Source organism: Tamandua tetradactyla, chromosome 9 (genome assembly GCF_023851605.1).
Source record: "Tamandua tetradactyla isolate mTamTet1 chromosome 9, mTamTet1.pri, whole genome shotgun sequence".
NCBI classification, from domain to species: domain Eukaryota; kingdom Metazoa; phylum Chordata; class Mammalia; order Pilosa; family Myrmecophagidae; genus Tamandua; species Tamandua tetradactyla.
Genome location: NC_135335.1, coordinates 96,381,105 through 96,453,193, shown reverse-complemented (window position 1 = coordinate 96,453,193; position 72,089 = coordinate 96,381,105). Strand labels below are relative to the sequence as shown.

At 37.6% G+C, this 72,089-nt stretch overlaps 1 protein-coding gene and 1 long non-coding RNA gene across 4 annotated transcripts; one reads left to right on the top strand and one right to left on the bottom strand.

Annotated features, from left to right (window-relative positions):
• Nucleotides 1–13,432: 13,432 nt before the first annotated feature.
• On the bottom strand, nucleotides 13,433–22,316 carry LOC143646221 (uncharacterized). Of its 2 annotated transcripts, none has more exons than XR_013157392.1 (4): nucleotides 22,281–22,316; nucleotides 20,576–20,651; nucleotides 20,145–20,241; nucleotides 13,433–13,577 (listed from the first exon to the last, which is right to left on the bottom strand). It is a non-coding gene; the product is annotated as an uncharacterized LOC143646221 (long non-coding RNA). The 2 variants fall into 2 exon arrangements; XR_013157391.1 differs by lacking the exon at nucleotides 13,433–13,577 and adding an exon at nucleotides 16,625–16,828.
• A 13,947-nt stretch (nucleotides 22,317–36,263) lies between these two features.
• EMB (embigin) lies at nucleotides 36,264–71,874 on the top strand. Of its 2 annotated transcripts, none has more exons than XM_077117118.1 (8): nucleotides 36,264–36,376; nucleotides 56,277–56,463; nucleotides 56,698–56,786; nucleotides 65,491–65,618; nucleotides 67,777–68,056; nucleotides 68,830–68,863; nucleotides 70,551–70,638; nucleotides 71,410–71,874. In XM_077117118.1, the coding sequence occupies exons 1-7, from the start codon at nucleotides 36,322–36,324 to the stop codon at nucleotides 70,606–70,608; spliced, it is 831 nt and encodes a 276-aa protein (XP_076973233.1). In that variant the 5' UTR covers nucleotides 36,264–36,321; the 3' UTR covers nucleotides 70,609–70,638; nucleotides 71,410–71,874. The 2 variants fall into 2 exon arrangements, with proteins under 2 accessions (XP_076973233.1, XP_076973234.1); XM_077117119.1 differs by lacking the exon at nucleotides 36,264–36,376 and adding an exon at nucleotides 39,568–39,611.
• Nucleotides 71,875–72,089: the final 215 nt, after the last annotated feature.

Here is a 72,089-nt window from a genome sequence, read left to right as displayed (position 1 = left end):
TGATTTGTTAATGTGTATTAATTAATTTTCTTGTGCTGAACCTTCCTTGCATTTTGGTATAATCTCCACTTAGTCATGGTGTATAATTCTTTCAATGCGTTGGATTTGATTTGTTAACATTTTGCTGAGAAATTTTGTATCTAGGTTAGGCTGTAGTTTTCCTTTCCTATAGCATCTTTACTCAGCTTTGGTATTAAAATGATATTGGCTTCATAAAATGAGTTAAGTAGAGTTCCTTTTTCTTGAATTTTTTGGAAAAGTTTGAGCAGGATTGGTGTTAGTTCTTTTAGTAATGTTTGATAAAATTCACCTATGAAGCCATCAGGCCCTGGGCTTTTCTTTGTAGTCAGATTTTTGATGACTGATTGAATCTCTTTACTTGTGATTGGTTTGTTGAGATCTTCCATTTCTTCCTGAATCAGTGTAGGTTGTTTGTGTGTTTCTAAGAATTTTCCCACTTCATCTATGTTGTTAAGTTTGTTGGCGTATAGCTGTTCATAGTATCATCCTACAATTTCTTTTATTTCTTCAGGGTCTGTGGTTATACAACCCTTCTCATTTCTGATTTTGTTTATTTGCATCCTCTCTCCTTTTTGCTTTGTCATTCTTGCTAGTGGCCCATCAATTTATTGATTTTCCCAAAGAACCAACTGTTGGTTTTATTGATTCTTTCTATTGTTCTTTTGTTCTCTCATTCTTTTATCTGTGCTTTAATCTTTGTTATTTGTCTTCTTCTGTTTGCTTTTGGGTTAGCTTGTTCTTTTTAAAGTTCCTCCATGTGTGCTGTTATGGTCTCGATTTTTGGTCTTTCTTGATTTTGAATATAGGCATTTAGGGCAATAAATTTTTCTCTTAGCACAGCCTTTGCTGCATGCCATGAGTTCTGATAAGTTTCATTCTTATTTTCATTTGTCTGCAGATTGCTTCTGATTTCTCTAGCAATTTTTTTGTTGACCCACTGGTTGTTTAAGAGTGTGTTATTTAATTTCCATATATTGGTGAATTTTCTTGAGGCCCAGTTTAATCCCATCGTGATCAGAGGATATGCTTTGAATAATTTCAATGTTTTCAAATTTATCAGACCTATTTTGTGCCCCAGCATATGACCTATCCTGGAGAATGCTCTATGAGCACTAGAGAAGAAAATATATCCTTGTGTTTTGGGGTGCAATGACCTATATATGTCTGTTAGGTCTAATTCATTTATCAAGTTATTTTACTTCTCTATTTCCTTGTTGATCTTCTGTCTGGTTGTTCTAGCTATAGAAGAGAGGGGTGTATTGAAGTCTCCTTCTATTATTGTTGAACATCTATCTCTCCCTTCAGTTTTGCCAATGTCTGCCTCATGTATTATGGAACTCCTTGGCTGGGAACATAAACGTGTAATTGTTATATCTTCTTGGTGAACTGACCCTTTAACTAGTATATAGCTTCCTTCTTTGCCACTTATGATGTCTTTACATTTGAAGTTTATTTTGACCAATATTAGTATAGCTACTCCTGCTTTCTTTTGATTGCAACTTGCATGGAACATCTTTTTTCATCTTTTTACTTTCAATCTAGTTGTATCTGTGTGTCTAAGATGAGTCTCTTGTAAGCAGTATATGGTGGGATTATGTTTCTTAGTCCATTCTGCCAATGTGTGTCTTTTAATTGGTAAGCTTAGTCTGTTAACATTCAAAGTTATTACTTAAAAGGCCTTGCTTGAATCCATCATCTTACCTTTTATATTTTATTTGTCCAAAATAGATATTCTTTTCCCTCTTTCTCCTTTTATCCTTTAAATTACCCTTACTGTACTCTTCAATTCTGGACCTTCCTCCAGACCTTCCTCTCCTGTCTTATTTTTTTCAGCTGTCAGAACTCCTTTTAGTTTTTCTTGTAGGGCCAGTCCCTTGTTGACAAATTCTTTCAGTAGTTGTTTGCAAAAACTTTAATCTCTCCCTCAGTTTTGAAGTACAATTTGGCTGGATACAGAATTCTTGGCTAGAAGTCTTTTCTCTTTCAGGATCTTAAATACATCATACCACTGCCTTCTCACCTCAATGGTGCAGATTGAGTAGTCTGAACTCAATCTTATGTGGTTTTCTTTGTATATAGTAGATTGTTTTTCTCTTGCCTCTTTCAGAATTTTCTGCTTCTCTGCAACATTTGACAGACTGATTAATATGTGTCTTGGGGAAGGCCTATTTGGATTTATTCTGTTTGAAGTTCATTAGGATTCTTTGACTTGTGTATTTATGCCCTTTATAAGGGTTGGGAAGTTTTCCCCCATTATATCCCCGACTACATTTCCTAACCCTTCACTCTTCTCTTCTCCTTCTGGGACACCAATTGTTCTCATATTTGTGCACTTTGTTTTGTGTATTAGTTCCAAGATCCAATTAAAATTTTTCCATCTTTTTTGCCATTTGCTGTTTTGAGTCTTGGAAGTCTGTCATCCTGACCTCTACGTCACTTATTCTTTCTTCTGTTTCTTCGAATCTGTGCCTCTAGTACATTTTTTATTTGGTCAATAGTATCTTTAATCTCTGTGATATCCACTATTTCTCTATTTATTGTTTCAAATTCCTCTTTATGCTCTTCTACTATCTTCTTGATCTCCTTTATGCTATTTGCTATCCAACTTATTAATTATTTATTTTTTGCATGGGTAAGGACCAGAAATTGAACCTAGGTCTCCACTATTTCAGGAAAGTACTCTGACTGCTAAGCCACCATGGGCTGACTCCTCTTATTTTAAGTAGAGTTATATGAACATCTTTGCTTAGTTGTTCCAACATCTCTGTCTCCTCAGGTATTTTAATTTGGTCATTAGTCAGGGCTATATCTGACAGCACTGTCAGCACAAAAAATAATCTTCTTTTGTTTTCATCACATGTAAATATCTTGTTTATTTACTTTGGAAGTTGTCTTCTTTCAATGGTTTAAGGCCTGTGTTTGCAAGATGTATGTGCAGCAGGGAGCAGGGTATGGGATGGGGCACAACAGTGCAGTGATTCATTTTCAGACAGGTATTGTTGCAGGTTGTGATGTCACACCAGTGCTTATGAATATTGGTGCCCAGTGACCGGGGAGATATAGCTGTGCAGGTGCACCAGTCTGGGGAGCATAACCTTGGTGTGTGCTGGTCTAGGACATGGGGGCCCTTTGTGTGCATGCATAGAGCTGTCATAGCAGGTCAGTGTTTTGCCTTTGTTTGTTGGGGGCAGATGTGACCTGGCTATGCAGGTCAGTACTTTCTCAGAGCTAGGAAGTGTGACTGAGGGCTATGCACATGTGCAATTCTTGGACTGCCATAAACTGAAGTTCTCAGAGCTGAACGATGTGATTGGAGACCCATGAACATGCATGGACTAGGAGTGTCATAAACTGAGCACAGAGCTCAGGGGGTACTGGATGAGGCTGTGCAAACTATGGCTGGGGGTTGGGTAGCCTAGGTACGGAGGTTAGTGCCTATAGCCTTCATGCACTGGCAACAGCCTGCAGGGAACAGGGAGGGGGAGGTAGCGATTGGGAGGGGTACAGGCGAGGTGTGTTGGTCTGCACTTGGGGTGTGGGTGTGAGGCAGGTATGTGCGCTGGGGGCTGGTGGAGTGAGAGTGCTTGTATGGTGTGGAATGGGAGCGGATGATGATGTTCAGGTGAATAGGGTGTGGGGTGAGTTGTGGGTCATGGGGCTTCACTGTTGAGGGTAGAGCATTTAAAGAATGTGGCCTGGCTTACTTCCTAGTCCCTGGCTCCCGTCAGTGCACTCCCATGGGCTTCATGCCTCTGTGCCAGGCTCCAGCTTTCTGCTTCTCTGTTCCTTGGCCTCTGCAACCAGGGCTGCTCTACGTGGTGCAGAAGGCTCTCCCATGTCAGTTGCACTCTTGAATCAAGTCTCAATCACCCTGCCATCCATTCTCCAATTTTTATGTGGAGCAGGACTGAACACAAGCTACTCTATTTGGCCATCTTCCTGGAAGTAACTATATAGGTTTTACAATGTTACATGTGATTGTGAAAACCTTGTGTTTCATGCCTCTTTTATCCAGGGTATGAAAAGAGGAGTTTAAAAATACATAAATAATAGGGGGAGATAAAGGGTTAAAACTGGGTAGATTGAAATACTGTGGGTCAATGAGAGGGAAGGGCAAAGTGTATTGGATGTATGAGTTTTTTCCTTTTTATTTCTTGTTCTGGAATGATGAAAATGTTCTAAAAATGATCATGGTGAAGAACAAAAATCACATCACAATTGTGTGATGATATTATGAGCCATCAACTGTATAATATGGTTGGACTGTATGTGTGTGGATATTTCTCAATAAAAATACTTTAACATATATATATGTGTGTGTATTTGTGTTTGAAGTTATCTGGGCTAGCTGGATATTCTACAGAATATCACACTGGCTTTCTATACCAATGAAATCATGATCAGATTGAATGAGCAATAAAAAAAGTAGTACATTAAAGACCCTGGCAAGACATGCTGCAGAGGGTGAGAGATAAATTCTATGCAGATTCAGGGACCAGCCATTTCATTTTAATTTTTAGGTCTCTAGTGGTCTGGAACCTACTAGATATCAAGGGCAAAATAAAGGACATAATTATTAACTTTTTATTTTCCACTGTGTAGAAGTAAGCTTGAAGTATAGTGGTTCTCTTCAGTTCTGGTGCAGCATTTTCCATATTTGAAAATACTCCTCTGACCCACATACTAGGTGACATGAAATGCTGTCAGCTTTAAGTGAGGTTAGGAACAAGAAAGCTCTTCAGCAGATTCAGTCTGTGGTACATGCTGCCCTGCTTCTTGGGAAATACAATTGAACCCATAATATTAGATATATTAATGGTAGGAAGAGATGACATGCAGAGTTCATGGAAAGAACAAACATAAGTATCAAAAAGCAGACTCTCAGAGAACTGGACCAACGTCACACCCATGTGCATCAGAGAATTATATACTTTTCACAAAAGTGACCCTTTTGTGGGCTGAGGCCTGGAGCTCTGGACAATGGGAAACAAGTGACTATGAGGCTAGAAAAACCATACTAGAAACCCCACTGATTTTTATACATTAATTTGTTCTCTGTCATTTTGCTGTATTTATTAGGTCTGGTAGTTTTCTTGTGGATTTTTCAGCATTTTCTGTATGTAAGTTCATGCTATGTAAAAATAGAGAAGTTTTACTTCTTCTTTTCCAATATTTGCCTTGCCTAACTTTTCTGCTAGAACTACAGTACAGTGCTGAATAACAGTGGTGACAGTAGACAACCTTGCCTTGTTCCTGATTTTAGGGGAAAGTTTCAGTCTTTCACAATTGAGTATGTTAGCTAAAGGATTTTCATATAAACTCTTTATCATGTTCAGGAAGTTTCTTTCTCTTCCTGGTTTCTGTACGCTTTTATCAAGATGTGCTGGATTTTGTCAAATGTCTTTTTGCCATCAAAGGAGGTGATCATGTGGATTTTTATCCTTTGTTATATTGATGTAGTATATTAAATTATTTGATTGTCTTATGTTGAACCATCCTTGCATACCTGCAATAAATTTCACTTGATCTTGGAGTATTTTTGTGCTGTTGGATTTGGCTGGTAGTATTTCGTTTGAGGATTTTTACATATATATATTCATAAGGGATATTGGTTTGCAATTATCTTTTCTTCTACCTTTATATCTTTGGTACTAGGGTGATGTTGGCCTCATAGAATAAGTTGGATAGTGTTCCCTCCTCTTCAACGTTTTATAAGAGTTCGGGCAGGATTGTTTTTAGTTCTTCTTTGAATGTTTGATAAAGCCCATCTGGTCCTAGGCTTTTCTTCATTCAGTGTTTTTTTTTTCTTTGCCATAAGACATGGTTTATTTATTTTGAACATTATCCATGATGCCCAATAGATGGAGGGAGATGAAGGGTACTATGACTGAGAAGCAGAATGACAAACGATGATACATTTAAAGGATGGAATATGGTGCAGCTACAAAAAGGAAGATGCAAAGAGGCACACAATGAAATGAATAAACCTTAGGGACAATATGTTGTGCATAATAAGCCAGAAACAAAAGGGCAAATATCTAAGGTCTCTTTCAGAAAATACTTATTAGAAAATTGGAGCCTAGGTGGTAAAGCAGCCACAGTTAGTCTGAAGTTGTAATTGTATCTCTAGATTCTGAAACACTGAACTAGAGGTGTAACTAGTATTTCCCTGGAATTTTGAGTAACTCTGTGACACCTAGGACCCAGAAATGGAGGGCTGCAGCCCTGAAAGTTAGTATAGCGGTGTATAATAAAAGTTAAAGTAACCAAAAAAGAGATCAGGCCTCAATTAACTTGGCCTAAGGTAAGTTAGAACACAAGGTCAAAGATTATAATGTATGTACTCTAGACCTTCACCTACTATATAAGACCAAAGGCAGAGTGGCTTATTATGTCTAAAACCTAACTTTTCTGTAACATAATCTAAGTCAACCTTCCAGATAGCTCATTTAAATGACCCAAACTCCTAGAGTTCAGAACAGAAATGAATTTGCAATTCTGTATAGTTAAGTGCAATACCAGGAAACATCTCAGAATAAGGTGGGCTGATGATTTAAAAGTATTGGTAGAGTCCCTTGAGGGTCAGAAAGAAAAACTATACATACATATGGAAGTATTAAACTTTCTCATTTGGGAAATGCTGAGTATCTCTCTACTGTTGGGAATTCCTAAGAAAATAGGCCAAGCCCTTGATTTTGAGGCTTGCTCTTATGAAACTTACTTCTGTAGTGGAGAAGCTAAGAGTACTTATAACAAGTCCTAAGAGTTACTTCTAGGAAACCTCTTTTGTTGCTCAGCTACGGCCCCCATCTCTCCAAGCCTAACTCTGTAAGTAAAATAATTATCTTCCCCCCTATGTGGGACATAATCTTCAGAGGTGAAAATCTCCCTGACAACATGAGCCCTGAATCCTGGAGATGAGTCTGGACCTGGCACTGTGGGACCAACAATGCCTGCCTGATCAAAAGAGGGGAATAAGTCCAATAAATAAGGCATCAATGGCTAAGAGAAATCAAATAGAGTCAAGATGCTATTTTGGAGGCTACTTTTATGCAAACTTCAGTTAGATAATGTTAATTGCCATGATTTGCTAAACCCTAACCATGGACACTCCTGTTAACTCTGAAGAACACCTAGGGCTTGAACTAAGACTCTATAAGAACTTTCATGTGTGTTCTGATTTGCTAGCTGCCAGAATGCCACATACCAGAGACGGATTGGCTTTTAATAAAAGGGAATTTATTTCATTAGTTCTTCAGAGGAAAGGCAGCTAACTTTCAACTGAGGTTCTTTCTTACATGGGAAGGAATAGGGTGATCTCTGCTGGCCTTCTCTCCAGGTCTCTGGGTTCCAACAACTTTCCCCGGGGTGGTTTCTTTCTGTATCTCCAAAGGCCTGGGTTGAGCTGCGAGCACTGAGATGAGAAATGCCTGGGTGTGCTGCATTGAGCTCTCTCATTTATGCACCAGCCAATTAAATCAAACGTCATTCATTGCACCAGGCATGCCTCCTAGCTGATTGCAGATGTAATCAGCAACAGATGAGGTTCACATGCCAACAGCTCATGTTCACGCAATAGAACTAAGCACCTTCACCTAGCCAAGTTGTCAGAATATAGTTTCCTACTTTGTCATTTATAACAGTTTTTTACTTCAAGCTGTTTTATCTAATAGGTACCTGTTTTAGTTTGCTAAAACTAAAGCTACCTGTCATAGTTTGCTAACGCTGCTGAAATGCAATATACCAGGAATAGGTGGGTTGGTTTTTTTAAAGGGAGTTTATTCAATTACAACTTTACAGATCTAAGGTCATAAACATATCCAAACTAATGCATTCAGAGAAAGATGCCTTAACTCAAGAAAGGGCGATGGCATTTGGAACACTTCTGTGAACTTGGAAGCATGTGGCTGGCATCTGCTGGTCCTTTGGCTTCTGGTTTCAAACTGCTTCCCCAGGGGCATTTACTTTCAGCATTTCCATATGTCACTGTGTCATCTACAAGCTTTTTCCAAAATGGTTACCTCTTCAAAGACTCAAGTAAGAGATTTAAGACCCACCTCTTAAGGGTGGAGACATATTTTCATGGAAACCACCTAACCAAAAGGTTCCACCCAAAATTCAGTGGGTCAAATCTCCATGGAAACAACTTAATAAAAATGATCCCACCCAAACAATAGGTCTTCCCCCACAAGTGTGGATTAAGACTGAAAGAACATGGCTTTTCTGGGGTACACAACAGTCTCAAACCAACACACTACCCGAGCTCTCTTTTTGTTACTATTTATGTGTGATATTTTTATTCCCATAATCACTCTTGCAACCTGCATATGTCTTTGAATTTAAGGTGAGTCTTTTATAAAGAGAATATAGGTGTGTTATCATTTATATACATGATGTCAATCTCTGTCTTTTGACTGGAGAGTTCAATCAATTTACATTTAAAGTGACTACTGATGATATGGGAATTTCTTCTGTCATTTTGCTATTTGGATCTTCTAAGTCTTACAACTTTTATGTCTCTCAATTCTCTCATTAATGCCTACTTCCACATTTACTTGATATTTTGTAGTGGTGCCTTTTAAAGTCCATTTTCATTTCTTTCTGTGTATATTTCTCATAAATGTTTTTTGTGGCTACCATGGGGCTTAATTTAACATCCTAAATCTACTGAGTTACATTTTATTTGATGGCAAATTAACCTCAATAGCATATACAAGCTATGTTCTTAACTTCCTGTTCCTACAACTTTTTGTTCTGTTTATTACACATTCTATCTTTATACCTTATACATCTAAACTATAGGTTTATGAATACTTTTATACATTTGCAGTTTCAAATCTGTAAGACATGTGGTGGAGTTAACATACCCAAAATCCAATCCAATACTACCGGTTTTATTTACACTAATAGCCATCTTTACCATCTTTATGCTGCTTCAGTGGATTGTCTATACCCTTTCCATTCATTCTGAAGAAATTCCCTTAGCATTGTTTTTAGGGCAGAACTAGAGGTGACTCTTTAAAATCTGGGAATGTCATAATCCCCCATTTCTGAAAGACTGTCTCACCAGACTATCTTGGTTTGCAATTATTATTTCTTTCTTGGTTTGCAACTGTATTCTTTCAGCTTTTTAAATATTTCATCCTACTGTCTTCTTGTCTCCATGGTTTCTAATGACAAATTGGCATTTAACCTTATGAGATTCCCTTATAGGTAACATGTTGCTTTTCTGTTGCAGCTTTCAGAATTCTCTCCTAGTCCTTGGCATTCAACAGTTTGATTACAATGTGTCTTGGTTATTGTGTGTGGTTCTCTTCAAGTTTATCCTCTTTAGAGTTTGTTGCTCATCTTGAATGTGTATATTCATGTCCTTTTTAAAATTTGGGAAATTTTTAGTCATTGTTTATTTGAGTATTCTTTTGGCCCCTTTCTCTCTTTCTTCTTCTTCTGAGAATCCCATAACACATATATTGGTATGTATGATGGTGTCCCATGGGTGTCTTAGGCTCCATTTCCTCTTTTAATTCCTTGTTTTCTTTCTACTTCTCAGTATCAATCATTTTAATTGTCTTATCTTCAAGTTCACTGATTCTTTCATCTGCCAGCTCTAATATGTTGTTGAAACCCTCTAAAGAGCATTTATTTCAGTTACTGTGGTCTTTCTGTTTGATTCTTAAAAAAAAATCTTTCTCCTCATTGAGATTCTCATTTTGTTCATTCATCCTTTTCCTGCATCCTTTAGTTCTTTTCCCATGTTTTCCTATAGCTCTTTGAGTATGTTGAAGATAATTTAAACAAATGTTTAATGGAATATACAAAATTTGGTCTTTTATGTTGGTGGTATCTGAAGTTTGATTTTGTTCTTTTGGATGAGGCATTTCCTGGTTATCTGTGTGTCTTTTAATCTTTTGTTGCACACTGTACATTTTAATGCTAGCCCTGAGATACCTCTCCTTTAAATTTGTATCCAGCTAGTGATATAACAGAAATTTCCTTAAGATTCAAGAACTAACAAAAACAAGCCAACCAATGCAAATGCCGGTTTTCACAATCTTTTCAAGTTGGTATTGTTTTGGCTGTTTCCCTTCTTCAGAGTTGAGCACTCTTACCAAGAATACTAGTCTGAGGCTAAAACATGGGGTTCTCTGCATCTTTTATGAGCTTGCACCTTGTCATAGGAATGCCTTTGTGGCCTTAAGAACTCTTTCATTTATGGAAAATGAATGTCCCTTCTACTTCCTATGAAATAGCATGTCCTGCTGCCCCTCCCTACCCAGTGCTCTACTGTATCCATAATTTCAGTAATCCTTTGCCCCCAGAATGCTTCAGTTTTATTGTTTCTTAATACTTTAGTTGCCTCTGCCTACAAGCCAAGGTCTGGGGGGGTTGAGCTAGAGATGAGTGTTCTGGTTCACTCCTTCAGAATGCCACCCAATACATTGGCTTTGATATTGAGGCACACTAGTGTGTGCATATGTGCATAAGTGCTAGTTGCATGCTACAGAACAGGGCTAAGGATCCACAGTGAGAAAACAGGCCAGTTTCATATATGCCAAGTAGGGTGTGGGGGAGGGGCAGCAAGTATGCTATGAGTTTCTCTTACCAAAAGATAGTGTTTTCTTGATTTATTGCTTGCTCAGTTACTGCAACCCTTTAATTACCTTCTGGAGCTCTGTGAAAGATGCCTCTGCCAGTATTTGCTAGTTATTTAAAGATTCAGTTTTGGAATGGAACCCTAGAATGTTTTATTCTGCCATTGTGATTGACTGATAGTCCCTGTGATTCATTTTAACAACAAAAGACATATATTTTGGATATGGATTTGTCTTTCCAGCATTAGAATATCAGTCTACATCTCTCCTCCAGTGCCTACCAAGTGTCTGACCCACTTGCCTGGATACTACACAACATCATGATAAACCAAGGTATCCACTTCACAGCAGAGGAGGCGCTTCAGTGGATATATGAAGGCCTCTAGTCATATCGCATTTGGATCACTCAGGATTTGAGAGCCTGATAGCAAATTATTTTTTGAAGAGCAGCTGAATTGCTGAATTATCTCTTGAAGAACATCTGAAGCAACAGTTCAGAAGTGTTAACTTGAGAAGATGGAGTTCATCCTCTGGGTAACAGTGCACACTTAAATCAACAAACTTTATATGAGTCTGTGTCCCCAGAAATCAGGATACTTGAACACAGGACCAAGGGGTAAAAACAAGAATAAAACATTAGGGAATTTGTTTCCTTTCCCTTCCACTCTGGGTTATGTGGATTTAAAGTTCCTTGTTCTCAAAGGGGGAACTTTTCCACCAGAGAAGACAAAAGGAGTCCCTTGAACTTTAAGATATTGCTGCCAATATGAAGAAGAGCATCTTCTGGCAGTTGGCATCAGGTCATCCATTCATGGGGAGTGAACAGTTGTATCAGGAGGACATGAGAAGGGCATGGTGACCAGAAGCTTAGGTATATTAGAGATGAGGTCCTGTGTTAAGCTCTCAGGCAAGCAGTTTTAACCAGAACAGTTGTTAGTTAAAGGGAAGAGGAAACAAGTTTGAACAGTAAAGGAGAAAGGCCAGAAGTATCGATTGTGATGCCATATGAGCTGTTGTGTGACACAAGCTCTAGTTTTTCCCATTGACCTTCTTTCTCTGATAAATTCTGTATAATACAGTACCCATCACAAAAAAGAAAAAAAGTTACATTTCATTTATATATGCTGCATTTAAAGTATATTCCCAATACTTGGAGAGGTTTAGTTTTGACTAGATGTGGAGGAGAACTGAAACCTTCCATTACAATTTAACTGGTTTGAATTTTTCATAGACCATTTTCTGACTCAATACATATATGAACACATTCATTTCTGGTGCTTAATGACAACAGGGCATTATGATCAGGTTGTTGGTTCTTCATTTTCTTGTCAGTATGACCAATGTCTCAGCTCAGTCACAGTGCTGGGTGAGTCACACAGTGGGAAGGTCTGTAAATCCTGAAGACACTTCATTACAGGGCTGACTAGCAATAACATCTCTACACAGAATTGACTGCAAAAACATAAAATACACATAAACTGTAGCCCCAACTCATCCTCTTAGCAGGATCTCAAAAATGTCCACGGCATGCCAACTGTCTTGTGGGGAAGTGTGAAGAAAGAGAAATTAAGCATAGAAGGAAATGACAGCATTAAATCATTTCAGTTTAAAGTTGATGATTTTAGTGAATTTTACAATGAGCATATAACTACTCCTCTCCAGGGCTTTAGAATGAGCTTGCACGAGTCAGGGACTTGACTTTCCTGCTAAAGAGATATGTGCTTTTTTGAAGTTGGATGGCGTATTTGCATCTGAAATGAGTGGAAGGAACATTATGAAGGGGAAGCATCTGTTTTTGTTTAAAAAAATGAGTGTGAAGGAACATTATGAAGGGGGAGCATCTGTTTTTGTTTAAAAAAATAAGTGTCAACAAAAGGTGCCTGTTAATAGTAGGCATACTGGAATGGATATTTGACCTACAGGGCTTCCTGTCATATTCTGAAAACTTCCATGGTTGGGGAAATTTTCATATTATTGCTTCCACCACTTAGGTCAGAACTCAAACATCCAATCTCTCTGGCAGCTCACACTCAGACATATGACCTGGCCTTCCCCCAGCATATGCACCCAAGTGAGATTTTGATTTTGAGGTAGGCAAAAATGAAAAAAAGCATGCTTTATGCAGAAGAGCACTCTTACTTTCCTGGTATAGGTGCAGCAAGATTTGCAAAGGTAAGTTCCTGGTGCATAAATGGCATCAATGATGGGCTTTTTCATTTCATTTGAGGCTTTTTGTCCGCAGCCGTCTCGTTCGGCTTCTGATCCCTGGCCGGCGAAGGGAACAGGAGGGGAGAAAGAGACAGGCGCAGGCAAACCGACTCGAGTGATAAACACGGGTTCGAGGCACGCAACGGTTGTGAGCACAGACCTTTACTGGAGTTAAGCTTGCATTCTCTGTTACAGGTTCCACGCGGGACAAGATACCCCGCGGGGGAACAACCTCTATGCGGCCATCAGGTACGGCTCCCTGTGGGTCGTCTCCACCCACCCTGTCCGGGTAACCTCTTATATACTGTGCCCAAACCCAATAGGTTAGTGCCACGTATACAGAGGTGATTGGAAGATAGGGTTGGTGGGCGCGTGCGTCATACGCGGAAACAGGATGCGGGCGCCATCTTGACTCACTCGATGGGCGGGGGGAACTCTAGAGCAGGCCGCAGCGCGACCACTAGGCCTGACCCGGGAGGCGGCTCTCCACAGCTTTTCACTATTTCCTGAGAGTTTCTGCACAGTGGGTTGTGGGAACATAGGCTCAGCTACAAAATTGACTTTCAGCAAATGCCTGGTTTATTACTTACACAGCATAAAGTGTCCAAAAGAGCAGGAAAAGAGATCCCATGGTGGCTGGTCCCTTCTTCTGTCTCTCCACATGGCATCTTGTCAGAAGGGGCATTCCGTGTAGCATAAACTTCTAGCAATGATACCAATCTAAAGCAGTGGGTTTTCTGCTTTAATGATCAATTCCTGAGACCCCAAGGTTTCAAAGAGAGAAAGAGTTTATTATTAAATACAAAGCAGGAGATCTGATGACCTATCGGCTGAAAAATCTGTATCCCCAAACTCCAGTCACTCTGATAGTTCTATAGTATCACAAGATTGGCATGCTTTAGGATAATGAGCACAATGGCTAGAGATGATGAGGTTAGAGATGATTTAGTTATGAGCATGCACAGATTGATTACATGCTAAGTCACAGAGTATAAGGAAGAAAATGATGGCCTTAAAATGTTGATGCGCATGATTTTTAGTATTATAATGAGGTAGAGGTCACACAGGTTACCATTTAAGTTACTGCACATGTCAGGGGGCCAGATTTGGTTAAATCCAGTTCTATCTAATAAGATCATTTTGTAATTGGGGTGGATTAGTTCTGGACCCAAGGCTCTTCATCAAGAAACATTAAATGCTGTCTTTAGTGGTCATAATGCTCTAAAGTTGAAAAACAGGATAAGGGGGTATGTTCTAGTTTGCTAGCTGCCAAGATGCAACACACCAGAGATGGATTGGCTTTTAATAAAAGGGGATTTATTTCATTAGTTCTTCAGAGGAAAGACAGCTAACTTTCCACCGAGGTTCTTTCTTACATGGGAAGGCACAGGGTGATCTCTGCTGGCCTTCTCTCCAGGCCTCTAGGTTCCAACAACTTCCCCCAGGGTGATTTCTTTCTGCATCTCCAAAGGCCTGGGCTGAGCTGCGAGTGCTGAGATGAGGTACGCTGAGCTGCTTGGGCTGTGCTACGTTGAGCTCTTTCATTTAAGCGCCAGCCAATTAAGTCAAACATCATTCATTGCAGCAGGCACACCTCCTAGCTGACTGCAGATGTAATCAGCCACAGATGAGGTTCACATACCATTGGCTCATGTCCACAGCAACAGAACTAGGTGCCTTCACCCGGCCAAGTTGACAGCTGAATCTAACTACCACTGGGTACAACTGATGGTCTGTCACAATGTGTTTACAATCACAAGATAAAGGTTAAATAGTTATAAAATAATTATCAGAGATCAAGCCAGCTGGGCTTCAATAAAGAAATTTCAGGCATTTCCATCTGTCTGTTCTAATATACTACTAAGTAAAAAGAAATGTCTATAGAATGATTCAGTGATCATAATCTTTTCTTAGGTCCAGTAGCTAAGTTACAACTCCTCCTTCTCCTTTGATCATTCTCTCCATCTTGAAGGATATCTTGGTGTCAAGTGTTTTAAGTTATACATGCTGAAAAGGGGCATCAATATTTTGCAGTGATAGGATGAAATTGGTGACTGTTCTCAGAGAGTCTGGGACCTCTGCCTTCAGGGCTTATGTGGTATAGGAACAATACAGAAGTTTTAAGTCTCTGAAGAAAAAACTTAATAAGTAAAACTTTTATAGAGACTTAGATAGAGCCCAGGACCTTCCTTCCTTTCAGGTTTTCAGAAACACTGTTGGATGGGGCTTGGCATACTGTGACAGTTCGTGGTATCTGGCTGAAACCTACATAACAGCAACCCCCAAAATAACCATTTCTGCTTGAAATCTCCTAATCAATGAAATTTTATTTTATTTCTTTTCCCACTTTTGATCAAGAAAACATTGCCAATCTTATGATGCCAGGGTCATCCCCGAGAGTCATTTCCCATGTTGCCATAGAGATTTACATGCTGGAAGTCATGTCTCATGTGGAAGGGGAAGGTGGTGAATTTATTTGCAGAGTTTGGCTTACAGAGAGAGGCCACATCTGAGCAACAAAAGAAGCACTCTGGGGGTGACTCTTAGGTATAAATTACAAGTAGGTTTAGCTTTGTTGTTACAGTAATAAGTTTCATAAGGGAAGCCTCAATATTGAAAGTTTGACTTATTAAATTGGGAAACCTTATTGTTTAAAACAATAGTGGGAATTCCCCAGGTGGGAAAGTTTAATAGTTCTATGTTTTTTCCTCCAGCCATTCAATGGATTTTGAAAATACTTTTCCATCTTATGTCTAAAACTCTATCACATACATCAGGGTGTTACAACAACATGTACAGAATACTGAGGTATCATTCCCTGTTCTAGGTTCCATGCTGTAAAATTGGGTTGTTTAACTAAACTGACTAGACAGTTTAAATGAAAGAGCATGCCATAGAAATGTTACATTTTGGACAAAATTAATATCTCTTGTTTTTGTCTCACCCAGATGTTAAAATCTTAAAATATTGACAAACCATCCTTTTCCCTGTATTCTGATTTACTTTAGTCTAAACAGATCAACTTCATTTGTATCTCTAATTGAAGTCTGTTCTACTTTTCAGCTTCTTTAGCAGTTGCTGTATGGAGTAATGCTGGACTTTCAGAACTGTAGAACTCTAACTGTGAGTCTCAGGTGCTACAGAAATACCCAAAGTTCCAGAAACTACCAGATAGCAAACATCTCAGAATTTGGAAATAACAGTTAAAGTTCAGGGATAAATGTGACTGTTTAGGAGCTTACAATTAAAGCCTTAGTTTTCTTATAAGCATTTTCTAAATGAAGCTATTCTAAAAAATATAAACATTTGACAGTTGACTTATATTGGTGTCAACCACCAGCTGTAACAGAAATTTTGTCCCTGTCTCACCTTTACACATTTACAAGGGTTATGTTAATTAATAGGGAGAGCATAATTTATATACTTGCCTTGCTTCTCTTTTAAAGTCTCTTTTTGCTGAACACAAGTAATTTTAGACAAACATTAGAGCAAAGTAATATACCTGACAAGTACATTTAGTTATTTCCATGACCTTTAACTTTCTTGTAAGAATAACTAAATCCATGCTTAACGACATCATACTGTTGTCTAATATCATGCATATCAGTATCATATTATAACATGGACAGTGAGAACATTGCCAAGTCTTTAGGATTTCATACAATCTCTAAATATGTAACTACATATCACCCATACAAATTTAGCTAACATAAGGATAGAAAAGCCCTTTTATTGTAATCCTTCCCAAACACTTCCTAAGTAATATGTTAAACTATTTTAGCATGTCGCTTTTACAAGGTGAAGGAGCAAATCTATTGCAACAGCTTTTAATTATTTTTTATTTTTTAAAGTATTTTTGTTGACAAATCTTAACACACATGCAGCCCATACATGGTGTACAATCAATGACTCACAACATCACCACTTAATTGTGTATTCATCACCATGATCATTTTTAGAACATTTCCTTATAATAGTCTTTCTTTAAAAGTGAGAAGAGTTGTCTTCTGAAATAAAAGATGATAAGGTCTACATAAATATCAACAAAGATATTACTTCAATATGCTCTAAAATCTTAGTCTTCTAGACAGAGTACCAGATGGCTAAGAAAAACTTATTATAGCCTTTCTAATGCAGACCAATAATCCAAATTATTTTAACAGGAAGAAACTAAATTCCCATTTTGTAAGGAAACACAGTTTGACACAAAGCTCCTTAAAAAAGCATTATAGACAGGCCTATCAAACTTTTGGTCATCATTGCCTATGACAGAATTAACATTCATAAAGCTTCTATAACTTTGCATACCCATCCAGGTCTTGTAGTCAGCATTGACAACAAACAAAATTCACTTTCACAAACCTTCTACAACTTTCCATATTCACTCAGGCTTTGTCCTATACATTTTCAAGGATAAGACTACACACTTTCCTTTAACAAAGCATATCTTATATATTTTATATACTTGCACACTTTAAGTTATCAAAAAGATCTCTGATACTGCTTTTAAACATACAGAACATAATTATTTTTTAAATATCTGGTCAAAACAATAACTTAATTTCATTAAACACAAACTTGCAATTTTTATCATAATAAATAATGATATAATGCTGGCATATTGTATTGGTAAACTTGATTAAATTGAGGTATTACATACCTAAATCAAATAAAATTGTACATCTTTGATTCAAAAAGTCCATCACCAAAATAAGAATAGGACTACGTTTCGCAATATACAACCAAGAAATTAATAATTGACTAATGATTATAATTATTTAAATATTATATAGATGGTTTCCTTTCTATATTACAGAATAGGCATAAATGAAATGCAAAAAATTACTGAAACTCAAGTAGGGAGTGATTACTGTAAACCCCTGTGTACAGTTCCTTCACTGAGGTGGCTCAGATTAGGCTAGAATAGCCATTATAATAATAACTGTAAACAGGTCTGAGACTAGGCTACAACAATGATTACAAAAGTTTGAGACCAGACTATGATGATCATTATAATAGTAAGTACAAACAAGGGTGAAGTGATGTAAACAAGGGTTAAAAAGGCATCATACACTTACTTAATTTCATTAAATACCAGTTAATTATTGGATTACTTACTTTCCAGGGGTATACTCAACAGACAAACTCAGGTCAGGGCCTTGAACACCGTACAAAATGGTATCCCCAAACAGAAAGTTATAGAGGGAAGAGCACATGGGCATCACTCTGGAATTGGGACCCAGGCTCAGATCCAGTTCCAGGGGACTCAAACTTTCTTGACCCACTTTTACCTTGATGTCCCACTCACCCAGTCTGATGTCCTGACTTTGAACTTGGAACTATTTCTCTCTTTGAAGTTTTTCAAGGCACCAAGGGTCTGGGGTGCCAGAAGAGCAGAGAAAAACCCAGTTGCCAAGACTCAAGACTAACTTGATTATTGTGTTTATCTGTCTTGCAGGGCCTCTAGAACTTTGGGCATTTAGACTTTTTGCTTTTAAGGAATCTTTGTCCCGTCACGGTGGCGAATTGACACTATCAAAAGTAGTGGGTTCTCTGCTTGATGTACTCTAATGACCAATTCTTGAGACCCCAGGGTTTCAAAGAGAGAAAGAGTTTATTTGCTAGGTGTGAAGCAGGAAATTAATCAGCTCATTAGACTAAAAATTTGTCTCCTCAAACTCCAATAACTCTGATAGTTTTATAGTATCACAATATTGGCAGGTTTTAGGATAATGAGCATAATGGCTTGAGATGATGAGGTTAGAGACAATCTATTTATTGAGTATACACAGGTCTAGGTCAGGTATAGGTTAACATTTAAGCCACTGCACATGTCCAGTGGGCCAATTTTTGTAGATCAGTTCCATCTAGTAAGACAGTTTTGGAATTGGGGTGGATTAGTTCTGGGCTGGCTCAGGTCCCCTAATAAACATGAGGTCTGCTTTAGTGATCATAATAGTCTAAATTTGAAAAACAGGGTAGGTAAGTGGGCACATGTGAGGGTCATTCACAAAGTATTTACAATCATCAGATCAAGGCTATATAGTTGTACATTCATTATTAGAAATCAAGGCAGCAGGATTACAGTTCAAATATTTAAGGAATTTCTAGTAATCACTTCTGCCTCTTTTAATATACTAGAAAATAAAAAGAAATATCTATATAATGATTTAATGATTACAGTCATTTCTTAAATCCTAACTCCTGGTCACAACAGCATGGTGGTTGCAGGATAGTTTTACTTTTTACCTGGCAGTTGTGTTTTAAGAGTGAGGGTTCTGAAAGAAAGGAAGTGGAAACTCTTGTGGTCTGAATTGGGAAACACATATCATCACTTCTATCATATTCAGTATGTTAAAGTCACAGAGTCCACCCAATTCAAGGAGAGGAGAAATAGGCTCTACCTCCCACCCTATAATAAGGGCATTGTTAAAACATTTGTGGTCATACTTAATTAACCATAGATGGAAAAGACAATGTAAAACTGAAGGGTCAGCAAAAGCTGTTAAGTCAAGGTAGTATATAGTCTTGTTTTAAAGCAGATGCAGCATTTGAAAAAAAGTAGAGTGGGAATACTAAATATCAAATATCTAAATGTAAAATAGGAACAATGGGGAAGGGAATTTCAAAATGCTTATGGAAACAAGTATCTTTCTTTCCCATCCTGTTTTGTTCTAACAGCAAAAATAAATGACAGAAACAATGGGTATTAGCTTGGACTTAGGCAAGTCACTGTTTTTTGTTCATAGAGAGACTAATTCAACTGAAAAGAGAATTTTACTTTAAATGAGGTTTGTTCAACTGTAGAAAGGTGAATTTGAGCATAAATGTTCTATAGGAGTAATTGGGGAAGGTCAGCCAGAGTTCAGTTTTTTCTGAGAAGTGATTACTGTTAAAACTCTCAGGAGGTATAGGAAAATGTTTGCAGTTAGTCTTGGGATAGGATTTAGGGCAGCAAGACTGGAACATGATTTAGCAGCTATTGACTGATCGGAAACTTTGGGTTTAGCAAGAGGAGCTAAGATCCTGTAGTAGTGTAGTAGTGTAACAGTTTTAGTCCTTCAGGATCTCTCATAAGACTTTGTTCAGAAAGATCTTATCATTATAATGACAATTTTCTGACTGAGATAAGAATCTCCATAGATTTTTAGTTCATAGATAAATACTCTCTAGATTATTGCACTTTTCTCAGGTGCAAAGGAAAATGTCAGGTCTCAGAAAAGGAACTTCACAGATAAAAGGGGCTTTTTAGCCAGGGGGCCCCTTGGCTTCTTTGCAGAACCAGATGCGGCAGGAAGATCCCCAGGCATGCCAGGGACTCACCTGTCAGAATGCACTGCACCCATCAGGAGATGATAAACAGCCATTCAGTCAAAATCTGTCCCTGCTTGATAACTCTCCCTTCCTGGTGCAGTTTTTCCTGTAAAACCACAAGCTCTCAGACAGAGTTGGAGCTATTTCTTTCCTTTTGCTGGCAAGTTTCGCTGGCTCCCACCTGCCTTCTCCCTGCTTTCTTCCCTCAATAAATCTTTTAAGCTTTGATTCGCTGTCCTGTGTGATTTTTTTTTAAAGACTCCATGCCTAATAGAAAACACTCTGTACCAAACAAACTCAGCAAATCACCCACCCATCCCATTGATCAAATTCCCTAACATTCTATGTACTTTTCTACCAGTCCACCCCAGCCCTTAAAAACCCTTCTGTCCTTCATTTTTGTTGAATTGAGTTCAGATTTGGTTTCTTTTCTCTCTTACCTTCTACAGTAACCCTTGAATAAAGTAACCTTTGCCTGTTTGCATTATCTGCTGTAATTCTTTTTTCCTCTGACACCTGAAACAGAGAAATATCTTAGTAATAAACACCAATTTAAAAAGTAAACTTTTCTACTTGGAATGAAGAGGGTTCTTGTTTACAAATTTCGTTTTCAACATTTGTTCTAAAATTTTCTTTCAAACTTCTTTTTTGATAATGAAATATTTTCAACTTATGAACGCCAAACTTGACCACTGACTTATAAATAAGGGGGTTGGATTGGTGGAGTGACAAATTTCATGAAATATACTCACTTAAAAAATATCGTTCAATGAGTTATCCCGCAAAATCATCAAATCCTACTACTCTTTTGTTGTAAAGTAGAGTTTTCCTGCTTTCCAAGACAGAGCCTTAGATTTTGGTTGTTTTTCCTAGATGGGGCTTTCCCCAAATCTGAGTTCATAGCTCTGGGTTGCAACAATATACAGAAACACGGAAGGGCTAAGAAGGACAAAGAAGTTTATTTATTTAGCAGGACGACAGCAGATAATTTTCCAAATCAACGTCCCCGTAGTGTTTTTTCAATTGGCTTTTATACAAGTTAGAGACAAAGAAAGATAAACATCTTGGGTAACAGGTAACAGAGATTTGGAGAGCTTAAGTATTTTCTTTTTAAATCCCAGTTATTGATTACCTCCTTTAGGATTTAAATCTCTATGACACTTGGGGCATGGTGCCTCCAAATCTGGGGTGATCTATGACAGCTTATTCAAATCCGGGTGCTGACTTTAATGTACACATTGTTTCTCTGGGAGACTAAGAGCTCATATTCATAGCTTGCTTACAGGTTTAAGATTACATTTAAAAAGTTAGTTACATTTGATTTAGTTGGGAGCATTGAAAATTGCAAGCCACTGCCTTGCTGGTAAAGGATAGCATGATTTTAAAACTGTTTGAGTCTGAGGAAGAACATCTTCGTACAGTTTACATACTGGTCACTTTCGGATTGTTTTGTTTTGTTTCTTGAGCTCTAAGTGGTTCCTTAATAATGCATCTGTAATGCCAAGCAAAGGAAAAAAGAACATAAAAATAGAGACCGACTCTGGAGCCTTGGGACTTTGAAACCTTAATCCGGAGAAAACCGGTTAAACCTTTAGAGACCAGAGAGGAGGGCGTGTGTAATTGCTAAGTAGAGCAAAGACAGAGAAGCCCGGAAGCCTCCTTAATAAGGAAACCCATAGGCGATGGGGTGGGGTGGGGGTGGGGGGGTGAGCAGAAGCGTTCCCTCCATCCTCTTATCTGTCCCATCAAAGAAAATAAGTGAACTCCTCCGCAGTTGAACTGCACGGGGTAGTCTGCGGAGTTCTACGAAAACATATACGCCAAATGTTTCAAGCTTTCCTCCAAGAAATGAGCTGGACATCACCCGCCCTGTGTCTCCAGCAACCTCTCCTCCCAGACCTGCCAGAGCCGTGGGGGTGGAGGCCGCAGGAGAACTGCAGCACCAAGGTGGCTACCGCACATCCGGGCGCGCCAGCAACCCACTCCCTGGCAGCGGATAGAGGGCCAGGCGCAGTTCTGGGTCCGTCTCCGTGACAGCGGGGAGAGGGGTGTGTGTGTGGTGGGGGGGGGGGGCGAAGGTGATAGGGGGAGGGGAGGACTGGGCGGCCCGGCCCCTCCCACCCCGCCTTTTCTCCTGGGTCCTACCCCAAGGCCGGCAGTAGACGCGGGGCCACCGGCGAGTGTGCGCGGGGCCACCGGACACCGAAGGCGGCGCGCTGAGGCTCAGCCACCCGCGAGCACCGCACCGGACTCGCCCGCGCCATGCGCGCCCTCGGCGGCTCCCGGGGACCCTGGGCGCCACCGTTCCTGCCCCTCGCCCTCCTGGCGCTCCTCGGTGCGGCGGGCACGAGCTGGGCGGACGGGAACGCCACAGGTGTGATGGGTGTCGGAGCCGAGGGTGGAGGGTGCGGTGGAGGCGGCGGGCGCGCAGGAAGGGGTGCGCGAGGCTCGGATCCCTGCGGGCGGAGGGCGTTGCTGGCGCGCGGGGGCTGGGACGCCGGAGAGAGAGGCGCGGGGTGCCGGCGAGGGTGGCTGGGGAGGGCGACTTCCTTTTCCCATTCGCTACACTTGCTTATCTGAGCGGAACGCGGGGGCTGTGGCGACTGGGGTTTTTCTGCTCGAAGGGGTGCATCGGGAAGGAATTGGGGAGCAAGAAGTGGGGAGCTGCGGTAGTGGGAGAAGCGCCCAGGTTTTCCTAGGAAGAGGGAACGATATAGGTGTGTGGGGTGGGTGGGTGCGGGCCCTAGGTAGCCGGTTACTCTTTGCTGATTGTCATAATTTCTGGAAAAGCCCCATTCGCCAAGGCCCACTCCCTTCCCTCGAATTGATAGCTAGGCCCAAATACCTCCTTTCTTCCTCCTGGCAGGTGGGTTGGCTACCAGGATGTTTTTGAGGGAAGAGTTAATATTACAACGACTACTCAACCAACCAGCCCAAACCGTCAGGGTCTTTGAAAACCAAGGGTTTTTTTGGTTGTTTTGTTGTTTTTAGTACCCCTTTAACAGAGGGATTTATGTGTACAAGCATCACCAAAACCAGCAACGAAGTCACCATTTTAGCTTCACCTCTTTATGATTACTTTTTATGTTGAAGGTGTTCCATCGAACCTACTTTCTAATGCAAGTTCCTGTATAAATCTGAAACTGTTAGCAACCGGTAAAGATAATAGCAGACCACAGCTTCTCAAGCTAGCAAATATTGACCACCATAACTAAAATTGGATCGTTCTACATAAGATTTTTAAGCCATTCAGGTGAATTTATTTTCATAAATTTACAGCACTTAGAATTTTGTAATGTACTAAAGAAGGAAAGATAATCAAAGGATGAGATTTTCAGTTTTCATCAGTGTCTTCTAAAAGCCCTAGCTGTTAGCAACTTAAGACATTTAAGACATTTTCTTGCCCCACTTCCTAACCCCATATCTCGTTTTCTCATCATGCAACTTATAAAGAATTGTCAGAGTCATTTCCCTTCCCCTTTGGCTATCCCCATTCTTCCGTCACTTGCTATTCGTCTTAGAATATTGCATTTCTGAGGTTAGTCCTGGAAATTTGTTTCTCATTGCTGAATATTAGAATTACCAGAGAAGCTTTAAAAAATACTGATACCTTGGTCCTGCCCCCCAAATTTCAGATTCAGTTAGCCTGGGCCAGCCTGGACATCAGGATTTTTAAAAGCTCCACTGGCATCTGGGCCATAAGGTTTAAATTGATATTCAAGGCAGACATCTAAGGAGAATAAATCAGTGAGAGAAAAATAAGATATATCTGAAGGATGGCATAAAGAAATGGGATAAATGTGTGGGGAGGGGCACATGTTTGTGTAAGTTCAGTTCCTTTCCTCTTAACTCTCAAGTCAAAAGTGTGAAATTATGTGCTTTATAAAAGGCATAAAGTTAGCATCTGATTTTAAAGTCAGTTCCAGCTCATTTTATGGATTCAATTTTGATATCCCTGAGACTCAGTTTTCTCTTTCCTAAAGGACATTGTGAAGTTTGACGAATATTTTCTATCTACTTTGAATTACCTGTAGAAAGGTGTTTATAAGCCTAAAGTTTTGAACCAACTTTTAATAATCAAAATGGTTATCATTTTTCATGTCTACAATATATAAAGTTATGTGCCAGGCACTGCACTAAGCAATTTATAGCCCTGTGAGTTAACATCTTGTCCTTGGCTTTCAGATGAGGAAATTGGGCTTTAGAGAAATTAAACAATTGCCCAACTACACGTATTAAGTAAGTGGAGGAGGAAGAAGCGTAGCATTAGTTAATGTGATTCCAAAGTCAGTTTTCTTAAATAGAATGCTCAGTTGTCTTACATAACTTGATCCACCTCTAAATGTTTGGAACCACTGGCAGAGAGCACAGTGTGTGAATCTAAACATTTGATTTGAGCTGAAAGTTGAACTGAAGGTCATGCTGACCCAATTTCAATTCTGAAATAAAGTTAGGCTCAGAAACTCAACTTTATTCTTTTAGCCTGTTTCAGTTGAATGCTAAATATCTTTGTAAAGAAGAAATATAAATGGATATATTTAACCATAATTATTTTTAGCATTACATAGAGCAAATTGGGGGAACAGGTCATTCCTATCTTTTGATATTGCAGTAGACTAATTTGAAACTACTGTTTTGAGCTCTAGAGGACATGGCTTATGTGGTTCCCTGATCAACCATGGCTAGACCACCCTCTTCATGCACACATACCAATTGCCTAGTACAAATGTTTATTGACACAAATATTATTCAATCACTTCTGGCATCCTACTAGCCTCTCATCCTGCTAGGTAAAAAAAACTCTAGCAGTTCTTGCCTTTAATGGCATTTAAATTTTTAGAGGAACAAGTGTTAACCTTTAACAGAGATATATCTGTTGCACTAAAATTTTTACCCTAAATATACCATCACATTTATAATTATAATTATTAAAATTATATAAACATTTCAGGGTTAGTTCAATTGGCTCTTCTTCCGGTCTCCTTTCTCTTTTTTCTAGCCCCCACTTTTCCCTTCCCTTTGCTTTCTGAATAATTTAGCCTTGTGGCCTTGGGGTGAGGAAGAGCAGGAAGACCTTGCCTGGCTGGGTGGGCCGAAGGGGTGCAGAGTCACGGTTTTAGAGTTCAGAGCTGGGACTGGAGGCTGAGCTGGTGAAGAAGGCATCCGCACAGGAGAGTGGCCCAGTATGGAGTGTCAGAGCTGGAGCTGGGTGGTGGTGGTGGGTGCTCCTGCAGGGTTTCAGAGCTGAGAAGGGTGACAAGGGCTTTTATGCAAGGACAGCCTGGCATGCCATATCAGATCCTATCGGGGGTAGGGGACAAACATGCAGAACCGGGGCTGGGAGGTTGGAGCACAAGTGTGGTGAGAAAAGACAACTCTGGAGAAGGCTGACAGTGGCAATAGGAGATTCGTTATCTATAGAAGGGTTGATCAAATAAGTAATCTGACCCAGATTTTTTACTGTTGCTGAAGCAAATAAAGGGTTAAAACTAGAAAGCACCCTGTGGTATTGGATTGGAATTGGCGGTATCGGTGTGAATCCATGATTTTCAATATAGATGAATAGATATCTATATAAATAAAGAAATAAATATAGATTTAAATGTGTGTATGTGCAAATACAAGCACAATGTATATATATATATATATACATGTCTTATACATGTTTATTTGTATCATAAGATATACATTGCATGTGTGTACATGTGTATTTGTAAATATGTATATATCATGTATGTGAGTATGAATATGCATACATATATTCCTAACTCTATCCCCTGTGAAGTAGTAGTGATTTCCCTATAGGAATGAGCATGCTTAGTGCTAACATCTTGGATTTCAGTGAAGAAATGCAATGCTTTACTAAAAGTACCAGAGCTTCCTGGGAAAAATTACTGATTTCAGTCCTGGGATGGGGAAAAGTACAAGATAAACCTAGAACATCTTGTGCTAGAAAGCAATGATAAAGTACCTGGAGAAAGATGGGTCCTGTCAAATGACACAGGAGCCAGCTTGAAGTGGCCTCCGGTGGCCAGATCTAGGGTAAATTGAACATAAAAATATATACTGACACTAATGGATTAAAACCCATCCAATAAAACAGGAATTTGTCAGTACATACTGCTATATAGTAATTCAATTCATTTGATGAGCCAAAAAATATTATAGTTTCAAAGTAACTTCATCCAAAATGCTTATTAATTCTAATGGAGAGAAAGTAATTTTTCAGTGGCCTGGCAGACACCTAACAAATGATCAAAGTGAAAATCGTTTAAGTGACATAAAAATTGTGTGCAACCTGATAGGGTACAATGAGAGTACAGAATCATCTCTGTGATATTCTTGCTAACGATGGATACTCTAAATCTACAACACAACTATCCTGGAATCTTCATAAGTGTCAAGGTCATGAAAGTGGAGCTGTTCCAAAGTGAATGAAGGAGGTGAGAGAGATATGGCAAATAAATGGCAACGCATGATACGGAGCTGGAAACTTTGCTGTAAAGTGTTTATAAGGACTTTTGTGGAAACTTAAATGGGGTTGGGGACGAGAGGGTAAAACATAAATGTTAATTTCCCGATTTTAATGGTAGCATTTTGATGACATGAGAATATGTTCTTTGTAGGAATTATACCCTAAAGTTATTGCTGGTAATGGGTCACCAGGTCAGCAACTTACTCTCAAATGGTTCAGGGAAAAAAGTTCTTAGTTATGCACTTGAAACTTTTCTGTTAGTTTGAAGTTGTTTTTAAAGGAAACAAAAAGAATTAGCTCAACTCTTTCTGAAAAAGCTTTTGAGTTAACATGGACAGTAAACCACAATGTTAGCTGACACCCTCATTTATTTATATATTTAGGTACCATTTTCTGGAGGAATGTTAGTCTTTGAACAGAAACAAATTATGAGTGTTGTGGTGTTTGTCCTAAATTATAATCTTCTGACTTTTTGTATAGTTGACCTTGTTTATTTTACAGTAGAAGATGACGTCAGAAGTAATTTAGGATGCACACATTGATATAGAAGAAAAAAAACTCACATTTTCCTAAAAACAAGTTCCCTGTGAATAATAGAACATCTTGGCTATTCACACATAACAAAACATCCAAATAATGAATTGTTACTGTAAGGACAGTAGATATTTTTGAAAATGATGTTATACTTTTCATCGACAATAAACATTTTTCTGGCACTTTTAAGTTATTATGGCTATTGTGGTTACGGATCTTTTTAGAATAAGATGGAATCTTTCTAGAGCCTTCTAATTATATAGTTCTGAGAATCTGAAATTGGATTTATATATCTTATTTGACTGATTGTGAGACCCAAAGTGCCTCTGTGACTTGACCAAAAGCATAGAGCTAGCTAAAAGCTATAAACTGGTTCCCTCGTTTGCATTTCAAAACTTCATCTAACACATGGCGTCTCTTCAAAAAAGGTCCTCAAAATAAGTCCCTGGCAGGAGAGTGTGGTTGGCAGAGAAGGGTGGCAGAAGATGTTCAAATTTTAAAATATCTGATCTAAAACTTTATAAAATAGGACCTTAGGGTTATGGGGCCATTAGAAGATAATTAAAAATCATCGCTTTGAAGATTCAAGTTGAGGATGTATCTGTTTGACTAAAGCAGGGTTTCTCAACCTCAGCATTATTGAAATTTTGGGCTAAATCATTCTTTGTTGTGGGGGCTGCCCTGTGCACTGCAGGATTTTTTTTGGCATGGGCAGGCTCTGGAAATCGAACCTGGGTCTCCAGTATGGCAGGCGAGAATCTGCACTGAGCCCCTGTTGCACCACTCCCCTATAGGATGTTTTGTAGTATCATCACCATCTAGATACTGGATGTTGGGAGCAGATACTAGATACCTTCCCCAAATTGGGAAACGAAAATGTCTCTAGACATTGCCAAATGCTCCCTGTGGGACAAAATCACCCCCAGTTGGGAACCACTGAAGAAAATCTTCAGTCCCAACAAAAAATGACCTAGTTGATGAAACACTTTAAAAGTTCATAGCTTTTGGAAAGACCAGAAATCCCAATCAAACTTTCAGGAGTTTTATTTGGCATAAATTTCACTGGTAAAATATCTCAAAGGTCCTTGAAGATTCAGAATCTATGGTGAGGTTGCTTGAAACGTGAGGGTTGCCACACTGTCCTTCCAAATGTATTGCTTGGCAAAATCTTTAAAGGAAAGATGAGTCTATTCATAGTCCTATATGAGCAGGTTTTAAAAATAATTTTACAAGGCTGTGTGAAAGTGCACACTGTTCTTCATTAGACTTTTTTTAAACTAGTCTAAAAATGGCTGTCTTAGCTAATATTTATTATACTATGCAAAAAAAAAATGTCAGAATCTGGACTATCATCTGTCCCTGAATTAGAAAGTCTGTCTTATAAATGGTCCCATCAGGAATTTATTTTCTTGACAAACCTTCCTTCTTTTCTCTGTCACTACTACCTTCAGAGAATCTTTCCTCAATTGTTATTGGCACTTTGTACCTTCTATTGTCATACTGTCTCCCAGGCACACTAGTGTAAGAAATCCAAGTCGACTTCTCAGCCCTACACCTGTGTTTATCCTGCTTTCTGCTACTGCAGATATGGACAAGGGTTAGGGTAAGAGTGTCAAATTCCTAAGAGCCTAGAAATAGAACTCTGAATGCATTGTTTATAGGCAATGTGATACTTGAGGATTTGATTCTTTTTAATGCTATAATTCACCATATCATGGCTTAAACAGCCTCTAAAATTTGGTATGGGACTTCATGATTGTATATAATCTTGCTTCTATGAGGAAATGTATTCTGAGTTCTAAACTTTTCTTTTGTAAATAGTATATGTTATCCTTTCCTAAGTTGTGCTACAATAATTAAGTTGCACATTTATAATGCTATTTAGACCCTTCCAAGATTTTTAAATGCATTAGATTTTGGGAGTTACTGTTCTCTAGAGCAACTATTAAATGTTGTTACTCTTATATTGATGTTTTGTCACTCTTATATTGATGTTTTGTCACTACCTGTGAAAGAATACCAGGTAGAAAATTTCCAGCAATGATAAAGGGTTGAATAGGATAATTCAAGAAATGTGAGTTATTATTTGACACCATCACTCCATATTTATGCAACGCTTTTAGCATTCGGTTCTTTTCCTATGAAATGAAGTTTAGAGTGGAGATGTATTGTCAAAGCACAGAGTTGGGCATTTCGTGTTTTGAAACCCCAAGTAACAAGTCAGTTGCAGAGCTTGGATTAGAACACGACATTCACGCCTGTCCATTTTATACGCCATTTTGTGACTCAGCCTAATCCTTTCAAAGACATGTTCAAACTACATCTGCTTTGATCTGCTGCCAATTTCCTTGAACCACCAACATTAACTGAATCAGCCCCTTGCCAGCTGTCCGTTTTTTTTTTTTTTAAAGCTTTTTAATTTTGAAATACTTTAAACTTTTAGGACAGTAATGAAGATATTACTAACCCAAACAGAAAATTCCAACATATCCTTATTGCCCTAGATACCCAGATCTATCAATTTTAACATTTTGTCATATTTGCCATATCTGTCTGTCTGTCTGTCTGTCTGTCTATCTATCTATCTATCTATCTGGTTTGCTAAAGCTGCTTGGATGCAATATATCAGAAATGGGTTGTCCTTTACAATGGGGATTTATTAGCTTACAAATTTACAGCTCTAAGGCCATGAAAATGTCCAGGTTAAGGCATCAACAGGACAATACCTTCTCTGAAGAAAAGCTCTTGGAATCCAGGACACCTCTGTCACACGGAAAGGCACATGACAGCATTTGTTGCTCCTTCTCTCCAAGTTCCATCGTTTTCAGCTTCTAACCTTGGTGGCTTCCTCTATTAGCAACTCCAGTTATTTTTAAATTTTTCTGTCAGCTCTCTGGGTTTTTTCCTGTCTTTTATCCCCTCATTAAGGACTTGAGGAGGTGGAACAAGATCCACCTTGAATGAGGCGGATCACATCTCAATTGAAATAAACTAACCAATAGTCCCACCTACACTAGGTTTGCACTCGCAGGAATGGATTACAAGAGCATTGCCTTTTCTGGGGTTACTTAATGGCTCCAAACTGCCACACTATCTATTTTCTGAACACTTGAGTGTAGGTTGAATACTTCATGCTCCTTGAAAATTTATTACTGACATGTATATTTACTAAAATGAAGATATTCACTTAGGTAACCACCTAAGTGCAGTTATCAAGTTCAAGAAATTTTTTAGGTGCAATTTTATTGAGATACAGTATATATTCACATACCAAATAATCATCCAAACTGTGCGGTCACTGGTTCATAGCCATACATTTGTCATCACAATTGATTTTTTTTTTTTGTATGCTGTATGGTGGGGGGTCACATTACATTATTTTTCCATGTGAGTAGTCCATTATTGCAGCACCAGTTGTTGAATTTGGGGGGGGGATAAGAAGTACGTGGGCCAGAAATTGAACCTGGGTCTCCCACATGGCAGGTGAGAATTCTACCACTGAACTATCCTTACACCCCCCCCATGATTGATTTTTGTACATTTTTATTACTTCCCCCCCCAAAATAAAAATAAGAATAAAAGTAAAAAAGAACACCCAAAACATCCCATACCCCACCCCCTTTGTTTGGTTTTTTTGTGTGTGTTATTTTTCCTTACTTATCTGTCCATAAACAAGATAAAGGGAGTACAGTCACAAGGTGTTTTTTTCTGCTTGTTTTTTTCTTTGTTTGTTTACATGAACAGGCTCTGGGAATCGAACCCGGTCTCTGGCATGGCAAGCGAGAATTCTGCCATTTGCCACCATTGCACCGCCTAGTCACAAGGTTTTCACATTCACACGGTCACACCTTAAAAGCTCTATAGTATTTTGTCATCTGCAAGAATCAAGGCTATTGGATTACAATTCAGACGTTTCTGGTATTTCCCTTTCGCTACTCCAGTACACCAGAATCTGAGAAGGCATATCTGTAAAATGCATGAGAATAAACTCCAGAATGACCTTTCAACTCTATTTGAAATCTCTCTGCTACTGAAACTTTATTTTGTTTCATTTCTCTTCCCCCATTTGGACATGAAGACTTTCTCAATCCCATGATGCCAGGGCTAGCCTCATCCCCACAAGTCGTGTCCTACTTTTCCAGGGTGATTTATACCCCTGGGAGTCAGGTTGAACTTTCCCTTCAACCTGTAGAGCTCGCTTTTGAACTGTTCCTAGGGCCAGTCTAGTGGTGACAAAAATCTCTCAGCTTTTGTTTATCTGGGAATGTCTTAATTTTTCCTTCAGTTTTTAAGGATAGTCTCACTGGATATAGAATTCTTGGTTGGCAATTTTTTTGCTTTCAGCACTTTAAACATGTTATCATGCTGACTTTTTGCCTTTATGATTTCCAATGAGAAATCAGCATTTAATCTTATTGCAGCTCCCTTGTGCATGACACATTGCTTCTCTCTTATAGCTTTCAGAATTCTCTCTTTATCTTTGACTTTTGACAGTTCGATTATAATATACTATGGTGTGGGTCTTTTGGTTTTATCCTGTTTGGAGTTTGGTGAGTGTCTTGGATATGTACGTTCATGTCTCTTGCTAAATCTGGGAAGGTTTTAGCTATTATTTCTTTGAATAGTCATACTACCCCTATCCATCTTTCTTCTTCTGGGATGTCCACACTGTGTTTATTTGCATGTTTTATACAGTGTCCCACAGGCTCCTCAGGCTCTAGTCATTTTTCCTTGTTCTTTCTTTTTGCTTCTCAGACTGAATGATATATTCAAGGTCTTATTTTTTCTTCTGCTAGCTTCAATCTGCTATTGAACCCCTCTAGGGAATTTTAAATTTCTTCTATTGTGATCTTCAGCTCTGTTTGGTTCTTTTTCATAGTTTCCAACTCTACATTGCTACTTATTTGTGTTCATCTCTCAGTTTCCTGATTTCTTTTATTTTTATGCTGCCCTTTAGCTCTTTGAGCATATTTAGAATCATTTTTTAGACCTCTTTTGTATGTCCCCATCTGGTTCTCTCATTGATGGTTTCTAATTCTTTAATCTCCTTTGCCTGGGTTATCACTTCCTGTTTCTTTGTATGTTTTGTGACCTTTTCTTGAAACCTGGTCATTTTGTCATTTTACTGCACAATTGCTGGAATTTAGGCTCTGAGGCATCTGTTCCTTAACTTTGTACCCAACTAGTATTGTAGCAGAGCTTACTTTGATTGCCATGATCTAACAAAAAAAAAAAAAAAAAAGAGGAAACAAAAAACTGCTTTTTCAGTCTTTGCAAATTGACTTGTGTGACTGTGCTCCTTTATGGCTTATCCATATAATCAGTTTATAGAGAAGCTCCAGGTGAAAGCATAAGGGATTTCCTGATCCTTTTTGTGCATTCCTGTAGCCTTAGGAATTTCCTGTTTACATAGTTCCAAATGTCCTTAGTTACCTAGGAAATAGTTTCCCCATGGTACTTGGCATTGCACTGTATATAGCCTAGGCAGGCCGACTAGAGTGTTCTCCTATAGCAATCTATAGCAGACTTCCATGAGCTGCCTTGTACAGGCAGGTGCTGTGATGGTGAGTCTCTTAGGCCAGCATCAGACAGACTGGTCCAGGCATACATGCTTCCAGTGTGTGTGTGTGTGAAAGAGTGGTCCTCTGGAACCAGGACCAGGGATCTTCACTGGGCAGGCAGGCCAGCTCCATGCCAATCTAGTAAGGGGTGTGGGAGGATTTAGCCAGGGCACCATGACAGCCTACCACTTTTACACATCCTTTTACTTGTTTCAGCACTTGCCCTGTTACTACAAAACTTTAACTGTTTTCTGGACCTTTGAGAAAGATGTTTCTGCCAGCTTTTGTTGGTTGTTCAAAGCTTCTGTGAGGGGATGGAACCGTGAGGAGTCTCACTCCTCCTTCTTGAATGGGGTGGAGCTCTGCCAGCCATCCTGTTACAAAAGGTTTACATTTTCTATTAAAAAATATCTCAATTAAATAATGAATTCCTTATTTCTACCATTCTTTTCCCTCCTATAAACTGCCTTGATTTTTTGATTCAAGACATTTGTGTGTATGGCCTCTAAAAGGGATTTTTCCCAAGACAACATCCAAAGTTATTCATGTGCCTTTTTTTTTTTTTTTGGCATGGGCAGGCTCTGAAAACTGAGCTTGGGTCTCTGGCATGGCAGGCGAGAATTCTGCCACTGAGCTACCGTCGCAACACCCATTCATGTACTTTTTTAGTGGAATTGGGAGCTTGACCAAGATTAATGCTTTAAAGGGAATGTGAAGTTAGTATCGGTGGTGTCTGGTTTAGGGTCATCTGAAATTATTTTGGATACGTGAGCTGGCAATTAGAGATGGACACAACAGCTAGTATATTCTGGAACTACCCACATTTCTTTGCTCCTGAAGCTTGCTTTTCCTTCTCCCCTATTCCTTCAACTGCTATAAACTTAGATTTTGCCCAAGGCAAGCCTAGACCCCTTTTCTCTTGTTCTAAAGCAGGTCCTGGTGCTGGGCAGTGGGAGAATGGCCCCAACCTCAGTACTCACCTCCTTGGCTTCATCTTCATCCCCATTTCACTTTATTAGTTCCTCAAAGATGTAAATCAGGCTTGTGGCCCATGCGTCAATTTGTACAAAATGCACAGACCAGGTATAGTTAATATGTGAATGGGTGCTACTCTGAAATTTTAATGATGCAGCCACAATTTGTCGGCCTAAATTGCTATTATCATGATCTGTGTAGCTCTCTAGAGAGGACGTTTACTAAAGTTTATATTCCTCATTTGCATCTAGCATCCTGGTGCTGCATAGGGTTTAAGTAATATGAGAATAAAAATGAGAGAAAACCCTTTTCTTTAGCTTTTGTCACACTTTGTTACTGGTGGTATGCATCATAATAATAATAAGTATGTCATAGAATTTCAAAAGGTTTATGAAGCAGAGTTTGATGTGTACCTTATGACTCCATTCTGTCCTATAGCAGGCCGGGCCAGTAAAGGAGAGATCCCTAGCAGGGAAACAAAGATATCTAAGCTTGTATTTCATAAGCTTCACAGATGAAATGATATAGTAGAACAACTCTTTCCTTCCTATCCATGCCTTCCTGGTTTCGCATCCATAAATGAGTAACATCTACTTCTGCTTCATCTTTTGAGATATTTTCTCTTTAATACAAACCTCTAATGAAGTTCTGCCAAAGAATGGATAAAGGAATTTTCATTAGGAAAAGAATGTTGATGGGTGACATTTTGGCTGTGTGTGTGTGTGTGTGTGTGTGTGTGTGTGAGAGAGAGAGAGAGAGAGAGAGAGAGAGAGAGAGAGAGAGAGAGAGAGAGAGAGAGAGAGAGAGAGAGAGAAAGGGAGGGAGGGGAAGGGCATGAGGGTAGGAGAAAATGGGTGAATGTGTTAATATTGGATGCGGGTGGGCTGTGTTCCACTGATCTACTGCAGGACTCACCTGAAAGGAGAAATAAGGGGAGACCTAGGCGGGACTGCCTCAAGCTGCCCCACAATGGGGCTTGTTGAAATGTCAATGAAAGAGGCACTGAACACCAAAGTGATCAGTCCAAAGCTTGAATTAGGGAACGTACAGAGAGCTGCAGCTACCTTGTGACAGACAGTGAGACTTGTTCAGTCAGGTATGCGTGTATTTATGGCAACTGCTCTATAGATTATATATGGCTGGAGAAAAAAAGTGGCTAAATATCAAGGGCTTGGGTGCAAATTTTGGGAAAACATCCTGGTATATGTTCTTATCTCAAAACAGTATACAGTTGGAGTGGGCAATGTTCAAGGTTATTATAGTAGCCAAAGCTTGGTATGCTTCCAGGTAGTTATGGGGGGAGGGGGTTATGGAGGGCAGGGAGGTGCCAAGGGTGAGGCCAGGTAATATCAGTCAGGTAATAGATGCTTTATGTAACATACAGGACGGAAGAAAGGTTTTATAGCTCAGTGGGACAGCCCACTGACAGCCCAATGAGAAACTCAGGACATATTTTCCTTTATGTTATTGTCAGGGGTTAGTATTCTTTAGCTACGTTATTAAAGGATTATTTGATGGGAAAGTGCATTTCAACTTCCAAAGGAAAATTGGAGGGGATTAAACCTTTGGAACACAGCCTAATGAAGACATGGATTATGGCTGGGCAGAGTTTTTTAATAAACAGTATTGTGAAAGCTGTCTGTAAAGTATAAAGCTGAAGCAAAAAAAGGGATTGCTAACTTAGATAACATTTTTCATACATAGAAAAAGAATGAACTGGAAATCTAATCTTGCACTAGGAATAATTTTCTGAACAGAATATTAGAAAAATGAGATAAAAATCCCAGTTTTAATTTAAATTGAATGAAGTGTTTAAAGCATGCAGCCAAGTTGACAATAATGTGCCTTTGTCCCCCACTCTGATGTGTTTGATAATGTTGGGGATACTTTTGTGGGCGGTAAGTACGGGTGCTCTAAAGTCAAAGGAATGGAAATTAGTTACTACTGTTAAAAAAAGGAGCTTTGATGAAAGTGGGACAGGCAGAAATGGAAACCTTGATTCCTTATTAAAAATTTACAAAAGAAAAGTGACAGAGCAAAATAGGAAGTCATTTACAGGTAGAGGCTGTGCCAGACTGAAACCATAGCTGGAAAACAAGTACTGGTAGAACTCTCACTGGGCATAATCCATCTTGTCTTCTCTGCCTTCTAATGCCCAGTACTATCTGGTTTTTCAATGCTCTGTAACATAGTTTCTCTGTTCTTCTTTTCATTGTTATTTGTGCTCTCATCTCTACCTCTTCATACATAGCCTTCCCTTTTCTGGCACTCTTATTTAGTCACGTAATGTCTTTAGTTCATTTATGTTTCATAAAGAGACTTTAAATTATGGGATATGACAATGAAAAAAATTTGTAAAAGCCACTTGGTTTCACCTATCTATAAGTAGGGATTTTTACATAAAATAGGCGTAGAAAAAAGGGCAAATTTTGTCACATTTTAAAACCCAATATATTTATGAATGTCTTTGGTGAATATGAGACTTTTTAAAGTCTGAAAACATTATTTTTCACAGTGTGCAATGACATTTTAGCTGTCGCAGACTGTTTTTAGGTGATCATTTAGTCCTAGTGAGAATTTGTAACCACATGTTCTTTCTCTTACAGATGTACGTTCTACAGTTCAACCTGCCAGAGAAGAAATGATGGCAAAATATTCTAACCTTTCCTTGGAGAGTCACAACATATCACTGACGGGTAAATGCCTCATCTTTCAATTAATACAATGCCAGAAAAAGATCTTGTTTTGTTTTTAATTGAGCCACTGATTTTTCACTTGCAAACTACTCATCCCTGCTCAGGGTCTGCAGGTGAAACACAATTGTCCCTTTTACAGGTATAAGAGAGTATGATGGAAATCTAACATGGTTAAAGATGGTGTTCTCTGGGTGCAAGGAAGAGGGAGATATTCCAGATCTGGTAGGGCCTTGAAAGGCTCTCTAGAAGAGGGGGCTCATGAGAAAGGACAGGTAAATTTTGGTTTGCAGATACTTTTATGTTTTCATCAATTCCTTCTGGTATGTCTTTAAAATCACTGCACTGAGATAATTCATATATCCACTGGGAGAATTTTAGCCAGAGTACAATTAATGATGACACTGAATAAGTCAGTGACCATGTTACAGAAATACAAGCAAAGAACTCCAAAATAAAACAGCTGCTGGTGAAGCTAGTGTTTTCTCTTTCACAGCTTTAGATTCCAGTGTTTCAAAAGTTATCTCACATTTCTTTAAATCACAAACAGGAGTTAATCTGTTCTAGCAACAATATTAAAATAGAAATATAACTAGAAATTAAATTATTTAAAAAATGTTTGTTAGTAACTTTTTTCCCCAACTATACATCCAGTGTTAAGAGCTGTTTCTTTACTTCCATTTGATGTGAATAAAAGGTGTCTCTTTTATTTGTTTGTTTATTCTGATGCTAATGAAACGTTTGTACTGAGCTTCTTTTAAAAAATTAGTTTTCTTTTATTGAATTTTGTGTTTTTAGTACATTTTTATGTACTTATTTAATTTTTTTGCTTCTAATATTATTGTTAGAGAAGTTATAGGTTTAAAAAACAGTCATGCATAAAATACAGGATTCCTATATACTACCCATACCCAACACTTTGCAATGGTGTGGAAACATTGGTTATCATTGACCATAGCAGATTTTTAGAATTGTACTATTTTTTTTTAACAGTAGTTACCCTTAAAATTGAAGAGAGATGATTAAAATCATACTATTTTCTATTATCCAAAATTTACATTAGCTGTATTTTTTCCCATGTACTACCCTATTGTTAATACTGTTAAGTTGCGGAAGAAGTTTATTGAGCTAAGTGGCATGCATGGGAACAGAACTAAAAGGAAATTACTGCTCAAAGCAAAGTGGCAGGGACAGTTTATATACCTGCCTAGAACAAAGAAAGGGTATGGGGGGGGTGGGGAGGGAGAAGCAAGGGGGACGTGAGCTATGCGAGTTGTTTATGGCAGGATGTCCTTGGGTACAATATATCTGCAAAAGCTGCCCTGGCAGAATGTTTGTGCAGGAATGGGCTTAGCTGGTGAAGAGTTACAGACTCGCTAGTGTCAGCATGACTGCTCATCACAATTTCTCCTTTCCCATAGAGGCGGGGGTCTTAACTAGCACTGCAAGGGATCCTTGGCACATCAGCCTACCTCAGCTGCATTTTGGTTCTTCTTTGTAGAGTCCTGAGTAAAGTAGGAGTTTAAATAAAGCTATTTCTTTTTCTAACTTCACTACATCTTGCATTAATATCATACCTTTGTTATAATCCATGAAAGAACATTCTTATACCTGTATTAAAACTATAGTCTGTCATCTAAAATGGGATTCCCTGTGTTGTACAGTCCTGTGCTTTATCTTTAAATTTTTGTACTAGTAACATGCATCCTAAAGTTTCCCCTTTTAGCCATATTCACCTCTATGGTTCAGTGCTGTTGATTACACTCAGACTTACCATCACCACCATTCATGTCCACACCTTTACCGTTACTCTAAATAGAAATTCTGTACAAGTTAAGCATCAGATCTCCATTCTGTAATCTCAGTTTATCTCCTGGTAACCTATATTCTATATTGTAACTCTTTTAGTTTGCTTATTATAATTAGTTCATAACAGTGAGATCATATAATATTTGTATTTTTGTGTCTGGCTTATTTCACTCAATATAATGTCCTCAAGTTTATCCATGTTGTCACATGCATCAGACTTCTTTCCATTTTAGGGCAGAAAATATTCCATTGTATGTATATACCATATATTATTTATCCATTCATCAGTTGATGGACACTTGAGTTGCTCCCATTTTGGGCAATTGTGAATGATGCCACTATGAACATTGGTGTGCAAACATCTGTTCATGTCCCTGCTTTCAATTCTGCCAGGTATTTACTTAGCAGTGGGACTGTCAGATTATGCTGTAATTCTGTACTTAGCTTCCTGAGGAACTGTCAAACTGTCTTCCCTGGTGGCTGTACCATTTTACATTCCCGTCAGCAGTGAATGAATGTTCTTATTTCTCAATGTCCTCTACAGCATTTGTGGTTTTCTTTTTTTTTTTTTTTAATAATGGCCATTTTAGTGGATGTGAAATGCTATCATCCTATGGTTTTGATTTACATTTCCCTATTTGCTTGCGATATTGAGCATTTTTGTGTTTTTTAGCCATTTGTATTTCCTCTTTGGAAAAATGTCTATACAAGTCTTCTGCCTTTTTTAAAATTGAGTTGTCTTTTTATTGTTGAGTTGTAGGATTTCTTTATGTTTTAGGTAGTTAACAATTATTGGATATGTCTGATAATGGAAAATTTTTCCAAATATTTTCTCCCATTGAGTAGATTGTCATTATACTTTCATGACAAATTCCTTTGATGCACAAAAGTTTTTCATTTTTATAGGGGTCCCAATTACCTAGTTTTTCTTTTGTTGCTTGCTTTGGGTGTAAAGTCTAAGAAACCATTGCCTACCACAAGATTTTGAAGATGCTCCCCTATATTGTCTTCTGGAAATTTTGTTGTCTTGGTTCTTATATGTAGGTCTTTAATCCATTTTGAGTTAATTTTTGTATATAATGTAAGATAGGGGTTTTCTTTCATTCTTTTGCATATACATATCAGTTCTCCTAATGCCACTTGTTGAAGTAAACTGGTGTGAAAGTATATTTCTGAACTCAAAATTCGATTCTATTGGTCAATATATATCCTTTTGACAGTAGTATGCTGAATCGACCATTATAGCTTTGCAATATTCTTTCTTTGGTATGCTATACGGTGGGGTCACGTTTCATTATTTTTCCATATGCGTATACCATTATTGCAGCACCATTTATTAAATTATTTGTTTGTTTCATTGTTTGTTCTTTTTTGGAGGTGGGGGGAAGAACATGGACTGGGAACTGAATCTGAGTCTTCCGCATGGCAGGTGAGAATTCTACCACTTAACTACCCTGCGCCCCCTGTAATATTCTTTAAAGTCAAGAACTGTGAGTCCTCCAACTTTGTTTTGTTTTTCAGGATGTTTTTGGCTTTTCAGGGTCCCTTACCTCTTCCAAGTTAATTTGATAATTGGCTTTTCTAACTTTGAATAGTAGGCTGTTTGTTTTTTTGGCTGGGTGTACTTTATTGATGGTACATGGTGATGGTGCATCCCTTTCTTCAAGCATCTGAGATGGAAGCTGTGGAGGATGGGTGATTCTCAGTGTTGGGCGATCGAGTTGGGAAAGGGCTCTCCAGCAGCTCATGGTCTCTTTTCCTTCATGCTGTCACTGGGGCTGGGAGTCCAGGGACTCTTAATCCTTGAAGGCCATGAAGACATAACGTCTACCATCCTCTTGCTTTAGCCAAATTCATTGTCATACCAGGAAATGAGCTTAATGAAGTGGTTGTTGAGGGCAATGCCAGCCCTAGTATCAAAAGTTGAAGAGTGGGTGTCACTGTTAAGTTCACAGGAGACAACCTGATCCTCATTGTAGCCCAAGATGTCCTTAGGGGGACCTCTGACCCCTGCTTTACCACCTTCTTGATGTCATTGTACTTTCTCCAGCCATGATGTCAGATTCACAATGAACACATTGGGGGTGGGGATGTGAAAGGCCATGCCAGTGAGCTTCCCATTCAGCTCTGGGATGATATTGCCTTCCACTTTGGCAGCATTGGTTGATGCAGTGTTCTCAGCACCCTATGGTGCCGAGAATTTTACATTCTCCTGGAGGGGCCATCCAGTCTTCTGGGTATCAGTGATGGCATGGACAATGGTCATAAGTTCCTTCATGATGCCAAGGTTGTCATGTATGACCTTGGCCCAGGGGGGTCAGGCAGTTAAAGATGCATTGCTGACAATATTGAGGGAGCTGTCATACTTCTCATGGTTCATGCCAATCACAAACATGGGGCATTGGCCAAAGGAGCAGAGATAATAACTTCTTTGGCTCCACCCTCCAAGTGAGTCCCAGCCTTCTCCATGGTTGTGAAGACACCAGTGGACTCCACAACATTTAGAACCAGCATCACCCCATTTGATGTGATGGGATCTTGCTCCTGAAAGATAGTAATGGGATTCCCATTGATGACAAGTTTCCCATTCTCAACCTTGATGGTGCCTTTGAACTTGCCATGGGTGGAATCATACTGTAACATGTAGACCCTGTAGTTGAGGGTCAACAACTCCAGTTGCTGGAGTTCACAGCAGCCCTGGTGACCAGACACTGAATATGGCCAAATCCGTTTATTCCAACCTTCATTGTGCCTTAGAGAAATTGCTGGCACTGCACAAAAAGGTGAGGCTGATCTGTTGAGCAGGGAGAAACAGAGAGCCAGCTGTTTGTATTTTTATTGAGATTGTGTTGAATCAGTAAATCATTTTGGGTAGTATTGACTTCTTAATAATATTTAGTCTTCCTATCCATGCACAGAATGCCCTTCCATTTATTTAGTTCTTCTTTGATTTCTTTTAGCAATGTTTGGTAGTTTTTGGTGTACAAGTCCTCTACATCCTTGGTTAAATTTATTCTTAGGTGTTTGATTCCTTTAGTTGCTGTGATAGTTACGTTCTGGTGTCAACTTGTTCAGATGATGATGCCCAGTTGTCTGGTCAGGCAAGCACTGGCCTGATCATTGTTGCAAGGATATTTCATGGCTGGTTGATAAACTGGAAGGCTGGTGTATTAAGTCATCAGTCAGTTGATTGCATTTGTGGATGATTAACATCTGTGAACAACTAAGGGCATAACCCACCAACATAATCCAATCAGTTGAGGCTTTTAAGGAAGAAGTGAGATTTTTTCACCGCTTCTTCAATCAGAGAGCCTCTCCTATAGAGTTTGTTCAGATCCTTCATTGGAGCTGCCAGTTTCACAGCCTGCCCAACATATTTTGGATTCTACCATTCCCACAGTTTCATGAGACACCTTTATAAATCTCATATTTACAAATATCTCCTGTTGTCTCTGTTTCTCTTGAGAACCCTGACTAATACAATTGCTATTGCTAATGGATGTTTTTCTTGACTTGCTCCTCAAACTGCCCATTTTTGGTGTATAGAAATGCTGCTGATTTTTGTATGTTATTCTTGTATCCCACCACTTTGCTGAACTTGTTTATTAGATCTAATAGCTTTGCGGTAGTTTTGGGGAGTTTTTATATATAGGATCATGTAATCTGCAAATAGTGAAAGTTTCACTTCTTCTTTTCCAGTTTGGATGCCTTTTATTTCTTTTTCTTGCCTAATTGCTTTGACCAGAACTTCCAGCACAATGTTGAATAACAGTGGTGGCATTAGGCATCCTTGTCTTCTTCCAGATCTTGGAAGAAAGTTTTCAGTCATTCAGCACTAAATAAGATGTTAGCTGTGGGCTTTTCATATATGCCCTTAACATGTTGGAGAAATTTTCTTCTATTCCTATTTTTGGAAGTGATTTTATTAAAGGATTCTGGGTTTTGAAAATGCCTTCTCTGTATTAGTTAAGATGGTCATGTGTTATTTCCCCTTAGTTTTGTTTATGTGTTGTAGTACATTAGTTGATTTTCTTGTCTGACCACCTTGGCATACCTGGGATAAAACCCACTTGATGATTGTGTATAATTCTTTTAATGTGTAGTTGGTTTCAATTTGCAAGTGTTTTGTTGAGGATTTTTAATCTGTATTCTAAAGAGAAATTGTTCTTTAATTTTCTTTTTTTTTTACAATGTTTTTGTCTGGCTTTGGTATTAGGGTCATGTTGGCCTCATAGAATAAGTTAGGTAGTGTTCTGCCCTGTTCAATTTTGGGGAAGATTTTATCAGAATTGGTATTGTGTCTTCTTGGAATGTTCCGTAGAATTCATCTGTAAAGTCATCTGATCCTTAACTTTTCTTTATTGGCAGGTTTTTGATGACTGATTCAATTTCTTTACATGTAGTTGATCAGTTGAGGACTGCAGTTTCTTTTAAAGACAGTGTAGGCTGTTTATGTGCTTCTAGAAAATTTTCCATTTCATCTAGGTTGTTTAATTTGTTGGCATACAGTTCATAGTATCCTCTTATGATCCTTTTTATTTCTGTGGGGTCAATGGTAATGCTTCCCTCTCATTTCTAATTTTATTTGTTTGTATCTTCTCTCTTTTTTTCTTCATCATTCTAGCTAAGAATTTTTGTCAATTATAGGACCTTTTCAAAGGACCAATTTTTGGTTTTGTTAACTCTCTTAATTGTTTTTTTATGCTAAATTTCATTTTTTTCCTGCTCTTTCCTTTTGCTTACTTTGTGATTAGTTTGCTTTTCTTTTTCTGGCTTTTCCAGGTGTGCAGTGAGGTCTTTGATTTTCATTGTCTTATATTTTGATGTGTTTAGAACTATAAATTTCCCTCTCAGCACTGCATTCTGCAACCCAAAAGTTTTGTTATTGTTTTGTTGTCATCTTCACTCATGTCAAGATGTGTAGTGTTTCCCTTGTAATTTTGTCTTTGACCCACTGATTAAGAGTGTGTTAACTTCCATATATTTGTGAATTTTCCAGTTCTCTGCCTATTATTGATTTCCAGCTTCATTCCATTATAGTCACAGAAAGTACTCTGTGTGATTTCAGTCTTTTAAAATTTAGTGAGACTTGTTTTGTAACCTAACATGTAGTCTATCCAGGAGAATGAGTGATGCAAAACTTGAGAAGAATGTATATTCTTTCTATTTGGGGGTGCAATATTCTCTGTATATTTGTTAGGTCTGGTTCATTTATCTATTATTCAGAATCTGTTTCCTTATTGTCCCTCTGTCTAGTTCTGTCTATTGATGAAAGTAGGGTAGTGAAGTCTCTAACTATTAGTGTATAGACATGTATTTCTTTTTTTCATTTTGCTGGTATTTGCCTCATGTATTTTGGGTCACCATGATTAGGTGCATAAATGCTTATAATTATTATTTCTTTCTAAGTTGATGTTCCTTTTTATTAATATATAATATATAATGCTCTTCTTAGTTTCTTATAACAGTTTTGTATTTAAAGTCTGTTTTGTCCAATATTAGTGCTACTCCAGCTATGTTTTGGTTACTATTTACATGAAATGTCTTTTTCCAGCCTTTCACTTGCAAATTTTTTGTGTCTTTGATTCTAAGGTGAGTCTTTTATAAATAGCATATAATTGGATTATGCTTTTTCAACCATTCAGCCAATCTTTATCTTTTAATTGGGGAATTTAATTCATTAACATTCTATATTATTACTGTAAAGGCAGTACTTACTTCAGCCATTTTATTCTTTGATTTTCATATGTTATACCTTTTCTTCTCTCTCTCTCTTTTTTTTTTTACCCTTTTAGTTACCCTTACTGATAGTTTTTCCATTCTTTTCTCCATTTCCTCTTCTGACTGTAAGATTTTGATTGTCCTGCCTCCTAGTCCACAGATTCTTTCTTCTGCTTGTTCAAATATGCTCTTGTATCCCTAGTGTATTTTTAATCTCTTTTATTGTCTTTCATTCCAATCATTTGTTATGTTTCTTTATGCTTTCAAATTCTTCTTTATGCTCACCTACAATCTCCTTAATATAATTTATCTCTCTATGCATATTTTCCTTCATCTCGAATTTATTTGGGAGATTTGTTTGAACATCTTTTGTGCTGATTTTAGCTATTATGTACCCCAGAAGAGCTGTGTCCTTTAATCTTCATTCAGTATTGCTGGAAGAGATCTTTTTTATTGTTTCTATGGAGATGTGACCCACCCAAGTGTGGGTGGTAACTTTTAAATAGATGGTTTCTATGGAGTGTCTCCATCCATTCAAGGTAAGGCTGATTACTGAAGCCTTCAAAGGGGGAACCATTTTGGAAAAAGCTTTAAAGCTACTAGAATGAACAGAGCCAACAGAGAACAGAGCCATTGAAGAAGCCTGGAGAGAAAAAGATAGTAGACATTGCCATGTGCCTCAGAGAGAAACCTCAAATGTCATCAGCCTTCTTGAACCAAGGTATCTTTCCTGGATGCCTTAGTTTGGACATTTTTATAGCCTTGCCTTAATTTGGACATTTTCATGACCTTAGAACTGTAAAATTGCAACTTAATAAATTTCCCTTTTTAAAAGCCATTCCACTTCTGGTATATTACAGCCTGGCAGCTTACTAACTAAAGCATCTTTGTTGAGTTGTTCCAAATTCTGTGTCTCCTCTGAAGTTTGATTTGTTCCCTTGACTGAGTATATCTTTCTGTTACTTAGTATGGCTTGTAGTTTTGCTGACCTCTAGGCATCTGATTATTTTGATGATTTTACTCTTAAGGTTGGTTCCTCTCTCTTGTCTAGGATTTTGTTGTTGATAGGCTTTGTGTTAAGACTATTCATTGTGTCCACCTTATTTTATGTCTTTAGATAGCCATTCTTAACTGATCAGATTTTTTCAGATCATCTTCATCTGATTCTTGCTCTGGTTATGCAGTATGATTTTTGTGATTGCACTTTTTTAAAAATCCATTTTTATTGTGAAACATATACAACATGTAAAAAAATAATTTTAAAAAGTAGCAATAAAAGGAATAATTTTCAGCTTGCATTTTAACAAATAGTTACAGAACAGATTTCAAAGATTGGTATGGGTTACCATTCCACAACTTCAGGTTTTACCATCTAGCTGCTCCAAAGCACAAGAGACCAAAAGAAACATTAATTTAGTGATTTAGCAGTCATCCTCATTTGTTAAATCCTATCTTCTCTGTTACAACTCCTCCTTCTCCTTTGATCCTACTCCCAATCTATCAGGATGTCCATTCTAACTTTTCATGTTGAAAAGGGGAGGATTGCACTTTTCGCAATTATTTCACCTCCTGGAGAAAGCTTCCTTTCCTCTGTTATTTCTCTATGAATCTTGGTATCTTCTGATTGTTTTTGTTTTGCTTCTGTTGTTTTTATACTCATTTCACTGTCTCTAGCTGCTTTTGCCTGGAGGGCAAATTCTGGCTGGATGGCCTCCTTGGAGAGTTCTTTCCTAAATCAATATATCTCAGTCAAAACAGGATCAGAGACCTATGAAGGGGTCGTAGAGTGTTCCAAAGTTCCCTTGGGGAAAGGTTGAGGAAGTGCACCAAAAGCCTCTTTGATGGCTCTCCAAATATGTGCTTTTCTGATCTGCCCAGAAAATGCAGCCCTTGTGCTTACTGTCCCGTGGAGCCCTGAAGAAGGGCTGGATCTTTAAATGTCCACCCCTCTGTCCCAGTATGGGGTGGAGTTGAAATAATAGCTGCTGCTGCCTTTGTCCTGGGCAAATGAAACACTAGCTCAGAGTCAGGACCCAGTGATCTGAATTCGCTAATCAAAAGCCATGCTCAGTGATCCACCATGCACACCCCTGTTCTTGGGCAAGAGGGTTTCTATGTCCCTTTATGTCCCAGTGAGCTAGCCAGGGAGTGGACCCCAAGGCAGCCCGCTGTGTGCAGAGATCAACTCACCCTTTTTTTTAACCATAGTTTATTGGCCTCTTCCTTCTGTTCTTCCCTGGATGCTGTACAGTTTTCCGCTTGCCTCTAGAGTTCTGGAAAGGCTGGCTTCTCTGAGTTTTAGGAATTATCTGATTTAGGAAGCTATTTGGAGGTTGTTGGTTTCTGGAAAGTAATCTTAGTATATGGAAACTTTGTAGAATCTCAAATAAAGCCCTGAATGTTCTTTGGGATTGACAGGAATGGTTTGGGTTGGGGTTTAGCAAACTGATTGGTAGCAATGTCTAGTTGAAGCTTGCATGAAAGTAGCCTCTCGACTTTATTTGAATTCTCTCAGCCACTGATACCTTATTTGTCATAATTCTTTTCCCCCTTCTGGTCAAGATGGCATTATCAATAACAATAGGGTTTTTGAAACAGACCTTTTGATACAAGACTATTTTTGCTTCACTGTAGGATATTTCCCAGCATCAATATTTGAAATTCGTTGTTTTTGTATTACAGGAATTAGAGTGCTTCCGTATTGATACTTTTATTCTTTTCCTTCACTATGCACATTTTAGGTTTGATGTCTTAATCAGTGCGTTACAGTTTAACCAAAAAGTTTAAAATCAAAACTTCAGCTGGCAGTCTTCTTGTCCAGCATAGAAATGTTGGCACAGGTGTTCTTCACATCGACTCAGTGGGACATGTTATTTACAGGTTGAAACCCAGATAGCTATGCTGGCAAGGTCCTGGGCAGGCAAGGAGCTAAAATAAGTAGACCCTGGAGGTGCAGATATGCAGCTAAAGGCATAACACAAGACTTGGGAAGATTAAAGTCAAAACAGGCAGCCAGGTTGCTGGGACCCAGAAAGGCAAACCCAAATCTGGGTTAGAAAAACTCAGGTTCCAGGATCAGATACTGGGTCAATGAGGTTGAAAATAGCAAAAGAGGTGAGAGTCCCTTGCTTTTGTATGTTCAGACACTATTTCAGAGAGGATCCTACAGTGACTCAAAAGAGGTGCAATTGTTTACAGAGCAGTCCCAGCTTTCAAATCTGATGTAAAGGCCCTTTTGCTATTCAGTGAAAAAATGACATTCACAGACAGTGAGAGGAAGAGGAAGTAAAAAAGGAATCCACGTAGCACCACAAGCAGCGGGAGGTGCAAGCAACCACAGTTTCCACCACCGTTTCTCAGTAGCAGCAGTGTTGACATTTTGACTGCATAGTTCTCTGCTTTGTTTTGGGGATTTTGGGGTGGGCATTATATGATATTTAGGGGTATTGCTGGCTTCTGCCTACTAGATGTGAGTAGCACTCCCCAGGATGTGACAACCAGACATTGGCAAATGTCCTTTGGGGAATAGAATTCTCCCCAGTTGTGCACAACTGCCCTACACCTAAAAGGCCAGCCTTGCAATGGCTTCCAATTTCCTTATCATGGGAAGAAATATTGCTTAATACTCACATGGCTGTTAACATCTAAAGAAGAATCTCAAAGAGAATTAGATGATGGTGCAGGTAACAGGTACCAGGAACCCTACAGTAAATGAGGCAAGGAAGCTGGCCCATCCTTCCCACTCTCTTCCCTATCTCCTCCTGTTTCCATCCTCCCTTTCTCTGAGATTTAAGTCAACAGCTGAACAGTCAACAAAGCACAGATAGAGAAGTACTGTTTGTTTCTCGGGTGCACTTAAAACATGTTTATTAATTTTTAATTATGGAAGTAAGTGCCTTCATTATTTTTAAAATATTAAAACATTATTTTATTTCCAGCAATATAGTTGATTAGAGAATCTGAAACCCCCCCTGCCACATCTATAATTTCTGACTAAAATAATCAAGTATCCTTTTGAACATATAGCTAAGTACACAAAAAATTACAGACAGTTTCCAGTAGCTAAAACCTCAGACCAGGGCAGCTGATACAGTAAAGTACTTTGATTAGATCGCTAAGCCATTTTATAAAAGTCAGGGCCTTGAATCCGTGTAAAGAGGGGAGTTGGAACTGAAAAACCGCAGAAGGCTGATCCTTTCAGTTACTGGACAGAGGCAGTAGATTCTTTCCCCTACGTGCTCAATGACACCGGGGTTTCAAAGAGAGAATTTATTGCTAGGCGCAAAGCAGGAGATCCAATGCCTATCAGGTCTAAACTCTGGCTCCCCAAATTGCAGAAATTGTGACAGTTTCATAGTATTAAAAGATCGGTAGGTTTTAGGGTAATGAGCGCAATGGCTCCAGATGATGTGATTAGAGGTGATCTAATCATTGAGCACATGCAGACTGATCACGTGGTTAGTCACACAGTGTAAGAAAATGAAGACCTTAATATGATATGGGTATGATTTTTAGTATTATAATAAGCTTTATGGTCCCTTGTAGGTTAAAGTCTAAGCTGCTCACCATGTTAGGTGGACCCAGTTTGGTGAGATCCAACTTGGTTTGGACTTGAGATTGGTTGGTTCTGGGGTGGCCAAGGCCCTTCATTAATAAACGAATGCTTATTAGCTTATTTATGGGCTGTCTTTAGTGATCAGAAGACTCTAAAGTCAAAAAAGTGGATAAAATGGGTACACATGAAGGTTAGTTGCAAGGTTTTTGCAATCACAAGGGCACAAGATTAGAGCTCTACAATCATTATCAGAGTTCAGGGCAGCTGGATTATGGTTCAGAGATTTCAGGTGTTTCTCTCTGCCTAATATGCTAGAAGGTAAAAAGGAATATTTTAAATAATGATCCAGTAGTCATAATCGTCCCTTAAGTCTTAACTTCTCAGTTACATTTTAAAGGCTATAAATACAATGAAAGAATTGACCTAGGAAAAAAAGAAAAAGCAGAAAGTTGGCCCACTAGCCCCAGGGGATGACCAGTTGGCTTCCTTTTATTCAGCTTTATTCTGCATTAAAAACAAAACTCCCCTGAGTATTAAATGAAATAGAAGAATATCCCAGATGGAATATATGTATATATCCCATATATGTATGTGTGTGTGTGTATATATTTTTATGTATTGTGTGTTATATTGATCTAACACTACTGTTATTTTATAGAGTTAACCAGTGTTTCAGTTTTACTCAGATTTTTTTCCTACTGCTTTGAAGTACCACTCAGATCATACTCCAGACTCTCAAAGGCGATTCTGTTTCTGTACTCATTATTAAAATTGTACTTTGCAGCTTGATATACCATTCACCCACACATGCACACAGACTCACGCTGAAAGAAAGCATTAGCGCCTGCACTCAGTAAGTGTGCTGGCACTCTGATAATCTCTCTTCTGTTCTAATTCTTTTAAAAAAAACAAATCTGATCATAACTACTAAATTGATTTCATGACCTCTAATTGGTTTCAACTTGGATTTTAAAAATTCTGCTTATTTTATTCTATTAATTTCTTGTTCCTTTCCAGTATCATTAACTCATTATTAACATTTAAAATATCATAATATATTGTTATATCTCTGTTCTGTTTTTAATAGTCTATTCTATTTCTTGGAATATTACTCTTCCATGTAGATTTTTTGGGGGGGGCATCAAGTTCTGTATAAAAGTGCTCTGGGGAATTTGACTTATTTTTACATTGAATCTGTAGATTGATTTGGGGAGAATTAACATTTTTACAATGTTGCTTCATTGCCTGTGATTTAGATCTTGAAGTTAGGGTATCTATTGCAGTCAGTGTTAATTGTAGTTATTTAAATCATATCTCCCCTGCTAGCATGAACAGTTTTGAATTCACTTCTGTATCTCCTATAGCATACAAAATATTGAACAAGTTTTATCTAATGAATAAATCACCTATGTAAGACAGGAGTTTCTTATATAATTCCTGCATATCTCCTTAAATACTTCCTCCCTTTGTATTCCTTATATATTTCCTGGGACAGAGTGTTAGTAAGCGGGAACTTTCAAACTAAGTTGAGATGTCTTATCTGTTTAGAAAAATGAGTGTGGGCATATAGACTCTGTATTTTAAAGACTTTATTCTCAGGGTTGCTGGCATTATTCAAATCAACTCAGCAAAAATTTATTGACAGCCTGGTCTTCAGTGGTGAACAGGGCAGACTTATCCTTCTGTCCATCCCCTCACTACTTCCTGCACCACAGTGTGCGATGTAATAGAGTATACTTCCTGGTGGGGATGGGCAGTGAATATTTAACTAAGTAAATTAATTGAAGAGATAATGTCAGACAGAGCCAACTGCTAGAAAAAAAAATAAATTGAAGTGGTGTGATAGGGAGTCCCTGTTGGGAAAACCATGTTAGAAAGGGCAGTGGGGGAAGCCCTCCCTGAGAGGGAGGCATTTCACCTGAGACCTGATATCGATCGCTTGGGTATGTGCTAAAATGCCTATTCCCAAGCCTGATCTAGATCTATAGAATCAAACTCCTTGGAAACAGAACTGGGTATCTGCATTTTTTGTACCTCTGAAGTTGATACCCAAGGATTTGAACCTCTGGCAGAGTTCTAAATCTCAAGGACAGACATTGAGGTGTAATATGCTCCTGCTTCTTGGAGAAGTTTGTCACCAAAGTAGTGGCTCATGCTTTTGGTTTATATTAGGCTCTCATCATGCATTAGTGGGTCTTAAGAACCTTGTGTTTGACTCTTTGATGAAATCCAATTGTTTTAAAATATTTTATTCCATCCAGTGTACCTTAAGGTTGTAGAGAGAGAAGATAGAGGACAAAGAAGCTAATCTTGAGTGCTTTCCACACCTTTTCCAATCTACCTAGAGCAGCAATGTATTTATCTGTCTTATACCTCGGGTGTGTGTGTGTGTGTGTGTGTGCGTGTATGTGTGTGTATGTGTACGTGTATGAGTGAGGTGGGGGTTATTTAATACTTCTCTTGATTATTTTCTAACATGCTTTTGCTGCTAAAATTATTTTTAAATAGTTGTGGAATAATTCATTTAAAAACTTAACTGGTTCTTTGTACAGGGGAATGTAATGATATGACATTTTGTTTACTGTGCCTTTCTTCCATTATATTGGAGTGAATGTGTGCAAAATGGTTCAAAATAAGTAGACACCTCCTATCAAGTTATAGAAAACTAAGGTTAGATTTAAAACGTGGAGGCGAACTGCGATGGCCCGAGATGCTTCTTGAATGCAGAAGAGACAGGGCCATATCTAAAAGTGTGATTTAGTGCTCCAAGATCCAATGTGGAGAAGGGGCAGGTAAAGGCCAAAGATTTGCTGTTCTGAGTTGTGGATTGCTGCTCAAATCTGGATCTTTTGAACCACATAGCCTCAGGTGTTGCCATTCAGATAGAATGGACAGGTATTCCAATTACCATCCCACAGAGTTGTTCTGGGGACCAGATATCATATATTGTAAATTTTTGCAAACTGCCAAATGGCATAGGTGCCGTAGAGCATCAGTAGTAGTAGAAGAGAGGCATCGATGAGGTGTCTGGCATAAATTTTTGATATGTATATGCCCTAGGTTCATGATCCCAAGCACAGAAGCAGTCTGTAGCTAATTAAGTAAGACATAATTTATTGAATGGATTTTGGCTAGCTTGCAGAATTGTTGGGAAGGAAGAAACCAAGTTCTGGAAATGCCAAGGACCTATGGCATCCAGATGCAAGGAACAATGAAACCATTTCCTTAAGACATTGCTGTTGGCACTGGACTCTTGATATCAGTGCCTCAATAAGGCACTCAGTAATACATTTACACTCAGTAAATGTATTAAATGAATGGATAAATAAAAGGCATGTAGTAGTTGTTCAGTAAATAGGTGTTAAATAAATGGGCAACTAAACAAATGATGCATTATTATTGCTAGACATTTGCCATTATTATCATACTTAATTCCTCTATTCTGCTTAGGTCTTTAACTTTAAAGTCCTGTGTGGGAGGAAATGATAAGTGAAGCCTAGATCAAGTGGCTAAGCCCTGTTTGTCTTCAGAGGTGTGGGAGAGAAGGAATAATCTGACTCTTCAGTTTCACAGTGGGTGAGGGACTTTGGCCTCTCACAAAAACTTAATGGTGGGGAAGGGTGATCCAATCCTGGTTATCCAAAAAATATCATAAATCTCCACGGCTGTGATGTTGGGTTAACCTTGTATTAATTACTTGGGAAGAATAGTAACAAAGCTATTCTAATACTAAAACAATATAAGCATTTGTTGTAGTTCCCTTTAGCTGATGTGATTAGTAGCTGTAATGCTTTTTCTGTTCTTCATTCTGTGGAAAATCTCTCAAGTTAAATGCTAATTGTTGAAAACAAGAAAACGCCTTCCTGAAATTCAAACAGAACCAAGTACCATTTTTCATTTTTCTTTGCGATGATTTTAAATAAATTTAAAACGTAGAGAAATAGCCATTAAATGTCTTAAAGCACTGCTCAGATGCTAGGCGAATAACTTGTTGACAGACTCACTTAAAAAATTGATGATCATGATTAGGATTTAATTTGGGAGAAGTGTGAACTATAAAAATCAAAATACAGGATTCTCTTGTTATTAAAAAAATTTACATGAAGTTTAAAAATGTTTTATTTTACTTCTTATTCAGAGGAGATTTTTTGTTAAGTCAGTTCAACTGCATATGAAAACAAGGCAGCATTATTAGAGCAACAACGTGTTAAAAAATAGGTTTGCTTCACTTTTACATAGGAATGTTGGTCTCATGTTAATGTGGCCTTCTGATTCTTCCTGTAAGGATTCTGGTAGTTCTTTCTTATTTTAGGATGTAACGTGTGATCTCACTGACTTCTACAGTGATGTGGAGAGTCCAGGTTAAGGAGGCTCTGTGTTTCCTATCTCGGCTTCATTCAGACTTGCCCCGTCGTATCAGTTTTATGAATTATAATGCACTTAAGTTTTTTTAATAAATGTTTCTGCTTTTAAAATGTTTGTGGAAACACTAGCTTATCTAAGAAATTTAAATGGACTTTTTTCCTTTTTTTTTTTTACATGGCCAGGCGATCGAAACATCCATTTTATCTTTTTAATAAAAGTGCAAAGTAGACTCTTATTTTAAATGATGAGGTTCTTTTTTTGGGGGGGAGGTGTATGACCAAGAATCAAACCTGAGTGATGAGGTTCTTAAATGACCCTTTAATGTCTAACAGTTGCCATTTTAAAAAGTTTGTAAATTGCTTAAAACTGTATGTACTATTAAATTATGAATATGAGTATATAAACATAAATTATTGTATGATTTTAAATACAGTCTTTTAAAACTATATTTCAAAAACTGAGAAAATGGGAATATTCTTGAAAATATAGATATCATGGATGTTTTTACAACTCCCTAAAACACCAGAAAGGCATTCCAGTTCTTCAATATTAAGGAAGTTGAAATGTTGTCTGTTGGGCTTACATTCTTCTTCAGCTTAACCACAAAATATTTGCCTTGAATGTAGAGCCTTTTACTTATTTTTGCTGCTAGTAATTCCCTGACAGGAAGGAAAGCAAGCTGCAAAAGCATTTGCAAATTATGAGAAACAGTGAGATGACAGTTAGGTCTTGAGGATGGCCTGCCACAAAGACCATATTGCAGTGCCAATTATATAAAAGAAGTATTAGGTTGGAAATGTGGATTTTTAAAGTGTATTGATTACACTAGTCATCTATCATCACATTGCTACATTTCCACATTATAAATGTATATCATCTTCTATTAATATTCTCTTTTATTTAGAACCTTGGTTCAATTGCTTAAAAGTAATGAAGTTAATATTGCTGTCAGGAGAATTTCTTATCTTTGAGAGTTGCTGTATTTGTAAAATGGTACAATAACAATTTCATTAGACTGTAGAAAAGATTAAATGAGCTACCATAAGAAAAGTACTAGTTATTTAACATAATAATTTCAAAATAAATGCCCTTGAATCTCCTCTCACCATTTATCTCTTTGGGGCAACATAATAAAAACTATCATGTGTGGGGCTAAGAATTATATGTTGACATTGTCATTTAATCTTCACCACAGTCCTGTGAGGTAAGCACAATTGTTATTATCCCTACTTTAAAGATGTCCAATACACAGAAATTTTGTTTTGCTGATGAAAGGTATCTTGATCAGGGAAATTAAATGATCTAAGTTTTACTTTGGTAGGACAGCTTTGTCATTGTAGAAAATAGATGAAACAAGAGATAACTGTGGTCAAAAAAAGGTAGGAGTGCATTTGCCTGTTCCTGGTGAAAGATAATGAAGCCCTGTAATAAGAACGATTGAATGAATTTGACTGACATTTCAGAGATGGGACCAACTGAATTCTACTGAATGATTCAGTGTTTTTGGGTGAGAGAAAGGGACAACTAAAAGAATCTCCCTTGGATATATTGAAGTTGAAGTATCTATGGGATACCCAGGATTAGATACTCAGTAGATACCTGGAACTGTGTGTCTAGGGAAAAGGAGGGAGATTGTGAATGGAGCTAAGAGTTTTGTGAATAATATGCAATAAAGATAATATTTGAACCCACCATAAGTGTGTGTCAAGTTGAGAAGTAAAAAAGGCAGAGAACAATATATCAAGGGACACCAGCCTTTAAAGAAGGTAGTTGAAAGAATTGATGTGGCTAGCAAAATGTTTAGGAAATACCAGGATGTGAAATAGAAGCAAAATAAAGGGCATTTCAAGGAGCAATGATCTCTGGCAATGTCTGATGCTCTGCAGATGATGAGCTCTGAAAAGAGGACATCAGGTCAGGCAATTAGGGTATTTTTTAACCTAAGAGAGAGCATTTTCTGTAATGTGGTGCGATAAGACATGCAATACACTGGATTGAAGCAAAAATATGGGTGAGGACAGAGAATGTGTGTAAACATCTCTTTCAAGAAATTTGTTAATGGGGTAAAAGAAAGATACAATGTGTGACACAGGGATAAGATTAAGTTTCAAGGATAAAGGTAAAATGAGGAAAATTTTCAGAAAACTAAAGCTCAGAACCAAATATACTAGATCTGGGAAACATTTTCTCTCATTGCTAGTACCTAGCATAATTCTTAGCGTATAGTAGGTGCTCATCAAACATGCTATGCTTAAATCCCTCCATTTTTACTAACTCCATTTTATTCCTATATAAATGAATTTGGTTGAGAGCTTTCTATACCAGGTTTTTTTTTTTTTCCTTTTTGACCATAAAATTCAATTCAGCGATTTTTAAAATTATACAGTCAGTTATTTCAAGCATGTGCTCACAAAGCTCTTCACACTAGGTGTGCTTCACTGTTTGCAGACTTTACACCTGGCCATTGCTTACGAAGGCATTTTTGCAAAGTTTTAGGTGTAATTAAAAGTGATGTTGTGGCATTTTAAGTTTTATTTATTTTTTTCTTTCTGCATTTTGGCTCTGCACTCATACAATTAATGAGTGTCATAGAGCTTGAAAAATGTGTTTATATGATACAGTGCCCTCCCCCAAACACAACCTCTTCCATTCTCCCCGAAGAGTAATCTCTATTCTAATTATTAAGGTAGTAAAAAAAGTCCTATTTGTAATGAGTTCACTCTCACCGATGGCTTGAGATTAAGGACATATTTTCCTGGACTACATAGGTACATGCCGCTGCAGTATGTGCATTTATGTTTATATATGAGTGTGTAAATATATATATTTTTTGAAGATATATATGAAGATAAAGTACATCATGATTTCATACCGATATTTTAACTTCAGTTAAAGTTTGAAACTACATGATATTACTTAAGTTCTTCTTTCTTTGTTTCATCAACCACCCTCTACAAGGGTCTTAAAAGAGTTAGAATAGTTCTTGTAAAAGTAACTCTTACAAGAATAGTTCTCGTAAGAGGAAGAATAGTATTTTATAACTGAGAACGGTTAAAGCAGTCACCCCATTCTCTCTCTCCTTGGTTCTCAGTGTTTTCTTTCACAGTTGTGCTGTTTCTTCATTGTCAGAGCACATGGCTTACTTCTACATAATACTCACTCCTCTGTATCCTATCACCTTTAGAGATTTTAAGAAGATAAAGATCACAACATTAGGCCTGTGGGTTTCTGTTAATATTGTAGCAATCCTTTTCTTCAGCTCTGTTTCTGAAAGAGAGTAATAGGGGAACCAAATTTACGTTGGCAGAGGAATAATTCTTCAAACAAACTAATGTCACATTAAGAAGCTATTAATAGGGCATTAGTTTTGTTAATTTATGCTGTTTTGTATTTTGGATCCCCCTCCTCCCAAATATAACTTTCACATTTTTTTTTTCCTTTTGCGGCTGACAGAAGATTCCAGTGGTCCAGTGGAAAAAAATATAACTTTAGAAAAGCCTTCTAATATAGTGCTCACGTGCCAGTTCACAACTTCTGGGACTTTAAGTTCAGTAAATGTGACTTGGAAAAAAGATAATGAACTACTCAAGAATAATGATCCCACCGTTGTAATGGGAAGCATCCTGTATAACCAATACAGGTAAGTACACAAAATTTTAACCTGTAATGCTTACAGAAATTAGTTCATTCTAAATGTTCTCGCTGATGGGACATTCTTTCATTTGTGTTCATTTGAATGTTGTGCTGTGATTCTCATCTTCATGCTTACAGAATTGTTTCTCTATATTTTGAAGTTTGAATAAAGGCTAAATTTATTTTCATTAGGAAATTTTTCACGACCTAAGCCTATTTTAATAATCTGAATTATCTTTAGGTTCACAATCATTGACAGCAACCAAATGGGAAGTTACTCTTGTCTCTTTGGAGAGCAAAAGGAGCGAAGGGGCACATTTTATTTTAAAGGTCAGTGCTAATAATTTATGGAATAGGAATTTTAGCATGATGTTCTTAAAATTCCAGATCCTCCCAAGTAAAAAAATTATTCTGGCCATACTAAACATAATGCAGCTGAAAGAAAATTATATGCTTTTTATTCATTGCATCACTACAGATGACTCTGACCTGGGTTTTCCAGGTCTTCTCCCTAGTGTTTGCTGCTCCCAGTTCACTCCCACCCTGCTTCCATCCCCAGATTTGAAGCAAAGTTGTAGTTTGAAAGGCCAAATTGCCTGGTGATTTGTAAGTCACATCCATCTCTTAAAAATATTTATATTTTTAATTATTAAGGCTTTTTAAACACAGAGCTTTAATAATGGTCCTCCAGGTCTATAACTTATTGCATTTCCTAGATTATGAGAATAGAGTTTGGTGTACTATAACAGTGGCTCCTGGGCTTGGGATTTTAGGGAGCCATAAAATTTAAAAATAATATAGAGGTGCACAAAGTGTTGCCAACTTTTTAATCTTATCAGGTAAGACATTTAAAAGCACACACAAATCTTAAAATATCATCCACAGCTTTCTCCTATGGGAATGAACAAATCACAGTATTTTACTGTTGCCAGCATTAAACTGAAACATTATAAAATCTCAATATCTTACTAAAGACTCGTCGTTCGAGTTGGATAATTATCTCCTTGAATAGATCAGTGAACCATAGTATCCACTCCGATCTTCGGGAACTTCTGTCTGTTACCGTATTAACCACTTTGGGGTTTGCTTCACATTAATTTTTCAGGTTGAAACTAGTTCTTAGCAAGTCTGTCTCCACAAACCCTTCCCTGTCTTTACTATATTCACTTATTTGCAAAAGCTAAATTCCTATGCTAAATTAGCAAAAGCTAATTCCAGTTAGTTTACCCAACTTAGGTCTATTAATAAGTAACCAATGCTTAGTTCTTGTTTCTTTCCCCACCTTACTTAGTTTTTCTTCCTGTTTGCCTAATATAACTTAGTGAGGGCTAGTTATACCATATAATTTCCGTTCCTTTCCCTGTCTTTTTCATTCTTTCTTTCTTTTCTCCTTTCCTCCTTCTTTCCCTTCCTCCTTCCTAATGAGCTAAAAGAGTAAACACATACCCAAATACACACCAAAATCCCAGGAAACATCTTTTATTGAGTCTCCTTTAAAAATGCAAAGAAAGCTTATGAGTCTTAAGGAAATAAATGCTCATCTAATCTTGAGACTTAAATTGCTTCCAGGAGACAGAACTTAAAGTTTTTCTTTTTCCTTTAGACAGTCTTGTTCTCTGGAAAATATGTTCTGGTCATGCCTGCTCAAAGGGATATATTGAATATATTGCATTTTTATTAGCTTTCTGCTGTAATAATTTACTTCAATTCTTATTTGAAAGTGATCCTTCTGAAGAGGGACCCTACAGGTCTTGGACCCTTTCCCGGCATGGCAAGAATGACTCGTCATACCAGTTTGGTCACAAAGGAAACTGATTTAATAGCTGGCCAAGATAGAAGACATCCCAGTCTTAAATCCATCTCCCTGAAGGTTGCAGGAACTAGATTTACATACATGGTTGGAATTGAAGAGAGTTAGGGAAAAACAGGAAGATGATTAGGGAGAAACATTAAAAACAGGGAGATGATATCAATCGATTCTTTAGGAAATGAGAAATATTAGGGGGTAGACTCTAGTTCTATTTGAGTTAACAAAATTGCTTTGATGTGACTAAAATGTAAACATTTGGTCTGTAGACCATTTGTTCATTTGGTCAAGGCTTGAAAGTCTGTTTATTGTTCAAGTTGATTCATTAGAAAAATAAGAATGACTTCCCATTAAATCTCACATGGAGATTTAATGTGGTCTGATCAGCCTGATCAGGAACTAAGAAATTTAGTTGCAAGGGGCTTCACAAAGAATAGTAATGATTTATCTCCAAAGCTCCCCTTACCAAGGATGGGAACTGAGCAACTTATGGTTGCAAGAATTAAATAAGTATTCCCATTGTCAGAAATGAGATCTGTGAGACCTAGCTGCAGGGGCTTTTTCAGTTCTTGTCTCTAATGTGAAGGTTAACAGAAGCGTTTTACTTTTTAGTATACCAAACAAGTTAATGCCAAGTATTCTTAGGAAAGGCTTCTTGATTCTTTGTCCATTTTGAGGTAACTAAGATAATGCTGGCTGGTGTCAGGCATAGCAACCCAAAGCCTAGGGTAATTTAAGTCAAGCATTTGAGGAATTGAATGAGTCACTGAATATTTACAATTTTCTGTCTTTTTGCTTCTCTAATTTGCTTCAACAGTTAGTTCAGGTTATTACTTTTTTTTTGTTTGTTTTTTTTGTTTGTTTTTTTTAACATAAAAGGCACTGGGAATCGAACTTGCATTCTCCAGCGTGGCAGGCAAGAACTCTGCCACTGAGCCACCAAGGCCCGCCCCAGGTTATTAGTTTTTAATGCCCACTTAATAGAACTTTTAGGTCTGTGCTATATCCTGAAGATATTTATGAAATTAGTAAGTTGGTCTTTTCTTGATCTTCTTTGGTAAAATAATTCTTCTCTGTAGTTCATCTAAATGGAACATTGCCTGGAGAAATCATTTCATTTGAGTACAATTTGAAGGCATCTGCACAACAATTCTATTTCAGTATTATTTCATTGGATCTGTAAGATATATCAAATGGTGTGTATTTTTACAAATGTTTTCCTAATATATGCACTATTTGCATATGGCTTTTCTAAAGAAGAGGAATTATTTTTTCTTAGCAACACTGGAATTTTAAATTGAGGATGAGTTTTAAATTGAGCCCCCTCTCCCAGTTCTGCTGTTGACTACATGAATCAACTGTAATGCATGAGTGCGGGCCTTCAGAATAATTCATCAGTAAGTTCCCTGCCTCTGCCTTTGTAGGAGCCGGTTGATTTATTACTACAAGCCTGTTAAAAGATCTCAACGTTACTGATTGGTACAACGCAAGAATACCTGATGACTCTGTGTGTTTGGCTGTTGGAGCCATAAGGGGATATAGCAAACGTGCATGCTGTAAGCTTGCAACTGCTAATATGTCAGTGATAACTTTTCATCTAAGAAAGATGAGTGATAGTCTACTATTTTTACCCTGTGGTGTGTTAAGCATTCTGATGCAGTTGCTGAACATTTGCATAATGTTCTTCAATGTTAAAATCTCTTTATAGAAACTATGTAGAAATTTAATTGGTAGAGGGCAACTAATTGGTAAGGACTTGGAACTTTTGTGAAGTCGTGCTGAGATTTTGATAGTATCAGTTGCTACAAAATCTGTCTTGGCCCAGCCGTCCATCTTCATCAGGAAGTATCCAAGGAATCAAAGTATAGAAAAATAATGTAACATAATCAGCTGGGGCTTTAGCCCCAAATCCTTGTATTGAAGTCTGATTAGCTGTCTTTGACCATGTGGAAAAATCTTTTTCCTAATTTGATATGACATTTCGGCCTACTTGGTGTAGGGCATGGCTATGCAAATACAAATCTCCAACTTTGCAACTCCGTAGGGCTTATGGATGGAATCCTATTTGCACTGGGTAGGTCTTGGATCCCATCTTCATAAATGCAAGCCTGTATAGCAATGTCACCACCTTCAAATCTAGATTATTCCTTCCCCAGGGCTCACGTATGTCCTCTTTATCCAGAATTTCAGAAGGTCAGCAGGGCACATTAGATACCATGTCACTATCTCTATATTAATAAATATTTCCAAACATAAGCAGTGACCCAGAACCAATTATGTCCTGAAAAGCAATTCACACAAATTAATGTTCCCTGAATGCAGTGAATTTTTATAATTTAAACTGACATTGCTGTTATCAGCCATGTATAGCAGAGTAGATCAGTGATAACTGTGATCCTCGGGACTGAAACAGTTGAGAAAACATAGGAGAGGAAAAGAAACCAACTTCATTTCAGCTTCTCCATGGCATCACTCAGTTATTGTCTGTTATCTGCAATTTACACCCTAATCTTGACATTTAATTGGAATGGCTTAATAGTATAGTCATGTGTTTCTCCTCCAAGCCTCATAGAATACCCAAGATTTTATTGTAAAGTTTCTTTTAGCTTCCTCTTATGCTTCTCAAACCGTACCTCCTGGAGGTTTTCTGACAGTATATATTCTGCCATCTTCCTCTCCCACCCCCACCAAATGTGGGTTTTCTTTCACTTTTGACTTCTTGACTTGTAGGTAAACTGCAATATCTTGACCATATTTCCAACATATTTTCTTTCTAATGCATAACCAAATTGCCCAAAAGAAGCATATTGAGATTGAGAAACAGATCTGGTGGATAAAAAACCCAGGAAAGCTGAAACTGTGCCTCTGACTTATGTCCAACCCAAGCAGTTTCAAAGTCTGCATTGCAAGGCCGTGTTTCTTTTAAGGTGAGCTTATCTTGGCTCTAGAACTAATTGCACCAGAGCTGCCCTAATGAAAGCCAGTGATGAAGATGTACCTGTTGCATCTCTCCACATGGAACTCAAAAAATGTGGCTCTGCTTCCATCTGAGGTTTAACGGAAACCTTGTTTGTGGTTTCAGAAAAGAATCCCTGTTCTAGCCAGTTTAGAATCCCTGCTTAGTCTGCAGGTCTTTACTTGAACTATCTGAAGTCTTTCCTAAAGTAGGGACCTTGCCCTTCAAATGCTTGTTTATCCATATACTTCACCTAATTATTAACCCCAAACCAGGTGTTTGGTTCTTTGAACTGAAGTATGATTAGAAAGAGGTACTGAGTCAAAAGATTGATAGCATTTGGCCAGGAGAGCCAATAATAACTTATTTCTCACTTTGTCTAGACACTCCTCCTTACAGTTGAAAGCTCAGGTTTGGATATATACACAGTAACAGACACCAAAGCAAAGTAGCACTTCTATTCAGCCAGCTTTAGACCCAAACCTTGCTGTAGTGTTCCAGTTAGGTAGCTTTGACCACTTGCAGGGCTTCTGCTTTCTCATCTAGACCCATGGAAACTGAAGACAAGCAGGCTTTTAATGGTAATCTATTCTTTTACAGCCCCAAACTCAATGAGATACTTCTACTGTAGAGTGAGGGGAGGACACAGCTTCCTGAACCAAAAACAATGCTAAACATGGGTCTGAATTATTTATACCTCCAAATTCTCAACCTAGCAAAAAGGGTCCAAATAGTGCCAAAAAATGTGACCAAACCAGGACTGTCCCTCACTCCAGGGATGGAAAAGAGGAGGATTGAATAAGTGGAGGAAAATTCTGCAGAGGTTCACAGGGACCTCAGCCTATAGACCACTGCCAGTCTTCTATTGCCACGGTCTCCAGCATTTAACAATAAAACTGACTCTAACGAAAGGAAAAAGATAGGGAATAAAAGGTTCTGTGGTTCAGTCTAACTTAAGTCATTAACATTTTGACATTTGAATTTATGTTCATGTTTCTCAAGAACTTAAAAAAAATTCTTAAATTGCATTACTATCAGGACAGATGATCAATCTCTTCTTAGGTTCTAGAGTTGCTTCCAATTTTCTTACACTGGTTATTTTCTCCCTTAGTGTTCTCTGGATATACTGATGAGCCCTGCAAGGCTAGCGGCAGACTGAAGAAACTGAACCAAATTAACAAAAGTAGCTTGAACTAACAGGGCCGAATATTTACATGAGAGACAGTTATTTATTTTTATTTCAAAGAAAGACTGTAGTATTTAGATAGAAATTGCCCTCTTATTTAAAAATTTAGCTCATGAGTGTTCCAAAGTGTTATTTGCTTTATTTTTCCTTGTCTTGATAAAACCATGCTGCTATGAATGGGTCATTTCCTTTTTTTTCACTCTTAAGTTTTATAGTGATATGTAAAATTATTATTCTGGGTATTATTTCTGTTCCATGTATGACATAGGCCTGGAAGCAAGTTTAAAAAAACATCTTTTCAACCAATTTCATTTCTTGTTATCGGTAAGGAGTAATTAGGCACCGTGATTTAAATTTTTCTAACTTATATTTTAATTGTAGTGTTTATACAAACATAGTCTTGTTCAGCAGCTTTAGCCAAGCACTTAGCTGCCTGATTAAGGCAGTAGAATTGGTTTTATAACTTCACCGAAGAGTTGCTTAATATATTTTTTAGAGAACACATTACTACCGTCACAGCAACTTTTGTAATGTTTAAACAGACATAATCTTGCTCAACGGCTTTAGTCAAGCACTTAAATGCCTGATTAAGGCCGTAGAATTGCTTTTACAACTTTTGGAAGAGTTGCTTAGTATATATTATTAAAAGAATACATCACAACATCTTTTTTTCCTATCATCGCATCTGAAAACGAATATTTCTCTGTTTTTCTCCTGGACCTTCTCATCTGTGAATTCATCTCCTAATAGCCGTCATTTTAGTATTCAGTCTCTTCCTTTCTCAAATGGGTCAGGTGGTCTCCAGAGGACTCAGTTTAGTGCCAGGTTTTCCTTCTTGGGTCATGTTACCTATCCCCATGCTCCTGAAATGTATTCAGATGAATTTCCAATCCTTTTAATTCTAGGTCTCATTCCTTCTCTGCTCCACGTGGGCAGCTGGCCTAGAAATATTTCCTCCATAGAAGATAATCTATAACATTGGGCTGGCTAATAGACACTCTGTGGAGAGGTCTTGAGCATTACAAATTGGAAGAAAGCTTAACTAAAAGTAAGGGGTATCAGCGCATGACCACAACAAAAGTTTGAATTTTGCCGTGTTTACTTTGCACCAAGAACTTGACCTATCATGCTGTCCTACTTGTTCCTTTACAGCCACACTGTAGGATGAGTAGGACCCACTTATGTCCTCAAAGCCCCTAAGAGTGACCTTGAGATTCTAACTCAGATACTTCTTGGATACAGATCCCATTTTAGTCGCCGCACTGGGTTAACTGCTTCAGACACTCATGACTTTTCATTCAAAATGGACACAAATTGACCCCAAGCCCCTTAATGTCCATCAGCCTAACGGCAGCCAGTAAGGATTGTGGGACACTTGTCAGCCCTCAGACGGGGAGCTCAGAATATCTTCCGGCAAGGCCGCATCACCTATTTCTCTTACCTGTTTCTACAAGCTGCAATCAGGAATCCTTTATCAGAAACTCCTAAGCAAGCTCAAAGCTAGTCTGGTGTACTCACCTCCGTATCCTCTCTCCAGTGGTCCCTCACTAGGTATCCATAGACTATTAGTGGAGTGATTATAAATTCTGATTAGTAACTCACATTTTTGATTAATGTAAAATTATAGACCGTTCAATTTGGTGAATATATTTCCTTGGTTATGGAAAGTGTGGAAACCACTGACTTACAGTTTGCTCTGTCATCGTATGATTCCTTGAAGCATTTACACCTTCATGGGTGACAAATACCTCCCCTGATTTGCATTTCTTGATAATTAGCAGGGTTCCTTCAGCAGCACTTATGAAAAGGAGGATGATGATAGGTACAGTTATATGGAAGGTGGCTATTTAGGCTCACTTTAAGCCAGAAGGAAATAAAAGACTTCCCAGCAGTCACTACTGTCATATTGATTATATAAGGACAGAAGCCCATAAAGAAAACTTGTTCTTCAACTCTGTTTTTTAGCACTTCTCTTGTGGTTAAGGAAATCAGAATTTCTTATCACTTATTCTCAATTACTTTCACTCAGTGCACTTGGAAAAATATATTTAATCTAGAATCATAATCTTAGCAATTAAAATTCAGCCTTCTCTTCCCACCCAGCCTGTTAAATCTAATAGCAATGGAACGTCAAATGATTTCTACAAAATGTGTCATCATGGTCTTAAACATTTAGACAATATAATTTTATCCATTCTCTTTCTGCTGACAAACCAACAAATGAACAAATGTAAAAAGGAAAACACAAAAGCAAAAATCTGCTCTGATTAGAAAAAACAGTCAACAAAGGTAATCTTTATTGATCAGTTTCCATCTCCAGCTGGCTATTAAGGAGATATTAAGATAAACATACATTTTGCAATATCTTTTGAGGTCAATCAGAAGCAACTGATTTCACCATGTAGGCAGTTAGTTGGCTTTTTATTGCACTGCTTATGTTCTTATGTTTTACTTTTCTTTACCGAGTTAGTCACATCTTTAATACTTATTTTTTCTAAATCTATTGCTCATTGTTACTCCTTTTCTAATGGCTTCCGATTAGACCTTGATTAAGAAATCTATGATTATGAATATTAAACATGTTTTGTCAGTCCACATGGAAATATTTACAACTGATTTTCTTTCTTACCTGTTTCCTTTTGCTTAATCGTCCTCTGTTTTTCTAATCATACTTCCTCATTGTCTCTCTTTCCTGTCTTTTCATAACTCTGCATTAACTAATGGTTTTATAACCTAAAATTTTTATTCTTTCACTAAAATACTATCTGAAGTTAAACTGTGAAAAAAATGCTCTAAAATAATGTAAGTATAGGAGGAGAAAGAAGCTTGAAAACTTGAGACTTCTGCCTTATCTATGATGTGACACTTTCTTATAATACTTGTTATTGTTATTAGGCCCAATAGGAGAAGGCTTTTCTTCTATTTCTACATTGTAAACCTGGTATCCTAACAGCAATAAATTAGTTCCATGTTATATGAAGCTCAAACTATCTAAATAAAATCATATGTTAATGAGAAAATGGAAAAGAAAACATCTGAAAATTGAATATATTTACTAACCTACATTTTTATAAATTTTCCTTAGTACCTGAAGTTCATGGAAAAAGCAAACGATTGATCACATATGTGGGTGATTCTACTGTCATGATGTGCAAATGTCATGATTGTGTTCCTTTAAATTGGACCTGGTATAGTAGTAATGGGAGTGTAAAGGTACGATTATATTTTTTTAATTTGAAGAAAATAAAAATTAAAACTTTGTCTTTTAAATAATATACTTATAACAGACTGAAAATTCCTAGGACTATTTATATATGTTCATTATCTTGCTCTTTAACATGTATTTATAAAGACAAAACTAATGGAGTTTTCATTTATTTTATGTTTTCAGGGTATTACATTACATACATCTAGTTAGTCTTAATGTTTTATTAGCTGGTACTTTGTTTTCTAGGTTTGGCAATTTGTTTAAAATTCTTTGAAAGAAAGTCATGTTCATTTTTAGTCTACCAGTTTAGAAATATCTTTCTCAAAAAAAGATTCCTTTTTTCTTATCATTCCATGAAAGTAAGTAGGAAAAAAGCTAGTATTATTTTCCTGATTCTGTATTCAGAAAAGAACATGAAATGAAAATTTGGTAACTTCATAGACCTTTTTGTTTTGGTGTACCAGAGAATAACTGAAGCAGAATAACTTTTAATGGCTATTTCTCTAAGAGAGAAACTTATCCAGGGAGCTGATATTAAGAAAAATGACTCATATTCAACACAAGGTAGCCTCAAATTGCAGGGGGAATTCAGAACATCGTTCCTTAAGGAGCATCCTTCACTTTGCTGGTGCTAATAACCTTTAAAGTTAAAATCCTGTTAAAGGCAAGCTGTAAAGAAGAAATAGTATCAGACAGTGTAGATTGTAAGATGAGATATTAAATTCCTTCTTAGACAAAGTTGGTGCTATTCTAGTCTGTTGAAGGATGGCAGAGGAAAGATTTATAAAGGATAGTGGCTGATTCTGTGTTAATTTTGGTTTAATTTTTCAGGGAAGTAGCTCCAAATCACTCGAGTGTTAGCTTAAGTCAATAACATTGCTCCTGGTCTTTCTTATTGATAATTAGACCCAATCATTGTTTCTGTGTAGGTGACTATTTTAAAAAATACATAAACATGTTAAGACAATAATGAGTGTTTTATTTGAAATACACATCATAATTTGTGTATGCGTGTGCAATACAAAACAAAAAAAATGCCAAAATCTTATCTTAAACTTTTAGAATATAATCTTCTATCTACCTGTACTTCTCTCCATCAGCCAAAGTGTTCTCTTCTTAATGTGGCCCCAAGCATTGGTTCATATTAGCAAGTGAGGAAAGTACAGGGAATAGAGTACAGGAAATCTTAGGTTACTTATTTCTTCCTGAATCACAGTCACCTGAGATGCATATGAAAAGTGCATTTCTTTTGATTTACCAGCTATGACTTTGGGTGAATTTGTAACATGCATTCCAGGAGGTGCTGTACACATGGGACCAGGTTGCCATAATTTTTTTGGCAAATAATAAACCCACAGACAATTCTTCATCAGATAACCTCTGAGAATATTTGTATGCAGATTAGCATTTATTGAACAAGTGAGTGAGAGAGCAAAGAAGGATGAAATGGCTTGAAAATAACATTTTATTTAAATGTATTAAATAAAAAGTTCCAAGAAATAGTTTTGTATAGCTTCTGAGAGGCCTGGGAAAATCCGGAGGCTCTCAGACGCCGGCTTGCTTGTGAAAGAATTCAAACATGAAAAGATAGAAGGCATACAGGGGATTTCTGCCATTCCTTCTGTATCAGCTCCAAAGGACCAAAGATTTCATCCTAGATCTCAGTTTATGAGTCTCCCAATATCAGGGCTGAGTGATCTATCTTCCTTTATAGGAATGATCATATTTAGTAGCTTCAGAGGTAGTTGTTTCATTATATGCTTGTGACCTGTGAACGAGAAAGTGCTTTGAATAACGTTAGTCACCGATTACATTATGAAATCCAGATGGCTTGAATTTTCCCTAGTTTTTTCCTCATATGATATTTACCTATAAGGATCTACCTGCTGTTGTTTCAAACATTCATTGTTAAATCCTTAGGGCAAAGTACACTTTTCCTTGTTTGCTACCTTCAGGGGATCAAACTGATAAGCTTTGAGCTCTGTGAAATGTCTCACGAATTTCATAGTATGGGATAGCACGAATGTTATGTGCTATCCCATGCTTTTTTCTAATAAGCAGTTTTCTCAGCTCTGTCTTGTTTTTGCTCAAAACTAGATCATGCAGGACATTTATCTTTTATGCAATATGATAGGAATAGATTTTAATGTCTCCTTATGTTAGGTTCCTGTTGATGTTCACATGAATGATAAGTACACGATCAGTGGAGCATATGCTAATGAAACAAAGCTCAAGATAATGCAACTTTCAGAGGAAGAAAAAGGATCTTACTGGTGCCGTGCCATATTCCAATTAGGCGAGAGCGAAGAACACATTGAACTTGTTGTGCTGAGCTATTTGGTGCCCCTTAAACCATTTCTTGCAATAGTTGCCGAGGTTGTTCTGTTAGTTGCTATTATTCTGCTCTGTGAAATGTACACCCAAAAGAAAGATAAGCACCCAGGTAAGATTTGTGTTTTTGAACAACATTATCGGGTTATGACTCAGTGTATCACAGTAGCTTACAGCTTGGGGGGTAAATCCAGTTTTTATTATTTGTAACGCTGTTTATGTGAACAAAAATGTTATCAGTGGGCTATGAACTTATATCCATTATCTTTGTTTCAACTTCCTAAAACATTTTAACATAAAAAAACACCTTTTCTTTTGTCTTTTCTATTATGCTAAGTGTGCCTGCACATCAGGCATGTGATGTGTGTTTTGGCACTGCAATAGTTTAGAAATTTCTGGGATAGCTTACTATAAAAGATCGCAAAGACCAACAATGGTTCTTCTGTTTAGGTAATTTGTTAAAAAAAAAAATTATCAAAAATTCCGGAGTTCTCTTAAAGACTTCTTCCATTCAGTTTCCTATTTTTGTAACCTGTAGGCTAACGGATTACTGCTTGAGAAACCAAAGGTCCCCTGAGAAAATGTATCTTGCATTCTACATTCTTTGCTATTTTACTATGCATTAAACCACGTTAAAAATTATGAATTAATCAATCATATCTGCAAATCTGAGAGCACTAAATCTTGCTTGATTGACAATGCAAATGAAGTTTGCATTGGTGTGACCGAGGCACAGCCATCTAAAGCAGTGCAGCTCTCCTGCATTCCGCAGAGGGAAAACAGCATGGTGCATTCTTATCGCTGGGGTAAAACTGAATTGATTATCCATATTCCATAACCATAATAAGCTAACCTTAATATTTAAATTGTTCTTTTGTTATACAGAAGATGAGAGAGAATTTGAACAGATTGAGCAGCTGTAAGTATTATTTTTTACAGATTGATTTTTGCTTGAACAAAATACATATAAGTATCAAATCGGATAAAATATTTTCAGTTGGGAACACAAGCACCAGAGTATAATATGTGTGCGTTATTTTCATGTTTGGTGAAGCATGGAATCTGGAGTTAGCCTGCCAGCGTCAGATGCCCTCTCCATTGCTTACTGCTTTCACATGTCTGCACTGAGATTCCTCCTCTACGAATGGGTTTAATAATAGTACTTACTACATCAAGCCTTTTGGATTAAATGATACTATATATGTAAAAATGCTTAGCAGAGGCTGGACATGCAGAAGTTGTTCAGTAACTGTAAGAAAGTGTTATTTGTTTAAAGCAGTGAATCTCAACCCTGGCTATATTTTTGATCACTAGGAGGTTTCTTAGAAATAAAGTTGTTGGGTGCACGGGTGGTTCAGTGGTAGAATGCTCGCCTTCCATGCAGGAGACCCGGGCTCAATTCCCGGGCCATGCACACAGCCCCCCCAAAATAAAAATATGGTTGTCAATTCCTGCTGGAACTGCTAGAACAGAAAGTGTCTACCAGTAATTCCAGTCCTCTGTTATATGGCAAACCACTGGTTTAAAGTTCTATTGGTCAACATAAATTGTGTCGTCTGTTCCCTTGTAGTCCCCGCAGGAGCAGTGTCAAATAGATTCTACCTATAGTATAAAGAATTAACTTTATTTTCTTTTATGAAAATAACAATCTATACATAATTTTCTCCACCCCATACTGTTCCACAGAGATTACTGAACTATTTCAGTTTTCTCATATTTAGGTTATTTCAATGTCTTTGTCTTAATGCAACTATCAAGGACACTTGCATTCATTTAGATCAATCCTTTAGTAATGCTCCTTGAGAACTTTTAGTTAGGAAATAAGTTGTTCTTGGCAAAGAATAAGCATTAGTCTTCATTATAATTTATATATTCATATATGTGTTTAGATACATTGACAGTGTTTCTTGGTGAAAGATTAAAAAATAGTACTAAATGTGCAACATAAAAACAAGCTATTCACTTCATATAGTTCAGAAGAAAACTCACCTATTTATCTGGTCCACTCAGTTCTTTAAGCCATGTAATTCCACTAGCTCAGTTTTGATGTAATTGATTGGATGGTGGAATATATCAACTACTGATAATAGCTTAGTGAGTTCAAACCTGGCCAAAAGACCCCAAAGGGTGCTTTTTACAGATGCTTGTTACCTAGTTTAATCATTTTTTGTCTTAGGAATCTGTAGTTCCTATTTGTAGTCTTGCTTTGATGCACATTGCATGAATAAAGAGCCATGTTTCACACCTTGTTCAGTGTTACAAATCTGTCTCATTAAGCTGCATGTTGGTTGAGATCTTAATTGGCTAATACCATGCATGTTTTAAAACAGCATAAAAGTTGTGACCCCAACTTATGCTTGGGGAGAAGCAATTACCTGCATAAATATATAGGGCTTTTGTCACCATCATCTATAGCAGCGGTTTCTCTTTAGTCAGTGGCATAAACATAAAGTCAACATTCTGAGTAAAACATTTTTAGGAAGAGTAAAATCTGTCTGTATTGATTTTTTCACCTTTTAACCTAATACTCATGATGTAAACGGGATACTTAATTCATTTTATGCAGTGGAAACATCTAGCGATTTTCCTTTTTGTTTTCAATACAGGAAATCAGAAGACAGCAATGGTATAGAAAACAGTAACCCAAGGCATAGAAAAAATTAAATTCCTTCCAAATGATACTCTAAATAAAAGGTAAAATTCATTATACAGAGGCTATTTATATATTAATCCAGTTACTCTTTAATTTTGCAAAAAACATCATCATTCACTACGTGCTGGAATATGCTTTTTACAATGTTGAAGGAGAAAATATAAATATATATTATCTTTTTTCTGCCAGAAGGCACTTAGCAACCAATCCAAAAGTAAATCTTACTGTATTGTCTGTATAATTTTCTCCTATCACTATGGAGTTGTTTGTTTTTTAAACATTTTTTTATTGTGAAATACAATATATATACAAAAAAAAAAAACCCGGTGAAGTCAAAGGACGTTGAAACAAATAGTTACAGAACAGATTTCAGAGTTTGGTATGGTTTAAAGTTCCACAATTTTAGGTTTTTCCTGCTAGCTGTTCTAAGACACTGGAGACTGAAGTAAATAGCAATATAATGATATAAAGATATAACTATAAAACATATAAATCATATCTTTTCTGTTGAACTCATCCTCCTTTAAGTAGTGTTTTTACAAGTTTCCTCTCAAATTTTCTGGACCTTTTTAAAATTTATTCTCATATACTTGGTATTATGAACTAACCCACATTAGCCAAGTTTTTTCACTGATTAGAGTAAAAACTTTCGTATTTCATCAGTATTTTTTTTCCTGAGTACTACAGTAGGTGCTCTTTGTTTTGGTGGAGTTTATATTTCTTCTCCTTGTACTTTTTGCTTTGCTAAAGTGGTAAGTTATAGAAGAACCTGGACATGTTAATTATGTTTCACTGTGCTTTATTTTTTTCAGAAACCTGTGCACCGATGAATGAGAAACATCATGTCAAGACACAAGGGATGATATATAAAGGGTTTATATTTTAGCTTTGTTTGTGCTTCTTGTTAATGGGCATCTGAGTTTTTGAAAGGATGCAAAGCTTATGCAACATGCTCAACAGAAGCTTCAAAAATCATATTTACATTCTCAGATATTAATAATATATTTTCTTTTTGTAGTTATTTTCCATCAAAGGAAGGTAAATTAAATATGTTCTATGAGCTATAGCTCAGGAAAATTAATATATGCTGGTTCTCATAGGACACACAGAACAGACACCAGCAATACTAGTTGAACAGCCATAGAGCAAATGTCACTCAAGACCAAATTGTAACCAAAGAAATCATTAAAGAGAAAGCCTTGACCATTTGTCTTAAAAAAGTTTTTCTTTTCCTTTCAAAATCATCCTTACTATGTATTAAAGTATGTGTTACCATGTTCATGTAAAGTTCATCCTTCTCTGACATTGAAAAAAGTGTCAACTATTAAAGGTGTGCTTGTCATTTGAAGATGGTTACTCTACCTCCATGAGAAAAAACATTTTTTATAGACATTGGTATGAAACAAGAACATCAAATCGTATACATGTTCACCAAACTTTCCTTCACCACCAAATCACATTTCCTGGTCTTTGTTCCCTCATATCCACTGCT

Excerpts from the sequence above, each read along its gene's own strand:
- EMB (XM_077117118.1), top strand. The coding sequence starts at position 36,322 with ATGATGGCAAAATATTCTAACCTTTCCTTGGAGAGTCACAACATATCA. Across the intron at positions 65,619-67,776 it reads GTAGTAATGGGAGTGTAAAG|GTTCCTGTTGATGTTCACAT; the intron begins GTACGATTATAT and ends TCCTTATGTTAG. Across the intron at positions 68,057-68,829 it reads AAAGAAAGATAAGCACCCAG|AAGATGAGAGAGAATTTGAA; the intron begins GTAAGATTTGTG and ends TTTGTTATACAG.